Here is a 72,089-nt window from a genome sequence, read left to right as displayed (position 1 = left end):
ACAGGGAGTGAAGTAGGGAGTCTACTACTTCCCGTAAATCTAGCTTTTACCCTATGCACTGGAAGAGCCTAAGTGAACTAGAGAGATTCCATGTTGACCAGCAAATGACCTAGAGACTGTCGCTCCCCCCCCATCCCTTATAGTATAACTAATGATTAATTGTGAATTGTTAAGTAACTGCTTAGAAGAAGCTGGGAAACTAAATGGAAACTGTAGTGAACATAAAGGACCAACATCAATCATTCCACTCTTTTCTTGCCTGTAAGTGAATGTTCTGAACACCATAATCTAAATCGTAAATGGAACAATGGATAATCGATCTGCTGATGATTAGTACATTAAGGTCGAGTATATGACTGATGACCACCAGTTCAGATCAACTGATTCTTTGCCAGATTCTTTGTCTTTGTCCCCTTCCTGTAAGTTTTGAGTGTAAACCCCCCTCCATAGCCCTATATAAAATAGCCTCTGTTCCTGAGCTAGCTGCCTGTCTGAGCTACTTGGCTTCAGGAGTGCCATCTGGCCAGACTAATAAAGGTCTATTTGCCAACTTGCCTGGTGTGCTCCTCCCTGGGTGACTCTCACTGTCCAAAAAGCTCCTGGAGAATCGGTGAGAGTTTGGGCCCAGCATGGTGCAGGCCTCGTGGCTGTTCATGCTCCAAGAGTAAAAGTGAGACTTTAAGTCTTACACTACTATCCAATCAGTACCCATTATATCCAGGCCTCAATTTTCCGGTCCTTGGACACCCACAGTACATCCCACATTCAAGTAAGTCATTGCCTTCACCTTCCTTCTCACATGCAAATTATCTGAAATGTGAATTCCTTCCATATACCACTCACCAATCCTAACCCTAACCCTAACTCACAACCTGATTCCAAAGTTGCCATACAGCGGTACTTGAAATCCTGCACTTTGGGTAACACTAAGATGAAATCTCATGCAGATACTAACTATAAAATCCACACCCCGATACCTAGGTAGAGAAATTCCAAGGCTATCATTTACCCTAATCCTAAACCTAACCCTAACTCTAGCCCTCACCCTTGAGGAGATACTTATACTCCTACATCATTGCTAATACTGAATGTCAAATTAACACCAAGCCTCACCCTCAAACACACACTACACTACACTACACAGGGAGTGAAATCATGGAGCCTATTCAGTCTCATAAATCTAGCTCTAACCCTACTATCAGCCTAACATTATACATCATATATATATAGACTGCTATGTTCAGATCCTGGGAAACCCAGATTACATCCCACCTTCGAAAAAGTTACTGCTCTCACCATCCTCCTCACATGCAAATTATCTGGGAAATGAATGTCTTCCATATCACACTCACAAATCCTCACACTAACCCTAACCCACACCTGATTCCTAAGTTGGCATAGGGCAGTACTTCATATCTTGCACTTTGGTTAACCCTAAGGTGAAATCTCATGCTGATACTAACTATGAAACACACACCCCAATATCCATATAGAGAAATTCCAAGGCTATCACTCATCCTAATCCTAATGGTAATCCTAACCTTAACATTCACCCTGGAGGAGGTACCTATATTCCTACATCATTACTAATACTGAATGTCAAATTATCACCATGTCTCAAACTCAAACATACACTACACTACTCAAGGAGTGAAATCAGGAGCCTATTCAGTATCCTAAATGTAGCTCTAACCCGGCTAGCAAGAGAAACACTACCCATTATATATAGAAAGCTATGTTCAGGTCCTTGGAAACCCACAGTGCATCCTACCTTCAAAAAAGTCACTCCTTGCCAGTTCCTTCTCACAAGCAAATTATCTGGTATGTGAATTCCTTCCATATCACACTTACCAACCCTAACCATAACCCTAAACCACAAACTGATTGCTAAGTTCCCATAGGGTGGTACTTCAAATCCTGCACTTTGGCTAACCCTAAGGCCCAATCTTATAATGATACTAACTATGAAACCCACACACCAATTTCCAAGAATAGAAATTCTAAGGCTATTACTCAGCCCAATCCTAACACTATCCCTAAGCCTAACCCTCACCCTTGATTAGGTACTTATATTCCTAGATCATTGCTAATACTGAACATCGAATTAGCACCAAGCCTCACCCTGAAACACACACTAAACTATCCAGGGAGTGAAATGGGGAGTCTATTCCTTCCATTAAATCTAGCTCTACCCATACCTAGTATCCAATCACTACCCATTATATACAGGCCACACTTCTCTGGTCCTTGAAAACCCACAATACATCCCACCTTCAAGTAAGTCATTCCCCTCACCTTCCTTCTCACATGCAAATCATCTGATATGTGAATTGCTTCCATATCATGGTCACCAATCCTAACCCTATCCCTAACCCACAACCCGATTCCTAAGTTCCCATACGGCGGTACTTGAAATACTGCCCTTTGGCTAAAGCTAAGGCAAAATCTCATACAGATACTAACGATGAAATCCACACCCCAATACCCAGGTAGAGAAATTCCAAGGCCATCACTGATCATAATCCTAATCTGAACCCTAACTCTAACATTCACCTTCGAGGAGGTACTTATATTCCTATGTCATAGTTAATACTGAATGTCAAATTATCACCAAGCCTCAACCTCAAACACACTACACTGCACAGGAGTGAAATGAGGTGCCTATTCAGTACCCTGAAAGCACCCCTAACCCTGCTATTGAGACAAACACTACCCATTATGTATAGAACGCTATGTGCAAATCCTTGGAAACTCACAGTACATCCCACCTTCAAAAACTCACTGCCCTCACCTTCCTTCTCACATGCAAATTATCTGATATGTGATTTCCTTCCATATCATGCTCATCAATCCTAACTATAACCCTAATCCACAACCTGATTCCTAAGTTCCCATATGGCAGTATTTGACATACACACTTTGGCTAACTCTAAGGCAAAATCTCTTGCTGATACTACCCACAAAACGCATACCCCAATATGCACATAGAGAAATTCCAAGGCTATCAGTCATCCTAATGCTAACCCTAGCCCTAACACTAACATTCACCCTCAAGTAGGAATTTATCTTCTTACTTCATTGCTAATACTGAATGTCAAATTATCACCAAGCCTCAACCTCAAATACACACTACACTATGCAGCAAGTGAAATCAGGAGCCTATTCAGTACCCTAAATGTGGTTCTAAACCTAACCCTCACCCTTGAGGATGTACTTATATTCCTAGGTCTTTGCTAACACTGAATGTCAAATTGACACCAAGCCTCACCCTCAAACACACACTACACTACACAGGCAATGAAATTGGGAGCCTATTCAGTCTCCTAAATCTAGTTCTAGTGCTACTAGCAGCCAAATGCTATTCATTATATATAGACCGCTGTGCTCCGGTCTTTGGAAACCCGCAGTCCATCCACCATCAAAAAAGTCAGTGCCCTTAACTTCGTTCTCACATGCAAATTATCTGGTATGTGAATTCCTTCCATATCATGATCACCAATGCTAAACACTAACCGTAACCTACAACCTGATTCCTAAATTCCCATTGGAAGGTACTTGCAATCCTGCACTGTGGCTAACACTAAGGCCCAATCTTATAATGATACTAATTATGAAAACCAAGCCCCAATTCCAAGGAATAGAAATCCCAAGGCTATCACTCACCCCAATTAAAACCCTAACCCTATCCCTAACTCTCACCCTTGAGGCGATACTTATATTCCTAAATCATTGCTAATACTGAATGTCAAATTAACACCAAGCCTCACCTTCAAACACACACTACACTACACAGGGAGAGAAATTGGGAGCCTATTCACTCCCCTAAACCTAGCTTTAACCCTACTAGCAGTAAAAAACTATCCAATATACATAGACCACTATGTACATGTCCTTGGAAAACTACAGTACATCCCACCTTCAAAAAAGTCACTGCCCTGTAGTTCCTTCTAAAATGCAAATTATCTGGTATGTGAATTCCTTCCATATCATGCTCACCAATCCTAACCCTAACCCTAACCCACAACCTGATTCCTAAGTTCCCATAGGGCAGTATTTGAAATTCTGCACTGTGGCTAACCCTAAGGCCCAATCTTATGATGATACTAACTGTGAAACCCACAACCCTATTCCCAGGAGCAGAAATTCCAAGGCTATCACTCTCCCTAATCCTAAAACTAATCCTAACCCTAACCCACACCCTTGAGGTGGTACTTATATTCCTAGATCATTGCTAATACTGAACGTCAAATTAACACCAACCTTACCATTTAACAAACACTGCACTACACAAGGAGTGAAATCAGGAGCCTATTAAGTCCTCTAAATTTAGCTCTGACCCTATCTACTATCTAATCACTACCCATTATATGCAGGTAGCATTTTACCCAGTAGAGAAATTCCAAGGCTATCACTCCCCCGAAACCAAACCCTAACCCCAAGCCTAACCCTCACCCTTGAGGAGGTAATTATGTTCCTAGATTATTGCTAATACTGAACGGCAATTTAACATCAAGCCTTACCCTGAAACACACACTACACTACACAGGCTGTGAAATCAGGAGCCTATTCAGTCCTCTAAATCTAGCACTATCCCTACTAGTAGCGAAACACTATCCATTATATAGAGAATGCTATGTTCAGGTCTTCGGAAACCCACAGTACATCAACCATCAAAAAAGTAACTGCCTTCACCTTGTTTCTCAAATGAAAAATATCTAGGAAGTGAATTCCTTCCATATCAAGCTCACCAATCCTACCCCTAACCCTAACCCATAATCTGACTGCTCAGGCCCCATATGGTGGTACTTGATATCCTGTACTTTGGCTAATGCTAAGGTAAAATCTCATGCAGATACTAACTGTAAAATCCACACCCCAATATCAGGTATAGAAATTCCAAGTCTGTCACTCACCCCAATCCTAACCCTAACCCTAGCCCTAACCCTCACCCTTAAGGAGGTACCTATGTTCCTAGATCATTGTTAATACTGAACATCACACTAACACCAAGCCTCACCCTCAAACACACACTGCAGTACACAGGGAGTGAAATTTGAAGTCTGTTCCTTTCCTAAATCTAGCTCTAAAACTATCTACTATCCAATCAGTACCCTTTATATCCAGACTGCAATTTTCCAGTCCTTGGAAACCCACAGTGCATCCCAATTTCAAGTAAGTCATAGGCCTCACCATTCTTTTCACATGCAAATTATCTAGGAAGTGAATTCCTTCGGTATCATGCTCAAAAATCCTACCCGAACCCTAACCCATAATCTGATTCCTCAGTTCCCAAACTGTGGTAGTTGATATTCTGCACTTTGGCTGATGCTAAGGCAAAATCTCATGCAGATACTAACTATAAAATCCACACACCAATACTGAGGTAGAGAAATTCCAAGGCTATCACTCACCCCAATCCTAGCCCTAGCCCTATCCCTAACCCTAACCATATCCCTAACCCTCACACTTCAGGTGGTACTTATATTCCTAGATCATTGCTAATACTGAACGTCAAATTAACACCAAGACTCACTCTCAATCACAAAGTTCACTATACAGGGATTGACATCAGGAGCCTATTCAGTACCGTAAATGTAGCTCTAAACCCACTAGCGAGACAAACACTACTGATTAAGTATAGAATGCTATGTTCTGGTCCTTGGAATCCCACACTACATCCCACCTTCAAAAACGTCACTGCCCTCACATACATTCTCACACATAAATTATCTGGCATGTAAATTCATTTCATATCATGCTCCCCATTCCTAACCCCAACCCTAACCCACAACCTGATTCCTAAGTTCCATAGGGTGGTCCTTCAAATCTTGCACTGTGGCTAACCCTAAGACTCAATCTTATGAAGATACTAACTAAGAAAGGCACACCTCAATTCCCAGGAATAGAAATTCAAAGGCTATCACTCACCCAAATCCTAACCCTAATCCTGACCCTAACCCTCACCCTTGAGGAGGTACTTATATTTATTGCTAGATCATTGCTAATACTGAAGGTCAAATTAAAACCAAGCCTCACCCTCAAACACACACTACACTACACAGGGAGTGAAAAGGGGTGTCTATTCCTTCCCCTAAATCTATCTCTAATGATACCCACTATCCAATTGATACCCATTATATCCAGGCCACAAATTTCTGGTCCTTGGAAACCCACAGTGCATCCCACCTTCAAGTAAGTCACTGCCCCCGTCTTCCTCCCCACATTCAAATTATGTGGAAAGAGAATTCTTGCCATATTACGCTCACAAATCCTACCCCTAATCCTAACCCACAGCATGATTTCTAAATTCCCACAGGGTGGTACTTGATATGCTGCACTTTGGCTAACCCTAATATGAAATCTGATAATGATACTAACTATAAAACACACACCCCAATATGCACATAGAGGAATTCCAAGGTTATCATTTATCCTAATCCTAACCCTAACAGGAACAATAGCATCACCCTTGAAGAGATACTTATATTCCTTGATCAGAGCTAATATTGGATGTCATATTATTACCAAGCCTCAACCTAAAATACACACTATACCACACAGGGAGTGAAATCAGGAGCCTATTCATTACCCGAAATGTAACTCTAACCCTACTAGCAAGGTAAACACTGCACATTATATATAGAACACTATTTTGAGGTCTTCGGAAACCCGTAGTACATTCCACATTCAAAAAAGTCACTGCCCTCACGTTCCTTCTCACATGCATTTTATCTAGTATATGAATTCCTTCCATAACACACTCACCAATCCTAACCCTAACTCTAACCCACAACCTGATTCTTAGGTTCCCACACAATGGTACTTGAAGTCTTTCACTTTGGCTAACATTAAGGTGAGATCTCATGCTGATAGTAATTATAAAATCCACAACCCAATACCCAGGTAGAGAAATTCCAAGGCTGTCACTCATCCTAATCCTAATCCTATCCCTGTCTGTAACCCTCACCCTAGAGGAGCTACTTATATTCCTAGATCATTGCTAATACTGAACGTCAAGTTAACACGAAGCTACACCCTAAAACACGCACTATACTACACATAGAGTGAAATCAGGTGCCTATTCAGTACCCTAAGTATAGCTCTAACCCTACTAGCAGCCAAACACTGTCCATTTTATATAGATGGCTATGTTCAAGTCCTTGGAAACCAAGAGCCCATCCCACTATCGAAAAAGTCACTGCCCTCACCTTCCTTCTCACATTCAAATTATCTGGTGTATGAATTCCTTCTGTATCACTCTCACAATCCTAATCCTAACACTAATCCACAACCTGATTCCATAGAGCAGTACTTGAAATCCTGCATTGTGGCTAACCCTAAGGCCCAATCTTATAATGATATTAATTATGAAAACCATACCCCAATTCCAAGGAATAGAAATTCCAAGGCTATCACTCACTCCAACCCTAACCCTATCCCTAGCCCTAACCCTCACCCTTGAGGAGGTATTTACATTCCTAGATCATTGCTAATACTGAATGTCACATTAACTCCAAGCCTCACCCTCAAACACACACTACACTACACAGGGAGAGACAAGGGGAGGCTATTTCTTCTCCAAAATCTAGCTCTAACCCTACCCGCTATCCAGTCTCTACCCATTATATCCAGGCCGCAATTTTCCTGTCCTTGGAAACCCACAGTGCATCCCACCTTCAAGTAAGTCATTTCTGTCACCTTCCTTCTCACATTCAAATTATCTGTGAAATGAATTTCTTCCATATCATGCTTACTAATCCTAACCCTAAATCTAACCTGCAACCTGATTCCTAAGTTCCCATAAGGCAATACTTGAAGTCCTGCACTTTGACTAACACTAAGGTGAAATCTCATGCAGAAACGAACTATAAAATCCATATCCCCATTCCCAGGTGAGACATTACAAGGAGATCACTCACAATTATCATAACCCTAACCCTAACCCTTACCCTCACATTTGAGAAGGTACTTGTATTCCTAGATCATTGCTAATACTGAATGTTAAATTAAAACCAAGCCTCACTGTCAATCACACACTACATTACACAGGAAGTGAAATTGGGAGCCTATTCAGTCCCCTAAATCTTGTTCTAAGGCTACTAGCAGCCAAACACTATCCATTATATATAGTCTGCTACAATCAGGTCCTTGGAAACCCATAGTATATCCCACCATAGAAAAGCTGACTGCCCTCACCTTCCTTCTCACATGCAAATTATCTGGTATGTGAATTCCTTCCATATCATGCTCACCAATACTAACCCTAACTGTAACCCACAACCTGATTCCTAAGTTCCCGTAGGGCAATACTTGCAATCCTGCACTGTGGCTAACCATAAGGTCCAATCTTATAATGATACTATGGAACCCACACCCTAATTCCCATGAATAGAAATTCCAAGGCTATCACTCACCCCAGTCCTAACCCAAACCTAGACCTAACCCTTACCCTAACCCAATGCACAGGAACTAAAATTCCTACACTCTCACTGAGCCCAACATGAAACCTAACCATAACCCAACCATGACTCATACCCAGGTATTTACACTATTGAAACAATCCTAACTCAAACCATAAAATTAACAGTAACAGTAACAATCTAACTCATACTACAGTACACAGGGTGAAATTTCTAAACTGTTCCTAACCCTAAAACTAAGCCTAAACCTATACTCATCCCAAGCACTGCCCATTATGTGTGCAATGCTCAAGTACCTGGAATCCAATACTATTTCTCACCCTATGAACATAACTGCCCTATCCTTCACACTCACACTGCAATCAGCAAGTAATTAAACTCCATCCATATTCATAATGCCTAACCTAATCCTACTACTACACCTGTTGCACAACCTCAATGCTAATGCTATCAATAAAGGCTAACCTTAAGCCTAACCCAAAACCTAATACCTAACCCGAAACCTAATTCCAACAGTATCTCTAAACCCTTAACTCTATCTCTACCCAGCCGAATGGCTACTCCAAACATGACCCTAACAATATCCCAGTTTCATGCATTCTAACCCCACTCCCAAAGCTAATCCTACCTAAAATTTATAGTAACACTAACCTTCAAACCCATACTGCAACACAGAGGAAGTGAAATTTCTGCATGATTCCTAACACTAAGCCTAATCCAAGCCCTAATGATAACTCTAACAGTACTTCTCAGAGCTACACTGCAATGCTCTGGTACTTGGAATCCAACACTATTCCTCAACCTCAGAAAAATCCTTTCCCTAAGTGTCATACTCACACTCCAATTACAAGGTACTTCAGTTCCTTCCATATCCTTATCCTCAAAACTAATCCTAACCCTAAACAAATCCCTTAATCCCACATTCCAGTGCTTAGGTGCTTGAAATACTACACTATTCCTAACTCTAATGCCAAATATAATCATGATACAAACTATTAAAAGCACTGCAACATACAGGTATTTAAATTCTAAGACTAAGGTTTAGCCCAACCTTAACCCTAACTGTAAACCTACCCTAACCCTAACCTAGGTACCTGCAATCTCACACCACTGCTACCCATAATTCAGCAATTAACACTAACATTAAAAATTCAATCCACACTCCAGTAAACTTGGTGTGAAATTCTTAACCTACACCTAACACAAGGTCAGTCATAAACCTAAAACTAACACTAAAGCTAACACGACCCATCTGAGCTGCACTACAATGTTCAGGTACTTGGTATATCACTATACCTCAGGCACATAAAAATCCTTTTACTAACCTTCAATCACAAACTCAAATTATCAGGCACTTGAATTCCATCTTTATCCCTTTCACCAAACCTAACCCTGACCCTAAACCTAAACACTATTCCCCAGTTCCAATACAGCATAACTTGAAATCCCAAGCTGTTCCTAAACTTTATGCCAAATCTGATGCTGACACCAACTATGAAACTCACACTCCAATAAGCAGGAAAAGAAATTCGAAGACTATCATTCACCCCAGCCCTAACCCTAACCCTAAAAGTATCATGAACCCTAACTCAGGTGCTTACATTCCTAAATGATTCCAAAACCTAATCCTAAAATTAACATGACAACTGTACTCAGACCCATACTCCACTACAAGGTAGTGAAATTCTGACTCTATGCCTAAACCTAAGCTGAATCCTAATCCTAAATATAAGGCAAACTTGACAAATCCTTTCTAAAATGCAATGCTCAGGTACTTGGAATCTCAAACTCTGCCTCAGCCTCATAAATATACTGGCTCTAAATTGCAATTTCACATGCAAATTATCATGTAATTGGGTTCTATCCATGCTGCAGAACCCATACATCAACCCAATACTTAACCAAAGCCTTAATCCCAAGTTCCACTACAGCGGTACTTGAAATCCAACACTATTCCTAAGCCTGAGGCCTAATCAAATGCTAATATTAAATATGAAACTCACACTATGATACACAGATACTGAAATTTCTACACTCTCACTGACCCCAACCACAAGCCTAATCCTAGCACTGCCATGAACTCTAACCCTACTTACATTCCCAAAACAATCTTAATTCAAACCCTAAAATAAACACACTAAGGATCTAACCCATACTACAGTACACAGGGGCTGAAATTCAAACAATATTCAATACACTCAACCCAATTGCAATGCTCATGGAACTGGATTGCAACACTATTCCTCATCCTCCTGAACATACTTGCCCTAACCTTCACAATCACACCACAATCATCAGGCACTTGAACTACATCCATATTCTTAATGCCTAACCTAATCCTAATTCTAAACCTACTACAAAACCTCAACCATAAAGCTATCCCTAAAGGCTAACAGTAACCCTAAACTAAACCCCAAAGAAAGTCCTAAAGTCTAAACCCAAACCTAATAGTAAACCTAGCCTAATGCTAACTCTAACGATAACCCAAACCCCTATCCCTCACACTAACCCTAAGGCCTTATTCCCCTAATCCTAATACTATCCTCTAACACTAACCAGCAATAGAGCTAAGAGACAACCTACAATGTGGAAAACAATTTTACCAGCTGTTCCTCATACAAAGATCTACTAAATAGAATATATAAAGAACTCAAAAAAATCAGGCCACCCCCAAATATAAAGATCCAATTCAAAAATGGGCATCTGAAATGATCAGACATTTCTCAGACAAATAAGTAAAAGATGATAATAAATATATTAAAAAATGTTCAACAACACTGGTCATTAGATAGATGTAGATGAAAACAACACTGAGAATCCACCTTACCCCACAAAGTATGGCTAACAATAAATTAACCAATAAATTTGCTGGTGGGGTTGTGGAGCAATAGGAACCCTTCTCTATTGTTGGTGGGAGTGAATACTGGTGCAACCACTGTGGAAAGCAATAAGGAGATACCTAAAAATAAACCTAGGATTAGAGGTCCCTTTGACCCAGCTATCCTTTTGCTGGGTATCTTTCCAAAAGAATTTTAAAAATCACACCACAGCAATTAAATGCACTCATGTCTATAGCAGCACAATTTTTAATAGCTAAAACTTGGAAATAGCCCAATTGCCCATCAACTGGAGACTGGAGAAAGAAGATGTTTTTCTATAAAATAGAGTACTACTCATCCATAAAGAAGGATAAACTAGAGACATTAATAGCTAAATGGATGAATATTGAGGCCATACTCTTATGTGAAATAAATAGGACACACATGTGTAAATACCATATAGTTTTTCTGGTGTGAAAAACAAAGTGTAAATAGGATTCAAATTTTACAATTGATAATGTGAAATAGGAAGAAAAGGGCTAAAGGAGTAGGGGAAGTGAGAAGAGTAGGGGAAAGGAAAGAAGGGAAAAGAAAAGATACAAGAAAAGGAAAAATGGTAACAAAGGCTTTGTAAATATGGAAGGGTGGAGGGGGTGAAGGGAGGACAGGAATATGGGGAAAAATAAGAACAAGATACATCATGTAAAGTTACAAGATCCTACTGATGAATGTAACTGTACTGTACAACAAAAAAGTACCAATAAACAGTGAAAAAATTTAATTCACAAAAGTAATTATCAATTATCTTGATATATCAATGATGCATTGATTTTATATATATATATATATATATATATCAATTGTGTATCTATTGCATATCAACTATATAAAATTAATTGATTATGTATTAACAATATTCCTCATTTATTGACCAGGTTCTGTTCCTGTGACTGTCATTAAATGAATTGTTCAAAAGATTAGAAATTGTGTATAGTATGTACAGTGCAATATTCAGAACAAAGAAAGGGTTAAAGGAAATTCCAATTTGATGACACTTACAATTGCACAACTCTTACATATATCACTGTAATATATAGAAGAATAAAACCTACATTTCTGTATCATGCAGTACAACCAACACATTTTACAGTTCTGTATAAAAAACATTTACTGCACCCCCCCAAAAAAACATTGAAGCTCTAAAAACAAGTGGCAGAGAAATGTGTAAAGAAAAAGATGAATTATAAGGCCCAGTGGCAGATCATAAATCCAGTGTACTTCAGTCATAAGTCCAGTCATTCAAGTAATTAAATAATAAATATCTGTGTATGCAAATTAAATATATTTCACCTTACAACTATTTATCATGTATATTTATATTTTGAATTATATTTAATTGATATGTATATGTAAAATTTTATATACTAATTATTTATGTGAATCAGTATAGAAATCATTTTGATAACCCTAAGAAAAGTGAAATTTGTACTCTCTGACTGATATGTTTTAACCTCAGTAAAACAAGCCAAATACAGGATTGTTCCTTGAAAAACATATATTGCAAAATAAATTTGTATTCAAAACACAGAAATAATCCTCAATGTCAAAAACTAACAATTCAACAAAAAATGGAAAATTTCTGAACCAGACAATATCATACCATACCAAAGTCATGACCTAAAAGTTCAAAGTACAATAATCAATACTGTTTCTGTAGACAAAGCATTATCACACCAAAAAAAAATCAGTAAATAATCCCATTAATGACAGTTTCGAATAAAAGCAAATACCTGAGAATGATCATAACAAAAAAGTAAACATCCCCTATAACAAAAACTGTAGTGCTCTAAATGATAGAGAGAAAATGAAGACACTAGAAAATAGATGCTCCTTGCTCCTGGATAGGCACAGCCAGTGAATATAGTAAAAATGTTCATATTTCCACAAGTGACAGATGTTTTTAATGTAATTCCCATGCAACTACTTTCAGTATTACTTAAAAAACTATAAAGCACACTGCTACAATTCAGAAGAAGTCAGGAAAGACCAAGAGTAGTCAAAGAATCCTGAGCATAAGAGCAAAGCAGGATGAATCATTATTCAAGATTTAAAATTATGTTGTGAACTTACAGTGATAAATATATCATGGTATTGGCACAAAAACATGCATGTTGATTGCAATAGAAGTCAGAAGAAACAAACCCAGGCACCTTTAACTACTTGACTTTGGACAAAGGGTCAAGCAACATACAATGGAGAAAGACAGCAGCTTCAAAAATTGCCTTGAAAATGCTCATGATCCTAGTACAGAAAACAAAATCCAGAACTAATTCTCACACATTCTCTACAAAAACCAAGTCAAAATGTACAAAAAAATTACATATTAAACCAGAAACACAGAATAGAATGGAAAATAAAATAAGTAAAGCCCTTGAAGACAAGTAGGAACAAGGACTTTCTGAATAACTCAATTGCACAAGAAATAATATGAACAACCAACAAGTGACATTATGTCAAATTAAGATGTTTTACAGCAAAGAAAACACCAAACAGACTGAAGAGAACATCTGCAGAGGGGGAAAATCTTTGCCAGCTATTCCCTGGTCAGAGGATTAATATTTAAAATATATTTCAAAAATTCAAAAATGTTATACACTCCAAATAAAGACCAAATTAAAAAAATAAGTACTCATTTATGGCCAAAGAATGTAGAAATAGTATGTTCAATATCTTTGTCCATTAGAGAAATTCAAATCAAAACCCCATTTAAATTGGAACTCATTCCAGTAAGCATGTGTAAGAACACAAAAAGTAATGCAGGTGGGGGTGAGGGGGAAAAGGAACCATTCTGCAAAGTTTATTGCAATAAGAAATAGTACAAACACTCTGGAGAGTCGCCCCAAAAATTAAAATCAGAGGTCCAGGTATAACTATTTTGGGTGTTTTCACTAAAGATGTAATGACATCTTACAGAGATACATGCTTTCACTGTTTATAACAGCAAAACTCATAATATCTAAATTTTGGAAACAACCCATATATCCACCAACAGATAAATATATTAAAAAATCTGGTATATATACAAAATGGAGTACTACTCATCATAAAGAGAGACGAAATGCACTCAGGAGGTTGAGGCAGTAAGATTACTGTGAGATAGAGGTCAGATTGGTTATCCCAGCCAGATGCAAGCCTAAACAATAGCAAAAAAACCCAGAAATATTTGATTCATTTGTGGGAAAATGAATGCATCCTGAGACTATAATGCAAAGTGAAATGAACTACACCCACAGGGTTAAATATTGAATAGTTTCCTTTATAGGAAAATATAAAAATGTTCATAATTTAAATGCTACACAAAGAAGAGTGAAATGAAAAAGGGATGCAGATTTTGAGGAGATAAGAATGGGATCTAGGTTTTAAAAGAGCAGAAGATTGGTTCTGCAACCTGCCTCCCAAGTGCAAGATCCCCATTTCGATCAGAAGCACCAAAAAAGTGGGGGGTAAGACTGGGCAGAAAAAGGAAAGTAAAAGTGTTTAACATGTAATATGTATATGTACCAATTACACAAGACAATTATAATTATTGTGAATCATAAGTGTATACCAATTAAAGCAACAACAAAGAAGACTTTGGCCAAGATTACAATACAAGGTTAAATTTGCCTATCAACAAATCCAGGAATCAAGTAGGGAACAGTTCAGGGGCCAAGGATCCCACAAGCACGAGGGTGCAGGCATGCATGGCATTGGGCCACATAAACCAGTGACCACTTGCCTGAGCAGCATTGGATCAGAGACTTCATTTCCAGGTCAAGGGGAAGATGAGGCAGTTGGAGTAGAATTAATAGGGTGCAGAGGCCAGCACGGCCCTTTGCTGCTCCACCCTTTCATGCAGCAGAATGTCCTGAAGCTTGTGATGATAGAGCTCTAAGTAGACATCTGAAAAAAATGGGATTTGTTGACCCACAGCAGCCAATTAGGACAAGGGACAATTTCTGTTTGCATGACGTGGGTAATGGTGAGGAGTGCTATAAGCAGGCCCAGCTGCTGCAAAAGGTAAGGAAAAATCCCACCAACTGAATGTTTCATTTCATCTCTTATCTAAATGTAAGCAATTATCTTGTTACTACTCAAAATTTGTTTAAAGGAATAACACTTATAATAGTTATCCGTTCTTAGTAAAATTTAAAACAAAACTTTATTAAAGTTTTTAGATTTGTTGAAATAATTTGTGTTCTCGACTGCCTTATTAAAATTAAATATTTCAAAATAGGGAAGGGTAGAGGAGGTGAAGGAGGGCAGGGGGATGGGAAAAATAAGATCCAAGATGTATCATGTAAGGGCACAAGAACTCAATGATGAGTGTAACTGTATTTTATACCTAAAATGATTCAATAAAGAAAGAAAACAAAAAATTAAATGTGTTTAAAAATGAGTCTTAAAATGTTTATTTTCCCTTAAATGTCAGGCAAGGCAGTTTCTACCCTGTCAACAAGGCTCTTTACAACAACATCTTACTTTTATTTATATAGAAATTTAATTGCCCCATTTTATTGTACCCCACAAATAGGCAGAAATGATAGTTCAACATATAAAACTTTCAAAGTGGAGATAGTAGACATTATATATTATCTTTAATAGACTGAACTATTTAGCTGGAAAATATTGGCTTTTTCTCTTAAATCTTAGAATTTTTCCCTCTAATTTTCCTAGATTGGGTTCCAGAAGCACTCCTCATGTGAAAGTTAAGTGTGAGAACTACAAAATTTTGCTAGTTGCATCAACCAGAGGTAGTTGGCTTGTTAAATACATGCTACTGAAGAGAACCTGGTCCAAATGGTAGGCATCCCCTATGAACTTAGTCCAAATGTTCTGACCAGAGAAAATTAAACAATATTTATAGGCTAACTTAAGAGATGATTTATAAAAGACTGTAAATTCCACCAGCCAAATACACAGTCTAAGAGCTTATAAAATAAGCTAATGCATTATTGACTCTGTTGGAAACCAGAGGAGAACTAAGGCCTAATTGGCCTCCTCTGTGAGCACAAAGGAAAAAGGCTGCACTCAGGTATGATTATATACTGCAGGGGCTAAGGAAAATTTAAGACACCTGAGGTTAAATTGTTTAACAGAGTGTGTACTAATGAACTGAGAACATTGGCCATCTAGTACAGGTAAATTTCCCCAGTGTGTCCTTTGCAAGAAATTATCTCATTTGTCTCACTTTTCCAGACCAAAAAACAACAACAAAAAAAGAGGAATTGTACTCCAGAGGCAGCCAAAGCAAAGCTTTCAATCCAAACTCTTCTGAGAGTGGTGCCCATACAGACACAGGCACAGACTAGTTGAGAAGGTGTGTATTTCTATTCCTAACTTGCAGGAGTTCCTCCTCCCATTTCCACTGACCTGCGGTACAGGATTCACAGTCTATCCTGAGCAATCAATTTCATTCCACAGCTGTTGTTCCCCTCAAGTTTTTTTCCCTCCTCACTCTGTATTTCTCTTTGCAATTATTTTTAACATGTTGGCTTCCCCAGATTGGAGAACAATCAGCTCTGGAGTGTTTGTATAGCCTATGTGTCCTTGTTCACTGATCTAAGTCTATATGTAAAGGGCTTATTAACACACTTAGTGAAATATGAAACAATTAAAATTTTTACCTCTCACAATCTTTTCCTCTCTTTATTATAGAATACTTTTCCCATTTTCATGTTTAAAGGTTTTTGTTTTGTAGTTTTCAAGTCTTTCCAATGCTGCTTGATTTTCTTCATCATAAGACAATACTTTCTTGTAATTGTAAGAGATAATGTTTTTGATATGCCACAGATATTAGTTGGGACAGACTCAATCTTTGGGCTAGGACTCCCACATCTGGAATAATGCAGCCTCCTATGCCAGGGCAGACTCCAGCTACAATTGTGAGGGATGTTTCAAACAAGTTTGCTAGCCACCCTGTGAAGGCATCATCAATTTAAATGTTTTCAGTAACTTCAACAGCTGAATTATAGAAACCTTATAGTGTCTTAGTGATGATCCCATGTGAGACTTTATTATAAGGAATAAAAGTTCAACATTTTCCTCCTAGCAATATATCTTCTTTCCCCAATATCATACCTAGAGCAATCTTGTATTCCCAGGCCATCTAGCTACCTGTATGTAGTTGGCTAACTATGCCATGAAGTGCATGTCTTGTATAGTTAAATGTGTTATTAGAGAAGTTTAAATGAGAGAGTTTTAACTTCCTAGTTGTGTCTTGAAATATATTTCTGGAAGAAAGTTAGGTTTACTGAGCATTTTGTCTAATTTTGTCATTCACTTTTTGGTTTGTGTGGCTTATGATTTTTTAAAATATTTTAAAATTATTCATAACCCAGGCAGTGTTTTCGGACTTCCCACAGTTATCAGGGTCTAATAACCAACAAACTGCTATCCATTTTTTCCACTACAGTTTCATTTCTATAAAGACTGAAAGAAATGTGCAGGTAAAATTACTCATAAACATGATTTAAATCTTATCTAAAGAAAGGAGGGACTTTGCTTCTGTACTTGTTATCTAGTTCTTCTGTTGTGTCCAAGTCATGAAGTCCCCAAAGACCACCAAGGAGTCATGTCTGATGCAATTGCAAGAGGAGTTTATTGCAAGCTCGAGCCTGGACTCTCAGGTGTCGCCATCACAGCGGCTTCAGACTGAGAGCCCAGATCCAACTTTGAACCAAGTTTATGTAGGATTTTTCTGTTACTATTTTTAGTTTTCCCTTGTCATCAAGGGGCATCGGGAGGGCACATTGGAACATGATCTAATGCTTACATTTGCAAAATTATCATGTGGTGCTGGGAGGGTACATATTGGAAAGTTACCTAAGGCCTTCAAACAATTAATTCCTCTTTTCAGTAGACAATTAATTCTTCTTTTCTGACTTTTGCTAACTAAGATATATGACTATCTATGTCCACTATAATTAATTCCTATATCAGCTATAACTAATTCCTATATTGATTAGATCACCCAAAAAGAAGATTTATATCAACTATACTTAATTCCTATATTAATTGAATTACAAAAAGAAGCTTGTCTTAAAAAGAGAAAGAGAAGCAGGGTGGAGATGCCCTAAAAGAGGAACTGCAATTGTCAAAGCACAGAGAAACTGCCACATAGAATGGAAACTGACACATAGAATGGAATTTTTCAGAAAGGAACTTTTGCATTTACTCTATTCTGGGTAAGGGGCATGGAGCCCACTGTGACCTGGAAACTTGGTCCTCACATTTCTCCCTTCTCAAGGACCTTAGGGATCCAATCATGAGAATCTGGGTGCCATCCTCATTAAGCTACTTCTGGCTGAGAGGGGGGTGATGTGGAACCCAAAAGAATGGGGTAGTGGTCCCCAGGTCCATGAGATGGAAAGGGGAACTCCTTGGGTGGGGGAGGATAGGGAGCCAAATATTCAATTGATGTTTTCTTTTCTGTTTTTCTTGGATCCCTGTGGTTTGGTTTTATGCCTGCAGTGTCAGTCCCAATTCAGTTGGGCCTCCAGTTCAATTTCAGCTTTTTGTCTGGCATTAATAAGTAATTGTCAAACTGCTAGCTCCTGGAGAGGCCTTGGAGAAACAAGAAGAGAATATCTGTTAGGGGGACAACAATGCCAGAGACTAGGTTTATCTCTCAGATATCTAGACCTGAATTCTTGTAGGAAAGAGCTAAAAATTGGTGAGACCCTTGATTTTAGAGCATGGAATTCTAAAGAATCAAGGAACAAAATAACCCAATATAATTGGTAATGATCAAGTGACTCCTGAAGTAACCCCTGCAAATGAGTACATGAAACCCTTGGCACTGTGGGGGTATGACAAAACAAATGAACTAATAAGTTGATGGCCAATTGTGGGGGAAACCAGATATATCTTATGTCACCGAGTGTCCAATCAGGCTTGGAGCCATTTGGTTCTCTTCTTTTATATGGTTTGGGCAATATCCTGGAGGCAAAGCAACATCTCTTATATGAATAGGTTGAGGGCCTTTTATATATTGGACCCTTGTTGCACAATAATGACATGATTTTTGAGGATAGATCTGATGGAGTAGGTCCTTGGCTTGTGGATCGAGTTCTGATAATCCTATTATTTCAGAGAAGTGATCACCTAAGGTGTGCACTCTGAAAGGGCCTTCAGTCTTTTTGGCCGGCCTCCCGGAGGACAGAATCTGGTGTTTCTCAATGGTTTCATAGCTTTAAGAGAAAGAAAATTAAACAGGAAGGGAGCATTATAATTCTTCCTGGACACCTGAGAGTTCTTCATCTCCAGGGGGAGGCTGATATTATTGTCTCAGTATCATTAATTGTACAGAACTTGTTTCTTGCCTAATAGAAGCAATCAATTTATTATTTATATAAGATCCTATTACAAGCAAAATTAGACCTAAAATTAGAGATCCGGCAAGGACTGAAAACAAAGAAATTAGCCAGGGGGATGTGAACCAATTTTCATGCCATCCTTGGTTTTGTGTGTTCTCCCTTTTTTCTTTTTCTAGTCCTTTCTTACTTTTAGCCATAGAATTTCTGACTGTTTCTGAATGATCAATATCTAGGGGCGTTTCCTGTAACTGAAAAGATCCCTCTTTCATTGGTTGTATTGTAATTCCTGGATTATACAATATACTGATCTTTTTCTTTTCTTATTTTATAGTGGAGTTAAAACTGGAATCTATAGGTTGAAAACAGGTTTAGATAGAGAAACTAAGACTGAGTTTGGACCAATGACTGAAGGGGGGAGACCCCTAGTGACTTTAAGCCATTCTTCAAATTGTTTAACAGTAAAAAGGACTCCTTGGTCATAGAAAATAAATACCATTAATAGACCAAGCAGTTTTAGCCCTGAAACTATTGCAAAAGATCCAATAATCAAGTAACTATAACAATTTAAACCTAGGAAACCTAATATAGGTTGATGGAGTTGCTGCTTCTAGCCTTATTTATCCCATGTCAGAGAGGACTATTTTAATTAAGAAAACTAGGATTTAACAATTCTTAGCTTCAATGGAATCCTTGATTGATCTCCAAGGATTCGGAGACTGAGGGGTCAGCTGAGAGTTGGCATCCTTTCAATTTGTCTTGAACTTATATTTGAAGTGGCCCCTATTACCTGAATTAAATATTATATCACTTCTATTATAAATTCTTATTCATGATCATTGCCTGTGGAAAGAGGCAGACTAAACTTTGAAATTCTAATAAGATCTTACACATTTTTGAAGCCTGTTTTATTTTTATAGGGAAGGCCCTAGGCCATCTGGAAAAATATAAACCCATTATACGGGGTGAATATAATCATCTAATTTTTTAATTACCTTTTTGGCTCATGTGCCTATCTCAGCATTTCCATTTGCTATTATCTCCTTATGAATTATTATAACTATTTTGTCAGATTTCTACATTGCCTTAAATAACTATATTATATCTTGTTTATTTTTAATAAGTTTGTCCTCTGCTGTGAGAAGACCACACCCATATAGTCTGTGCCACAGATGTACCATGTGGCAATCAGGAATCTGTATAAACATTTACCCTCTTTTCTTTTGTCCATCAGAGGACCTGTATGAGTGCCCACAGCTCCACTCATTGAGCTGACCATCCAGTGGGAAGGGATCCTACTTGGACCACTTTATCTTGAGTCATCCTTGCATTGCCAGCATAGCATACTCCATTTTCCATGAAGTTGTCCCCATCCTTGAACAGGACAAGGTCAGCCTCAGGCAGTGGGTCTTTCTGCTGATCGAGATGACTGGAGAACAATTCGTCAGTGACCCCAAGGCAGTTGTGATCAGGGGGCCAGGTTTCGAGGGCAAAAAGTAGCAGGGTTTAAGGTTTTAAATGGAACAAAATATAGGTGGGGATTCTCACAGATGAGGGCCTGATATTATGTTACTCTATTATTTGAGAGCCATCAATGGCATGTTATCAATAGTTTTAAAAGGCATGAAGAAACCTAACAATTTAATTTTTAAGATTACCTGGTCAACTTTTTAATTAACATTATCGCAATTGCCAGGATTTTATAAACCAGGATATTATTTCTTTATAGCTGGATCTGAACTCTAAGATAAAGTTATCATTGGCTAATTTTTATGGGCCTATTATTCTAATGAACACCTCTAAAACAATATGAATCCTTTTTCAATCAGATACAAACTAAAAGGCTGGTTCACATTTAGGATCCCTGATACAGGGGGAAGCAGAATTAGTTTTAGCTATTTAAATGCTAACTCTTATTCTTTATCTTATAATAATTACTATCTTTTGGGGCCCTTTAGAGAGAATCTAGATCTTGCAAACACCTTTTATTTCTAAGCAGCATAAATTTTATATCTTTATTTCTTAAAACAATATTAAATCTCTTAGTATCCTGTCTCTTTATCTTATACACCAGAAAATTAACAATAATCATAATTTTTATATATGAAATTTTATAATCTTCAATCTAATCAAATATCAAAAACATTTTAATAGAACTTCAATCTATTTTTAATAAAAATCTTATTTTTAAAAAACAAACATTATAAACACATTATAATAACTTATTTGGAGTTTAATTCTTTGATGATAACCAATATAATCATTTCTAATAACAGATTTAACCATATTTATTGGGGATAAATGACCAGAATAAACACTTCTGGATATCCACCCTTGCACCACTATCAGAAGTCTATCTAGACCTGAATTTATATTTAATTATCTTAACAAAATTTGACTTATAAAACCAGGTTATTAGAACTAACAAATTATTAATATCTTATTTATCATTTTAATCAAAATATAATTGGATAAACACCTTTTAACATATTAAACACAAATAACCATATAAAACAATTTATAAAACTATACTATATTTAAATATTTGACCAATTGAATTATAAAATCTCTCTTATTTATTTTTGATATTGGGGATTGAACTTGGGTCCTTGTGCCTGCAAGGCAGGCAACAGCACCATTGAGCCAAATCTTCAGCACTAAAATCTCTTTTAATTCAGACTAATCAAAGCTTTTGCAGATCAATTAACAAAAACCTCTTATAGGATTATAATCAGAAGAAATGAAAACTTTATTAGTTATAAAAATAAACCTTCTACAACAAACTTGAAACCAACAAGCAAACATACATATTTTTTCTTAATCACTTCCTTATACCTTCTCTACATACCAAAGCCTTCTGATTATACATCTTTCTTTATATCTTTTTAACAAGACAAACATACAAAATTCTTTCATATCAAAAGTATATCTCTTTTATCCATAGCTTTCTTAATTTCTTCTTCTATCTCATTTTATAACAAACTTCAGCTGTTAAAGTCTTAAAATGTTCTTTTCCTATTTTCAGATTGTTATATCTTAAAATTTGATTGGCTACCCATAGAACAGTATTAACCTTGAATCTTTATCAACAATATAAAAGAGAAAATTAACCTGATAATTTAAAATTTTGAAACTCACATTTTAAACATACCAATTAAACTTAAATTGAAACAAAGATATATTTATCAAACAATTAAAATATTTAACATTTTTTATTTGTACCCTCTGGTGTAATAGGGCTAAACAATTTTGTTCTTGCTTTTCATTTATATTTTTTTATACTTTCGATTTTTATCAACTCTGGGTGTGGGTAGCAGCTTAACTTTTTCCAAAAAGGGGAAGCACTGGGATTTGCCTACAACAATGTCACACTTTCTGAGAGGCAATTTTATCACAGGAGAACAGCAGGTTTGGCAAACAATTATTTTAAAACCAGAACTAAATAATTTTCATTAATAATTGATTACCATAGAACAGAAGCTTGAGTAGCTTCTAGAATACATTGGACTCCAAATATTAAAATCTCAGATAAGCAAAACAAAGGCAAGTAACTTCCTTTTTGTTTAGAATGGGGGCAAAGTGTGACTTAGCTGAGATCATGATGACTCACAAAGTTTCTTAAGCATCTTTGATTGTAACTTTATCTCATAGTCTCCCATAAGGTTTAATATTTTCATATCTATTAAATATTTCTTTATCCAATAACATAAGACAAACAAAGGAGGGTGGGATATCTGATTTGCTAGCCTGGTTCTGTGCTTTCCAGCTCTTTTAGGCCCACTCAGACAAAAGGAGAGTTTTTCATTGCAAGAGTCTCTGCTTTGTCCTTTCTAGTTCCTTCCATTCATTCTCCTAATCAAGTCTCTTTCATACACACAGTCACACAAGAGGTTAATATATTTCTTCTTTGGGGCTCTTTTCAAAGACAAAACCATTTAGACAGAGGATTTTACTTATTCACCTTCTTTTTACTCTATTACCAGTGAGCTGGCCTCTGCATCCTAGAAAGGAAACCCAGGAAATCCCGGGGGCGCCTCTTCTCTTCCAAGGAGGCAGGTAGCCGCCTCTTTCAGTATGACTCGGGTGTAAGTTTTAATATGGGTTGTTACTTCCTTTTTTTCCTGCTGGAGAATTTGAAGCTATATTCATTTTTCTGCTTGGGGAAAAAGTCAATTTTGTGAGGGTAAAAGAGATTTTAACCAGCAAGGGGGATTATTTATCAAATCTTCTCAAACAACAATATAAATCTAGAATAAATCACATATAGTTTGATATTTCCCTTTTTTACCTCCACAAATAAACCAAGAGCTCATGCTTTCACTTCTTTAAAATATTCAATCATTAAGAAAAAGGGGGTTGTGGTAGTTTGTGCTTAACCCATTTTGAACAGAGGGGGGGAAAAAACACAATACATAGCCAAACACAAGAAAGACCCACACAACAAGACACAAAAGAGACCAAACCACATGGTGGGAGTGACCCACCTTGACTTTACATAATATAATCGAATAAATATTGAGCGAGTGACTGCGACCAAATCAAGTGAGTCACTACTCCCAGATCAAGCGAGTGACCGCGACCAGATCAAGCAAGTCACCATTCCCAGATTCAGAAGGACTGGAAACGTCTTTCATGATCCCGCCAGTCGGATTTGCATAGGCCCGTCGGCCCACAACTCACAGTCGGCACCCAAGGCCCGTGGGGCTTCAGATCAGAACATACACAACAAAAAGACAAACAATAAGAAACAAAAAGACAAACAACAAGAACCAAAGAAAAAGACTCACATGTGCATGTTCTGCCAGCTGGTTTCCTCCAGAGAGAGTCCTGGGGTATTTGGGGAATCCTGTACGAGCCCCCAAATGTTGTGCCCAAGTCATGAAGTCTCCAAAGACCACCAAGGAGTCATGTCTGATGCAATTGCAAGAGGAGTTTATTGCAAGCTCGAGCCTGGACTCTCAGGTGTCGCCATCACAACGGCTTCAGACTGAGAGCCCAGATCTAACTTTGAACCAAGTTTATATAGGATTTTTCTGTTACTATTTTTAGTTTTCCCTTGTCATCAAGGGGCATTGGGAGGGCACATTGGAACATGATCTAATGCTTACATTTGCAAAATTATCATGCGGTGCTGGGAGGGTACATATTGGAAAGTTACCTAAGGCCTTTAAACAATTAATTCCTCTTTTCAGTAGACAATTAATTCCTCTTTTCTGACTTTTGCTAACTAAGATATATGACTATCTATGTCCACTATAATTAATTCCTATATCAGCTATAACTAATTCCTATATTGATTAGGTCACCCAAAAAGAAGATTTATATCAACTATACTTAATTCCTACATTAATTGAATTACAAAAAGAAGCTTATCTTAAAAAGAGGAAGAGAAGCAGGGTGGAGATGCCCTAAAAGAGGAACTGCAATTGTCAAAGCACAGAGAAACTGCCACATAGAATGGAAACTGTCACATAGAATGGAATTTTTCAGAAAGGAACTTTTGCATTTACTCTACTCTGGGTAAGGGGCATGGAGCCCACCGTGACCTGGAAACTTGGTCCTCACACTTCCTGGATATCATCTGATCACACTTTTTTGGCATTTAAAAAAATTTTTTTTGGCTAAGAATATAAATGAAAAATTTTATTGGAGCATTTCTTCTCTCACTTTCATGGGAAAAGTCATTGTAATTATGTGATCAATTCTTATTTTTTAGGTTTTTGAGAGAATCTCCATTAAACTTAACACACCATCCCCTCCTCCTGCCCATGACACCCATTTCCCTTTCTGTACCAAGGAATCTGATGACTGTCAGTACATCATGCAAAGGGAATTTAGTGCTATGTTTTGGTGACTTTGTCTTATGTCATCAAGATGTATCCATGTTTTAACATTTATCAGAATTGCCTTCTTTTTAAAAGGCTGAATAATATTGCTTTTCATCCCACATTTTTAATATTCACTCCTCAGTAACTGTTTTTGTGTGTGTGAGTGCTTTTCTTACTTTAGGTACCATTAATTGTGTTGCGATGTAGGTAGTTGTGAAAATGGTTTTTAGATCTTTTTTTTTGAAAGCATTGATCCACAATAATACATAATAAAATACATGTATGCAATGTGCAATAATCAAATTTGTCTAACTAGCATTTTCATTATTGAAAATCTATTTTCAAATTTTTTATATCTTCCTAAGAATAATTTACTTAAAAGTTTCAGGAACTGCCATAATGTTTCCTAGACTGGACATACCATCTACCATTTTCCACCAGCAATATATGAGTTTTCCTATTTGTCCATATAATCTGCAACATTTATTACAAGTTCACTACTATTTTCCTTAATTTCTTTTTTTTTCATATATTATTCTCTTTCCTTCTGGCTTTCTCTTTGTTTCTTTTTTCTTTCTTTTTTTTGAGACAGGGTCTCACTGTATAGTCCAGACTAGCCTCACACTCACTAGGTAGCAAAGGCTGGCCTTGAAATCATGACAATCCCCCTGCTTCAGCCTTCCTAGTGCTGGAATTTCAGGCATGCACACCCACATCTGGCTTTCTTCCTTCTCTGTGGTGCTAAACCAGTGTCTCAAAAAAAAAAAAAGATAAATTTGATTCATTTGTACATGAATGCATCCTGAGACTATAATGCTGATTGAAATGAACTACACACAAAGGGTTATATATTGAATGGTTTCACTTTTAAGAAAAACTAAACATCAGCATAATTTAAAAGCAACACAAAAGAAATGTGAAATGAAAAATGGATCTAGATTTTTATGGAGATAAGACAGCAACTTGAGTTTGGCAAGATGGAAAGATTGGGAGGGAAAAGGAAATTAAAAGTGATTAAGATATATGTTAATGTTACCAATTCCCTAAGATAATTATAATTATTATGAATCAATCTTGTACACCAGTGAAAGCAATTACAAAGACTTTGGCCAAGATTACAATGTAGGGTTAACTTTGTCTATTTCTCGTTGAAAATCTGATGTGCTTTTCTTATCTCCCATTTTTTCTACTCCACTCTAATGCAACCCCTCATCAGTCAAAATGCAGTCCAACCAGAGCTGTAAAATCATTGTCCTACTGTGTGAAAGTTATATTAGAATGAGGACCATGAAGAAGAATAATATTAAACACCAATGTGTGCATATTTTGTTAGATTTAAATGCCACTCTGTTAGTTACTATTCTCATTGCTGAGACAAAATACCTGGCACCCAAAGTTTAAAAAGGTAAGGCTTATGTCAGCTCACAGTTTGTAGTCATTTCAGTCCATAGTTGGCTGGTTGTAAAGGAGGGTACCTTAGCAGAGGGCCATCACAGAGGAAGAACAGTAAAAGGCATGGCAAGAAGGCAGCAAGCATCAAGCCTCCCTTTCTTTTGTAGCCCTTCCAAACTACCCCCATATTTTGTATGGTGACTCCCACACCCAGGGTGGGGCTTCTGTCTTCAGGAAATCCATTTGACCACATCCAGATCCATGCTAATTCCAGTCAGTGGACTAATTTAGTGCCACACACCCTTAATCCCAGTATCACACACCCTAGATCCAGCCAGATATGAAAAGCCCCACCTATGAAGTTTTGAGGAGAAATTGAGACACAAGCTGTAATGTCCACTATCTTGAAGTTATAATATTCAGAGTCCACTATGTGGATATTACATTTGGTATGTCACTCACTAAGTATTATCATAACATTATGAAGTGGTCAAAGTGTGTATAGTACAAATAGAGACCACTTCATGGATTGTATATCAGTATCTGAGGGTAATGTCTGAGTATTATTGTACATGAGTACAGGAGGGCATGTCATGGATATTGTTAGTATTTAAGATCACAGGAGATATAATAGTACTATTGGTTGCTGTGTGGATATAAAATTAGTATTACAAGCCACACTATGGACATTACATTACCACTAAAGGCCACAGTGTGGATATTATACTAAGATGTCATTTAGATCCAACATGGTGGAACACCTCTGTAATCTAAACACTTGAGAGACTTAGAGAAGAGGACTTGAGTTCTAGGGCACCTAGACTACATCATGAGATGCAGACTCAAGAGAAAAAATGCTGCTATATAGATTTTATATTAGTCTGAGAAGTCCACATTGTGGATAACACAGGCCACAGAATAAGTAGTATATACTTACTAAATGGCCATAGTGAGGATACTATCATTGAATTAGGGGCCAGTATGTGGACAATTTACTCATATTAAGAAGCCACTATGTTTATATTTTATTAGTATTAGGACTCTGAAGTATGATATTATGTTGCCAATACAGTGCTATAATATGGATATTAGAATAGTATGAGGAGCCACAGAGTAAATGTATTAGCTTTGATGCTATTCTGTATATATTAGTATTAGATGCTGAAGTGGAGACATCAATAATAGAGGCTAATCCAAGGATATTAAATTAGTGTTAGAGGAAGAAAAGTGGATTATTATTAGAGGCCATTGCCCCTTCTTACTGGAAAACACAATTGCCCATCTGAAAACAGTGAGTTAGTGATGTGAGTAAAATTGGCTGCTCTAATGCCTTGAAGCTAGCTTTAAATCCTTTCTACCCAAATATTTGCCCTTCTTTGGTTTGGTAGGTGACAAGGAGACACATCTGAGCCAATGAGCCAAAGTGGCTGGTAACACTTTAGGTGACCAGGAAGGGATTTTAGTGTATCCTAGAAATCACTTGGGAAAGAGACTGCTTGATGGTGGATAGCTCAACCTGCTGTTGGGACTCTACAGACATTCCAGTACCTGCCAGGGACATCTTTGTTCTCTGAAAATTCTACTTTCTTTTCCAATTTGCTGCATCAGCTGCCTATAAATGCTTTTGTTAGTTAAAAAGTTTCAGGATCTCTGATCTAGTACAAGTTCCAGGTTTCATCTCATTTGGAGCTGATGGGCTCTATGTGGTTTCTCCCTTGAAGCGTACTCCAAGCATCTACTGTATCCACTCATTGGACCTCTCTTTGGGTTATTCAGCAGTGCCAATTGGGTAAGGCAAGGACCTTTACTATTTGGGGCCATTCAGATCTATTGCAGGTCATTCTGGTGTGAAAAGTGATTGGTGTAAGAGAGATTCAAAGGTTAAAGAAACATTCCATATATTTGTTCTGGTTTCATTTGGTTTAGAATACTCCTTTGTTTTGGTCTGCTCTACTATGTTTTTATTTCCTTTTACACTTGCACAATGAGCCTAGATCCCCAGCATATTTTTGCTTCTTATAACTACTTTCATTCTAGGATGAGCAGCAGGGTTTCATTCAGCAACATCTAAAATTATATAAGCCATTTGGGATTCAGGTAATTCTAAGGTGTCTTTATGAGCCAATATAGAATTCAAGATTCATGATCCATTTGTCCACAAAAATAACTTTAGATTAATTTTTTAAAAACTGCTGTTGTGTTTAAAAAGCTGTTATAAACTGCTTAAAACAATTCCCAATTTGAAACTATACTACAAAGCCACTGTGATAAAAACAGCATGGTACTGGCAAATAAAAACACCTGAGTATCAGTGGAATAGATTAGAAGATACAGAAACAACACCAGATGTACTCAGCTACCTCATTTTTCACAAAGGAGCCAAACATCCTCACTGGAGGAAAGATAGCCTCTTAATAAATGGTGTTGGAAAAACTGGCTTTCAACCTGCCAAACATTAAAACTAGACCCTTATCTTTCACCAAGCACTAAACTAAAATCCAAGTGGATTAAAGATCTAAATATTAAAAAAGAAACATTAAATTTTCTGGAATGTAAGTTAGGCAGAATTCTAGAAGTCATCGGAATAGGAAAAGACTTTATGAACAAATTCTCAGTAGCACGGGGACTAACAAAGATTCAACAACTGGGATCTCATCTCATTAAAAATTTTTTGCCCTGAAAAACAAACTATCAACAGAACTAAGAGACAACCTACAATGTGGGAAAACAATTTAAAGCTTCTTCTCAGACAAAGAAATATTATCTAGAATATATAAAGAACTCATAAAACGGGCTCTCCAAATATAAAGACCAAAATTAAAAATGAGCATCTTAAATGAACAGACATTTCTCAGACAAAGAAGTAAAAGTATCAAATAAATATATGAAAAAATGTTTCACATTACTGGTCATGTGAAAGACGCAGATGAAAACAACATTGAGATTCCACCTCACCCCAGAAAGAGTGGCTGCTATCAAGCAATGAACCAATAACAAATGTTGGCAGGTTTATGGGGAGAAAGGAACCATTATCCATTGTTGGTTGGAGTACAGACTGGTGCAACCACTATGGAAATCAATATGGAGATACCTCAAAAAAACTAGGATTAGAGGTTCCATTTGACCCAGCTATCCCTCTTCTGGCTATCTTTCCAAAATAGTTAAAAGAATCATACCATAGTGATACATGTGCACTCTTGTCTATAGTGGCACATTTTGTTATACCTAAAACTTGGAAAAAGCCCAATTGTCCTCCAGTTAGAGACTGAACAAAGAAGATGTGGTTTTTCTATTAAATGGAATACTACTCAGTCATAAAGAATGAGAAACTAGAGTCATTCATAGGAAAACAGATGCATATTGAGGCCATACTCTTGAGTGAAACAATACTGAATGGCTTCTGTCATGTCAGAAACCAAAAGTGTAAATAAGGTCCAAATGGTATAACTGACAATGTGAAACAGGAAGAAAAGGGCTAAGGTTTAGGGAAAGAGAGAAGGATAGTGGAAAGAAAATAAGGCAAAAGAAAATATGAGAAAATGAAATAATTGAAACAAAGTTTGTGTAAATAGGGAAGAGTGGAGGGGGTGAAAGGTGGGCAGGGGTATGGGAGAAAATACAAACTATGACTTGTCATGTAAAGTAACAAGATCCCATTGATCAATGTAATTGTACTATATACCTAAAAAGTGCCAATAAACTCAGTGAGAAAAAGAAAGAAAATGCTTGTGCTATTTTATAGCTCCATAATAATGTTTCAGTTACCTGTAACTAAAAGGGGGTTATTTCATTATGATACACCAAATACATGAAAGCACACTCTGATCTTCCAGAGCTTTCCTTAAAAAGATAAAATTGGCTAAGATACAGATATTTGGCCTTTGTGTTTTTCTTTGTGGGTAATTTTGTTTCTAAACTGGATTATTTTTCAGATTAGATAAGATGTAAATTTCTGAACAACTGTATCTAAATTTTAGCAAAATAAAATGTCTTAAATTGATGAGATCTATAATAATTAAGGAAAATAATAAAAGCTTTAAAAATTCAAATTCAGTCTAACTAGGCAAGCAATCTCCTTTGAGATATAAATTTACAACCTGGTCACAACCTCAATCCTACCTTCAGACATGAAAATTTAGGGTTAAATATTGTTTAAATCTATTTAAAAACATGACAATAATTTCTTTTAAGTCCAATTAGGCCTTCAGTGTGCTCATGTTCACCTCAGCCTTCATCCAGCCATCTGAAAAGGAATGGTTAATGAGTCAGTCAGCCCGCCCTCACCTCAGACTTCAACCTGTGGAGAAATGAGCAGGGAATAGCCATACAGTAGGCCCTGCTTGCCACAGCCAGCTACCAGCAGGCAACTGAACAATGGACAACCATGCAGTGAGCCTGCCTTTCCACTTTTTTGCATCTCACAGACCTGTGAGGACCTGGTAACAGCACATAGAGACCTCACTACTATGGTCCTGCTTTCAGCAGATCTTTGATGATTTATTAGGCACACAATGAGCCTGCCCTGCCTTGACTGTATTCAGCAGACCAATTATTGAATGGTTAGCAATGCAGTCAGCATGTCTTCACTCTGCTAGGCATCCAGCAGTCCTGTGATGACTGGTCAGATATGAAGTGAGCTTTCCCTAGTCCCAGGCTGTATCCAGTGGATGGTTTAGGAATGGATAGGTATGCAAAGATCCTTCCCATGCCCCCAAAAGCATACAGAGGTCTCACAGTAGTGGTAAGCCTCACATTAATATTGTCCTTGCAACAGCAAGGAGACAGGACTCCCATTAGGATGATTTGGCACACAGTAAACACACCCTTGACCCTGCCTGCTTCCACTGGACAAATGAATAGCGTATAGCCACTCAGTAAGAAAGCCACAACTCCACCCTTCAAAGAGCAGAAGGTTAATCAGCAAATATCTATACAGTGAGTGTACATTCAATCTTACCTGCCTGCTGAAAAATGACTAGGACCAGTTAGCAGCACAGAGAGCCCTCACTCATATCGTTCTGAATGCAGCAGAATATTGAGGACTATTTACACACCAAGAGCCTGCCCTCGCCCATGGCTGCATCCAGAGACATTGTTTTAGATCGGTTAGCAATGCTGTGACCCTGCCCTTACCATGCTAGATAAACAGCAGGCTTGAGAATGCTGGTCAGCCCCGCATTGAGCACACCCTGTCCTGGCCAGCATACAATGAACCATTTCAGGATGGTTAGGCATGCAGTGAACCAACACTCAACCAAAATACCACACAGAGTTCTGGAGAGTAGTGGAAAGAAATGCAGTGAGCCTGCCCTTGCTGCATCCAGGAGCCATGGCAACCATGAAAACTGGTGTGCAATGAAGTGAGCATGTCCTCATTCTGGCATGCAACCAGGTGGACAAGTGTGTCCTGCTTAGCACTGCAGACAGGCCATACTCATACCAACCTACATGAAGCAGAACCTTGACGACCAGTTAGCCATGCAGTGAGCTTGCCAGCCCCTTGGCCTACAACCATTGTACAGGTGAGGAACAGTTTGCAACTCAGAGAACTGCACTCATACTGGCCAGCATGCAGTGAATCATTTAGTACCTGTTAGTCACCTAGTGAGAACCACCTTGTCTTATCCTTCATCCAGCAGAACTTTGAACAGCAGATAACCATGCAGTTAATTCACACTCATTCCAGGCTACATCCAGCAGGTAATTTAGGACCAATTAGGCCTGCAGTGTGGGCATGTTCACCACAGCCTGATGCCAGCCATCTGAAAAGGAATGGTTAATGAGTCAGTGAGCCTGCCCTCACTTCAGACTACAATCTGTGGAGAAATCAGCAGGGCATAGCCATGCAGTGAGCACATTGTCACACTAGCCAGCAAGCAGCAGACAAGTGATCAATGGATAGCCATGCAATGAGCCTGTACTCCCACAGACAGGTCTCCCACAGACTGGTTTGGTCCTGGTAACAGCAAAAAAGAGCCCTCACTAGTATCATCTTGCATTCAGCAGATTTTGATGACTGGTTAGGCACACCAGCCAGCGCCTTACATACATCCAGCAGACTGGTTATGGAGAGGATACCAAGGCAGTCAGCACGTCCTCATGCACCAGTCATCCAGTGGTTCTGTGAGGCCTTTTGAGGAAAGCAGTGAGCTTGCCCTTGGCCCAAACTGCATTCAGTGGACGGATTAGGAATGGTTAGCCATGCAGAGATCCTGCCCTCACCACAAAAGTTATACAGATCTCTGGGGAGTAGTTTTAATCCAGTCAGTGAGCCTTCACTCTCTGCAGCCAGGACACAGGGCTCAAATGAAGACCTTTTAGTTACACAGTCAGCTCACTTTTGTCCCAGGCTGTACCCGATAGAAAAACGACAAGGACATAGGCACTCAGGAAAAATGCCTTTGCCCAAGCTTGCAAAGAGCAAATGGTTGGGCAACAAATAGCCACACAGAGAGCCTGCATACATACATTAACAGAACAGAGAGCCCTCACTCCTACTGTTCTGCACAAAGCAATACCCCAGCAGAAAAATTCCTAAACTATTACTCACTCTAATTCTAGCCCTAAACCTAACCCTTACCCTGACCCTAGAGAAGGTACTTATATTCCTATATCATTACAAAAACTGCACGTGAATTTAACACTAACACTCATGCTCAAACACAGACTGAACTACACAGGGAGTGAAAGGAAGAGCCTATTAGGTCTCCTAAATCTAGGTCTAACCCTACTCGCTAGCCAAGCACTACCCATTCTATCCAGATCACAATGTTCAGGTCCTTAAAAACCCACAGTAAAACCCACCTTCAAAAAAGTCACTCGCTTCTCCTTCCTAATTACATGCAAATTATTTGGTACGTGAATTCCTTCCTTATCGTCTGCACCAATCCTAACCCTAACCATAAACTACAAACTGATTCCTAAGTACCCATAGGTCGGTACTTGAAATCCTGTGCTGTGGCTAAACCTAAGGTGAAATCTCATTCTGATACTAAGTGTGAAACTCATATCCCAATACCCAGGTAGAGAAATTCCAAGGCTATCACTCACCCTAATCCTAAATTTAATGCTAACCCTACCCCTAACCATGGACCACGTACTGATATTACTGAAAATTCCTGAAACTGCACTTCAAATTAACACCAACACTCACCCTCAAACACACAACACACTTCACAGAGAGTGAAATGGGGAGCCTTTCCCTTCCCCTAAATCTAGCTCTAAACCTACTCGTTAGCCAGTCACAACTGATTATAACCAGACCACAATATTCAGGTCGCTGGAAACCCACAGTACATCCCACCTTCAAAACAGGCACTGCCCTAACTTTCCTTCCCACACTCAAATTACCTAGTATGTGAATTACTTCCATATCAGACTCCCCAATCCTAACCCTAACCCTAACCCACAGCCTGATTCCTAAAAACCCATAAGATGTTACTTGAAATCCTGCACTGTGGCTAACTCTATGACGAAATTCATGCTGACACAAAGTATAAAACCCACACCCCAATACCCAGGTTGAGAAATTCCAAGGCTATCACTCACCCTAATCCTAAATCTAACCCTTAAACTACCCCTAAACCTGGAGGATGTACTGATATTCCTACAAAATTCCTAACACTGCACATAGAATTAACACCAACACTCACCCTCAAACACACACTACAATACACAGGAAGTGAAATGGGGAGCCTTTTCCTTCAACTAAATCTAGCTTTAAACTCAATTGCTAACCAATCACAACCCATTATAGCCAGAATGCAATTTTTAGGTCATTGGAAACCCACAGTACATCCAACCTTCAAAAAAGTCACTGCCTTCACCTTCCTTCTCACATGCAAATTAACTAGTATGTGAATTCATTCCATATTATACTCCCCAATCCTAATGCTAATCCTAAACCACAACCGGATTCCTAAATTCCCATACGGCAGTACTTGAAATCCTGCCTGTGGCAAAACCTAAGACGAAATCTCATGCTGAAACTAACTATGAAAACAGCACCCCAATACCCAGGTAGATAAATTCCATGGCTATCTCTCACCCTATTCCTAAACCAAACCCTAACCCTACACCTAACCCTGGAGCATGTACTGATATTCCTAAAATTCCTCAAAATGCACTTCAAATTAACACCAACACTCACCCTCAAACACACATTACACTACACAGGGATTGAAATGGGGAGCCTTTTCCTTCCCCTAAATCTAGCTCTAAACATACTTGCTAGCCAATCACTACCTGTTATAGCCAGACCACAATGTTTAGGTCCCTGGAAACACACAGTACATTCCACCTTCAAAAAAACTCACTGCTCTCAACATCCTTCTCACAGGCAAATAACCTAGTAGTTGAATTCCTTCCATATCAAGCTCCCCAAACCTAGCCCTAATCCTAAGCCACAATCTGATTCCTAAATTCCCATAGGGCAGTATTTCAAATCCTGCCTTCTGGCTTAAACTGAGGTGTAGTCACATGCTCATACTAACTATGAAAACTGCACCCCAATACCCAGGTTGAGAAATTCCCAGGATATCACTCACCCTATTCAAAAACTTAACCCTACCCCTAACACTAACCCTGAAGAATGTACTGATAATCCTACAAAATTCCTAACAATGCACATCAAATTAATACTAATACTCACCCTCAAACACACACTACACTACACAGGAAGTGAAATGGGGAATCTTTTTCTTCCCCTAAATGTAGCTCTAAACCTACTCGCTAGCCAAGCACTACCCTTTATAGCCAGAACACAATTTTTCATTCCTTGGAAACTGACAGTATATCCCAACTTCAAATAAATCACTGACATCACCTTACTTCTCACACTCAAATTACCTACTAAGTGAATTTCTTCTATATCACACTCCCCAATCCTAACCCTAGCCAAAAACCTGATACCTAAATTCCCACAGGGCATTACTTGAATTCCTGCCTACAGGCTAAAGCTAAGGTGCAGTCTCATGTGGATACTAACTATGAAAACCACAACCCAATACCCCCATTGAGGAATTCCAAGGCCGTTACTCACCCTATTCCTAACCCTAACCCTAACCCTACCCCTAACCCTGGAGGATGTACTCATAATCCTACAAAACTCCTAACACTGCATGTCAAAGTAACACTAACACTCCCCCTCAAATGCACACTACACTACACAGGGAGTGAAACAGGGAACCTATTGCTTCCCCTAAATCTAGCTCTAACCCTAATCTCTAGGCAGTCACTACACATTATAGCCTGACTGCAATGTTCAGGTCCCTGGAAACCCACAGTACATCCCACTTTGAAAAAAGTCACTGCCCTTACCTTCTTTTTCACATGCAAATTACCTAGTAGGAATATTCCTTCCCTATCAAGCCCACCAATCCTAACCCTAACCCTAAATCACAACCAGATTCCTAAATTGCCATAGGGCTGTATTTGAATGTATGCCCTCTGGAGAAACCTAATGTGAAAACTCATGCTGATACTAACTATGAAAATCGCACCCCAATACCCAGGTAGAGAATTTCCAAGACTATCACTCACCCTATTCCTAACCCTAACCCTAACTGTACTCCTAACTCTGGAGCATTTACTGATAGAACAACACTCAGCATCAAACAAACACTACACTACACAGGGAGTGAAATGGGAGCCTTTTCCTTCCCCTAAATTTAGCTCAAAACCTACTCCATAGCCAATCAGTATCCAGTATAGATGGACAACAATGTTTAGGTACTTGGAAACACACTGTAAATCCCAACTTCAAAAAATCACTTTCCTCACCTTCCTAATCACATGCAAATTATTTGGTACGTGAATTGCTTAAATATCACGCTCCCCAATCATAACCCTAACCCTAATCCACAACCTGATTCCAAAGTACCCATAGGTCAGTACTTTAAATCCTGCACTGTGGCTAACACTAAGGTGAAATCTCATGCTGATACTAAGTATGAAACCCACACCCCAATACATAGAGACAAAAATTCCAAGGCTATCACTCACCCTTATCCTAACACTAACCCTAACTCTGGAGCAGGTACTGATAATCCTACAAAATTCCTAACACTGCACGTCAAATTATCACCAACACTCAACCTCAAACACGCACTACACTACACAGAGAGTGAAAAGGGGAGCCTATTCCTTTCCCTAAATCTAGTTCTAACCCTACTCTCTAGGCAGTAACTATCCTTTATAGCCACACTGCAATGTCCAGGTCCCAGGAAACCCACAGAGCATCCCAATTTCAAAAAAGTCACTGCCCTCAACTTCTTTCTACCACTCTAATTACCTAGTAGGAATATTCCTTCCTTATCACTCTCAACAAAGCTAACCCAAATCCTAAACCACACTCACATTCCAAAGTTCCCAGTGGGCATTACTTTAAATCCTGCCCTGTGGGAAAACCTAAGGGAAAACTCATGGTGACAGTAACTATGAAATCTGCAACCAAATACCCAGGTGGAGAAATTCCAAGGCTATCCCTCAACCTATTAGTAACACTAACCCTAATCCTACCCATAACCCTGGAGCATATACTGATATTCCTAAACATTCCTAAAAATGCACGTCAAAATATCACTAACACTCACCCTCAAATGCACACTACACTACACAGGGAGTTAAATGGGAAGCCTTTTCCTTCCCCTAAATCTCGCTCTGAATCTATTCGCTAGCCAATCACTAGCCATTACAGCCACAATGTTTAGGTCCATGGAAACACACTGACATGACACATACAAAAAATTCACTGTCCTCACCTTCCTAATCACGAGAAAATTATCTGGTATGGCATTTCATTCCTGATCATGCTCACCAATCCTAACCCTAACCCTAAGGCACAACCTGATTCCTAAGTACCCATAGATCGGTACTTGAAATACTACACTTTGGCTATCCCTAAGGTGAAATCTCATGCTGATACTAAGTATGAAACACAAACCCCAATACCCAGGTAGAAAAATTCCAAGGCTATCACTCACCCTAACCCTAACCCGAACCCGAACTGTATGCCTAACCCTAGAGGATGTACTGATAATCCTACAAAATTCCTAACACTGCACTTCAAACTAACACCAACACTCACCCTCAAACGCACACTACACTACACAGAGAGTAACATGGGGAGGCTGTTCCTTTGCCTAAATCCAGCTCTAACCCTACTTGCTAGTCAGTCACTACCCATTATAGCCAGACTGCAATATTCAGATCACAGGAAAACCACAGCACATCCCACCTTCAAAAAAGTCACTGTCCTCACCTTCCTAATCAAGAGTAAATTATCTGGTAGGTGAAATCCTTCACTATCATGCTCTCCAATCCTAACCCTAATCCTAACCCACAACCTGATTCCTAAATTCCCTTAGGGTAGTACTTGAAATCCTGCGCTCTGTCTAACCCTAAGGGGAAATCTCGTGCTGATACTAACTATGAAACCCACACACCAATACTTTGGTAGAAAAATTCCAAGGTTATCACTCAAACTAATCCTAACACTAACACTAACACTAACCATGACCCTGGATGAGGTACTTATATTCCTACATTTTTCAAAAAATTGCACATGAATTTAACACCAGCACTCACCCTCAAACACCCACCACACTACACAGGAAGTGAAAGGAGGAGCCTAATAGGTTCCCTAAATCTAGCTCTAACCCTACTTGCTAGCCAAGCACTACACATTCAATCCTGATCTCAATGTTCAGGTCCTGGAAACCCACAGTATGTAACAACTTGAAAAAACTCACTGGCCTAACCTTCCTAACCACAGGCAAATTATTTGGTAAGTGAATTGCTTCCATATCACACTCCCCAATCCTAACCATAACCCTAACCCACAATCTGATTCCTAAGTATCCATAGATCAGTACTGGAAATCCTGCACTGTGGCTAAATCTAAATCAAAATCTCATGCTAAAACTAAGTATGAAACCCATACCCCAATACAGAGGTTGAGAAATTTCAAAGCTAATCACTCACCCTAGTCCTAACCATAACCCTAACCCTACATCTAACAGTGGAGGATGTACTGATAATCCTATAAAATTCCTAACGCTGCAAGTCAAAGCAACACCAACACTCCCCCTCAAACACACACTACACTACACAGGGAGTGAGACAGGGAGACTATTCCTACTCCTAAATAGAGCTCTAATTCTACTCTCTAGGCAGTCATTACCCATTATAGCCTGACTGAAAACTTCAGGTCCCTTTAACCCGCAGTACATCCTACCTTCAAAAAAGTCACTGTCCTCACCTTTCTAATCACGAATAAATTAGCTGTTATGTGAAATCCTTCAGTATCACACTCTCCGATCCTAAAGTTAACCCTAGCCAACAGCATGATTCCTAAGTTCCCATAGGGTGGTACTTGAAATCCTGCACTGTAGCTAACCCTAAGGGGAAATCTCTTGCTGATACTAACTATGAATCCCACACATCAATACCCAGGTAGAAAAATTCCAAGGCTATCACTCACCCTAATCCTATCACTAACGCTAACCCTCACCCTGACCCTAGAGGAGTTACTTATATTCCAACATTATTCCAAAAACTACACATGAAGTTAACATCAGCACTCATCCTCAAAAACCCACCAAATGACAGATTGAGTGAAAGAAGGTGCAAATTAAGTCCCCTAAATCTAGCTCTAACCCTACTCGCTAGCCAAGCACTACTCATTCTATCCAGAGCACAATGTTCAGGTCCTGCAAACACACAGTACAGCACACCTTCCAAAAATTCACTCGCCTCTCCATTGTAATAACATGAAAATTATTTGGTAAGTAAATTGCTTCCATGTTGAGCTTCCCAATCCTATCCCTAAACCCTAACCCACAACCTGATTCCTAAGTACCCATAGGTCGGTACTTCAAATCCTGCACTGTGGCTAACTCTAAGGCAAAAATCACATGCTAAAACTAAGTATGAAATCTGGACCCCAATACCCAGGTGAGAAATTCCAAGGCTATCACTTACCCTAATCCTAAACCTGACCCTAACCCTGCCCCTAACCCTGGAGGATGTAATGGTAATCCTACAAAATTCCTAATAATACATTTCCAAGCAACACTAACACTCACCCTCAAAAACCCTTTACACTACAGAGGGAGTGAAATGGGGAGCATATTCTTGGCCAAAATCTAGCTCTACCCCTACTCCTAGTCAGTCACTACCCAATATAGCCAGGTAACAATATTCAGGACACAGGAAACCCACAGTATATCCCACCTTCAAAAAGTCACAATCCTCACCTTCCTACTCATGAATAAATTATCTGTAATGTGAAATTCTTCAATATCATGCTCTCCAATCCTAAAGTTAACCCTAACTAAAAGCATGATTCCTAAGTTCCCATGGGTGGTACTTGAAATCCTGCACTGTGGCTAACTTCAAGGTGAACTCTCATGCTAATACTCACTTTGAAACCCAAAAACCACTACCCCACAAGAAAAATTCCAAGGCTGTCACTCACCCTAATCCTGGCCCTATCCCTAATCCTAACCCTAATCCTGACCCTGGAGGAGGTACTTATATTCCTACATTATTCCAAACACTGCAGGTGAAGTTAACACCAGCACTCACCCTCACACACACCACTCTACACAGGGACTGAAAGGAGGAGCCTATGAAACACCCTAAATCTAGATCTAACCCTACTCGCTAACCAAGCACTACCAATTCTATCCAGATTGCAATATTCAGGCCCTTGGAAACCCACAGTACATCCCACCTACAAAGAAGTGACTGGCCTCAACTTCGTAATCACAAGCAAATAGTATGGTAAGTGAATTGCTTCCATATCATGCTCCCCAATCCTAACCCTACCCTAACCCGCAGCCTGATTTCTAATGACTCATAGGTCAGTAGTTGAAATCCTGCACCATGGCTAACCCTAAGTCAAAAATCTCATGGTAAAACTAACTATAAAACCTGAACCACAATATCCAGGTTGAGAAATTCCAAGACTATAACTCACTCTAATCCTAACCCAACCCTAACCCTATCCCTAACCCTGGAGGATGTACTGATAATCCTACAAAATTCCTAACATTGCACCTCAAAGTAATACCCACAGTCAACCTCAAACACCCAGTACACTACACAGGAAATGAGAAGTGGAGCCTATTCCTTCCTCTAAATATAGCTAAAACCCTACTCTCTAAGCAGCCATTACCCATTATAACCTGACTGCAATGTATAGGTTCCTGGAAAATCACAGTACATCCCACCTTCAAAAAAGTTACTCTCCTCAAATTATTAATCATGGGTAAATTATCTGGTACATGAAATCCTTCAGTATCATGCTCTCCAATCCTAACCATATCCTTAACCCACTAACTGATTCCTAAGTTCCCCTAGGGTGGTTCTTGAAATCCTGCACTGTGGCTAACCCTAAGGGAAAATCTCAAGCTGCTGATAACTATGAAACTCATACACCAATACCCTGTTAGAAAAACTACGAGGCTAACCCAAAACCTGATTCCTTAATTCCCATAGGATGGTACTTGAAATCTTGCACTGTGGCTAACTCTAAGGGGAAATCTCATGCTAATACTAACTATGAATCCCAAACGTCCATACCCCAGCAGAAAAATTCCAAGGTTGTTCCTCACCCTAATACTAGCCCTAAACCTACACTTACACTGGAGGAGATACTTATATTCCTACATTATACCAAATACTACACTTAAAGTTAACAACAGCACTCACCCACAAACACCCACCACACTACATAGGGAATATAAACAGGAGCCTATTAGGTCCCCTAAATCTAGCTATAACCCTACTCAATAGCCAAGCACTACCCATTCTGTCCAGATGGCAATGTTCAGGTCCTTAGAAACACACATTTCTTCCCACCGGCAAAGAAGTCACAGGCCTCACCCTCTTATTACAGGCAAATTACTTGATAAGTGAATTGCTTCCATGTCCCGCTCCACAATCCTAATCCTAACCCTGAACCTCAATATCATTCCTAAGTACCCATAGGTCGGTACTTGAAATCCTGTACTATGGCTAAATGTAAGGCAAAATCTCATTCTAAAACTATGTATTAAAATTGAACCACAACACCCAGGTTGAGAAATTCCAAGGCTATCACTCAACCTAATCCTAACCCTAAAGCAAACCCTAACCCAAACCCTGGAGGATATACTGATAATCCTACAAAATTCCTAACACTGCACATCAAAGTAACACAAACACTCACTCTCAAACACCCACCACACTACATAGGTATTGAAAGAAGGAGCATATTAGGTCCCTTAAATCTGGCTCTAACCCTACTCTCTAGGCAAGCACTACCCATTCCATAATATCACAATATGCAGGTACCGGGAAACCCACAGTACATGTCACCTTGAAAATAGTCACTGACTTCACCTTCCTAATCACAGGCAAATTATTTGGTAAATGAATTGTTTCCATCTCATGCTCTCCATCCTAACCCTAACCCTAACCCACAACCAGATTCCAAAGTACTCATAGGTCAGTACTTGAAATCCTGCACAATGGCTAACCCTAATGCAAAATCTCATGGTAATACTAAGTATGAAACACGAACCGCAATACTCTGGTTGAGAAATTCCAAGGCTATCACTCAACCTAATCCTAACCATAACCCTAAGCCTACCCCTAACCCTGGAGTATGTACTGATAATCCTACAAAATTTCTAACACTGCACGTTAAAGTAACACCAACACTTATCCTGAAACACACACTACACTACATCGGGAGTGAGAAGGGGAGCCTCTTGCTTCCTCTAAATATAGCTATAACCCTAAGTGAATTGCTTCCATATCGCGATCCCCAATCCTAACACTAACCCTAACCCACAGCATCATTCCTAAGTACCCATAGGTCGGTACTTGAAATCCTGCACTATGGCTAAACCTAAAGCAAAATCTCATTCTAAAACTAAGTACAAAACTCGAACCACAAAACCCAGGTTGAGAAATTCCAAGGCTATCACTGAAGCTTATCCTAACCCTAACCCTACGCCTACCCCTAACACTGGAGGATGTACTGATAATCCTACAAAATTCCTAAAACTGCACGTCAAATTAACAGCAACAGTCTCCATCAAACACACAGTACATTATACTGGGAATGAAACGGGGAGCGCATCCCTTCCTCTAAATATAGCTGTAACACTACTTTGTAGGTGGTCATTAATAATTATACCCTGACTGCAATATTCAGGTCCCTGGAAAAACACAGTACATCCCACCTTCAAACAAGTCACTGTCTTCACCTTATTAATCATGAATAAATTATCTGGTATGTAAAATCCTTCAGTATCACCCTTTCCAATCCAAATCCTAACCCTAACAAACAAGCAAATTCCTTAATTTCCATAGAGTGGTACTTGAAATCCTGCACTGTGGTAACTCTTAGGGGAAATCTCATGCCGATACTAACTATGAAACCCAAACACCAATGCCCCGGTAGAAAAATTCCAATGGTATCACTCACCGTAATCCTAGCCCTAACCCTAACCCTAAGCCTGAACCTGGAGGAACTTATATTCCTACGTTATTCCAAACACTGCACGTGAAGTTAACACCAGAACTCACTCTCAGACACCCATCACACTACACAAGGAGTGAAAGGAGGAGACTATTAGGTCCCCTAAATCTAGTTCTAAACTTACTGGAGAGCCAAGCACTACCCATTCTATCCAGATCACAATGTTCAGGTCTTTAGAAACCCACAGTACATCCCACTTACAAAGAAGTCACTTGCCTCACCTTTATAATCACAGGCAAATTATTGGGTAAGTGAATTGCTTTGGTATCATGCTACCCAATCCTAACCCTAACCCACAATCTGATTCCTAAGTAACCATACTTTGGTACTTAAAACCCTGCACTATGGATAACCATAAGGCAAAATCTTATGCTAAAACTAAGTATGAAACTCAAACCACAATACCTAGGTTGAGAAATTTCAAGGCTATCACTCACCCTAATCCTAACCCTAATCCTAACACTACCCCTATCCCTGGAGGATGTACTCATAATCCTACAAAATTCTTAATGCTGTACAGCAAAGTAACACCAACTCTCACCCTCAAACACACACTACACTACACAGGGAGTGAAACTAGGAGCCTATTCCTTCCCCGAAATATGGCTCTAACCCTACTCTCTTGGCAGTCATTTCCATTTATAGCTTGACTAAAATTTTCAGGTCCCTGGAAACCAACAGTACATCCCACCTTCAAAAAAGTCACTGTCCTCCCCTTCTAATCATGAGTAAATTACCTGGTATGAGAAATCCTTCAGTATCATGCTCTCCAATCCTAACCCTTACCCTAATTGACAATCTGATTCCTATGTTCCCATAGGGTGGTACTTGAAATCTTGCACTGTGGCTAACCCTAAGGGGAAATCTCAAACTGATAGTAACTATGAAACCCACACCCCAATACCCTGGTATATAAATTCAAAAGCTATTAGTCACACTAATCCTAGCCTTAAACCTAACACTAACCCTGACCCTGGAGGAGGTACTTATATTCCTATGTCATCCCAAACACTGCACATGAAGTTAACAGCACTCACTCTGAAAAACCCACCAGAGTACATAGCAACTGAAATGAAGAGCCCATTAGGTCCCCTAAATCTAGCTCCTACCCTACTCCCTAGCCAAGCACTACCCATTCTATCCAGATTGAAATGTTCAGTTCCTTGGAAACCCGGAATATAGCCCACCTTCAAAAAAGTTACTGGTCTCACCTTCCTAATCACATGCAATTTATTTAATATGTTAATTCCTTCCATATCCCACTCCCCAATCCTAACCCTAATTCCAACCCAAAACCTGATTCCTAAGTATCCATACTTTGGTAGCTGAAATCCTGCACTGTGGCTAACCCTTAGGTGAAATTTCATGCTGATACTATGAAACCCACACCCCAATACTCAGGTAGAGAAATTCCAAGGCTAGCACTCACCCTAATCCTGACACTAACCCTAAACTTACCCTGACCCTGGAGGAGGTACTTATATTCTTACATCCTTACTAACACTGAATGTCAAATTAACAACAATCCTCACCCTCAAACACACTCTACACTACCTAGGGGGTAAAATGGGCAGCCTATCCCTTCCCCTAAATTTGTTCTAACCCTACTCACTAGCCAGACACTAGCCATTATAAGGAGACTGCAATGCTCAGGTTCTTGGACACCCACTTTACACCTCACCCTCCAAAAAGTCACTGCCCTACCCTACATTCTGAAATGCAAATCATCATGAATGTGATTTCCTTATATATCGTGCTCACTAATCCTAACCCTATCCCTAACCAACAACCTCTTTCCTATATTCCCTAATGGCTGTATTTGAAATCCTGCACTTGGGCTAACCCTAACGTGAAGCTAACCTAATGCTAGCCATGCCCTCAACTCCAACACATGGCATAATATCTACACTACAAGGACCCCAATGTTTGCCAAAAATTTATACAGATAATTGCCCTAAACTTCATTCTCACATCAAAACTGGCAGGTATTTCAATTCCATCCCTATCTTTGTCACCAAACCTTACCTTAACCCTAACCTTCAACATTATTCCCATGTTCAATTACAGCCATACTTCAGATCCTACACTTAGCACAAATCTAATGCTCATCCTAAGGATGAAAGCAACACTGCAATATGCAGGCACTGAAATTGCAAGACTAACACTGACCTCAACCCTATCCCTAACCCTGACACTACCAAGACACCTAGCCCAAGTGCTTACATTCCTCAATCATTCCTAACCCTAAACTTACAATTAACACAAACACTGAACATCAAACAAATACTACAAAACACATTTAGTGAAATTTCGACTCTGTTCCTAACCCTGATCCTAATGCTAAACCTAACCTAAACACAAACACTAGATATTATATGTACACTGCAATGCTCAGATACTTCGAATCCCATGGTATACCTCACCCTCTGTAAATTTTAATTCCCTAAACTTTGTTCCTAAATGTAAATTATTATTTGCTTGTATTCCATCCATTATCCTGTTCAAAACCTAACCATAACCCTAAGCAGCAACATGACTTCCAGGTTATAGTACAACGGCACTTTCAACTTCTACAGTATTCAAGACACTAAGTCCAAATCTAATGCTGATCCTAACTATGCAACCTAGACTCCAATACACAAGGAATGAAATTTCAAGATAATCATTCAGCACAACCTCAACCCTAACCCTACCCCTGACACCACACCTAACCCAGGTAATGGTACTCCTGAATCTGTCCTAACAATGATCTTATAATTTACCCTAACACTAAAGCTCAAATCCAAAATACACTACACAGATTGTGTCATTTCGACTCTAATCCTAAATGTGAATGTAAAACTAACCCTACCCTCAACCGAAACACTATACATTTTATGTAGAATGCACTGCCCAGGTACTTGGAATCTCACAGTGTTCCCCATGACCATAAATATCTTTGCCATACCATTCATTTTCACTTACAAATTATCAGGTGATTGAGTTCCATCCATACCCCTGTCACCAAAACTAACACTAACCCTGACCTTCAACATGATTCCCAAGTTCTAATACAGCCATATTCAAATCCTGCACTATTCCTAGGCCTAAGGCCAAATCTAATGCTGATCCAAACTATGAAAGACACACTCCAAACTCCAGGTACTGAAATTCCAAGACTATCTCTTACCACAAACTTAACGCTAAGCCTAACCCTAACCCTAACCTTAATCCTGCCCCTGACCTTCAACATGATTCCCAACTTCCAAAACAGTGGTACTCAAATCCTACACTATTCCTAGCCCTTAGTGCCGATCTAATGCTGATCCTAACTATGAAAGCCACACTCCAATATCCAGGTACTCAAATTCAAAGACTATGATTCACTCTGACCCTAACCCTAACCCTAACCCAAACACAAACCCAAGACAAGTTATGTTCAGTTCTAAATCAGTCCTAACCCTAATCCTAAATATAACACTAATATTAACTATCACAGCTATACTACACTACATAGGCAATGAAATTTTGTGCTCATTCCTAGCCCTGAACCTAATGCTAACCCTACCCTCAACCCAAACACTGGGTATTATATCTTTACTACAAGGCTCACAACATTTACCTAAAACTTATACAAATTATTGCCCTAAGGCTGGGGATTTAGCTCAGTAGTTCCACCACCTGCCTTGCAAGCCTAAGGACCTGAGTTTGATCCCCATTACCAAAAAATAAATGCATAATAATAATTTCACTAAACTTCATTCTCACATGCAAATTAGCAGGTACTTCAATTCCATCCATATCCCTATCACCAAACCTAAAGCTAACCCTAACCTTCAACATTATTCTCATATTCCAAGACAGCCACACTTCAAGTCCTATTCTATTCCCAGCCCTTAGGACAAATCTAATGCTGATCCTAGGGTGAAACCAACATTCCAATATTGAGGTACTGAAATTGCAAGACTAACACTGACCTCAACCCTAGCCCTAACGTTGACACTACCAAGACGCCTAGCCCAGGTATTTACATTCCTCTTTCATACCTAATCCCAAACCTAAAATTAACACAAACACTAAACATCAAACCCATACTACAATGCACATTTAGTGAAATTTTGACTGTGTTCCTAACCCTGATCCTAACACTAGGCCTAACTCAAACACTTCACAATGTATCTACACTGCAATGCCCAGTTACATTGAATCCCACAGTATACCTAACCCCCCTCATTAAAATACATTCCCTAATCTTTGTTCAAACATGCAAATTATTAAGTACTTGAATTCCATTCTTCTCCCTGTCACCAAACCTAAACCTAACCCTAAGCATAAATATGAATTCCATGTTCCAGTACAGCAGCACTTCAACTTCTAGACTATGCCTAACACTAAGAGCAAATCTAATGCTGATTCTTACTATGAAACCCAGACTCCAATACCCAGGGATTGTAATTTCAAGATTATCGATGACCACAACATCAACCCTAACCGTAAACCTGCCACTAAACCTAACCCAAGTACTTGCACTCCTAAATGTGTCCTAACAATGATCTTCTAATTAACATGAATATGAAACATCAAACCCGAAATACATATACAGGTTGTGTAACTTTGACTGTATTCCTAAACCCGAACCTAACACTAACCCTGCCCTCAAGCCAAACACTATGTTTTTTATCTACAATAAAATGTCCAGGTACTTGGAATCTCACAGTGTATCCCATCACCATAAAAATCCTTGCCATACCCTTCTTTCTCACTTGGAAATTATCAGGTGATTGAGTTCCATCCATATCCCTGTCACCAAAACTCACATTAATCCTGATCTTCAACATGATTCCCAACTTCCAATACAATGTTATTCAAATCCTACACTATTCCTAGCAATAGACCAAATCTAATGCTTATCCTAGGTATGAAAGCTACACTCCAATACACAGGTACTGAAATTCCAAGATTCACTCACGCCAACCCTAACCCTAACACAACCACCAACTCAAATTCAGGTATGTACATTCCTCAATCAATCCTAACATTAATCCTAAATTTAACACTAACACTAACCATCACACCTATACAACATTACACAGGTAATGAAATTTTGAGGTTATTTCCAGCCCTGAACCTAATACTAACCTGACACTTAACCCCAACACTGAGCATTATATCTACACTACAAGGCTCCCAACATTTACCTAAACCTTATAAAAATAATTTCCCTAAACTTCATTTTAACATGAAAATTATTACATACTTCAATTCAATCTGTATTCCTGTCACCAAACCTAATCATAACCCTAATCTTCAACATTGTCCCCATGTTCCAAAACAGTCATATTTCAAATCCTACACTATTGCTAGCCCTTAGGCCAAATCTAATGCAGATCCTAACTATGAAACCAACACTCCAATACCTAGGTACTGAAATTGCAAGATTAATCCGACACCAACCCTAACCATAACCCTAACTCTACCTAGACACCTTGCCTTAGTAATTATATTCCTCACTCATTCCTAACCCTAAACCTACACTTAACACAGACCCTAAACATAAAATCCATACTACAATACACATTCAGTTAAAGTTTGATTCTGTTCCTGACCCTGAACCTAATGTTAACCCTACTCTAAACCCCCAAACTATGCATTATATCTACACTGCAATGCTCAGGTACTTTGAATCCCACAGTATACCTCACCCTCTAAAAAATACATTCACTAACATTCACATGCACATAAAAATTAGTAGGTCCTTGAATTCCTTCCATAGCCCTGTCAGCAAACCTACCCCTAAAGATAAATGGCAACATGAGTCCCAAGTTCCAATACAGTGGGACTTGAAATTCTACACTATTCCTAATCCCAGGACCAATTCCAAGATTATCACTGACCCAAACCCTAACCCTAACCCTATCCCTATGACAAGCCTTATTCCACGTACTTTCATTCCTAAATCATTCCTAACACTAATCCTTAAATTAACACTGACATGAACACTAACCATCAAATCCCTAGTATATGGCACACGTCGTGAAATTTTGACTATTTATAACCCTGAACCTAATGCTAACCCTACATTAAAGCAAAACACCATGAGATCCACACTTCAATACACAGGTACTGAAATTTCTACACTTATCTCCAAAAGTAACTCTAACCCTACACCAATGCATTAATCCCAAAGTCCAATACTGAGGTGCTTGAAATATTACACTATTCCTAAATCTAAAGGCAAATCTAATTGCAATACTATGAAATCCACACTGCAACATACAGCTACTTCAATTTTAACACTAAGACTTACCCCAACCTTAACACTAACCCCAAACCTACCCTAACCCCAAACTATGTACCTGCAATCCCACACCTTTGCAAGCCATAGTTTGCAATTTACACTAACATTAAACATTCAACCCACACTCCAGTACACTGTAAGTGAAATTAGGAAACTAGGAACTAATATCTGGCTGAAACTTACACCTAAAGGGAACACTGAAGGTAACACTACCCAGCACTGCTGCACCGCAATGCTCAGGTAATGAAAACTCACAGTGTACATCAGGCTCATAAAAACCCTTACCCTAAATTTCATTTGCTAGCTCAAATTATCAGGCACTTTGATTGCATCCATATGCATTTCACAAATCTTAACCCCAACCCTAAAGACCAATCACCAGTTCTAATACAGCAATACCTGAAATCCACACCATTCCTAATGCTTTGTCCAAATCTAATGCTGACACTGTGAAACCTCCACTCCAATACACAGGAACTAGAAATACAAGACTATCACTCACCCCAACCCTATCTCCTAATTCTAACCCTCATCCCTAAACCTAACCCTAGCCCCTAATCTTAACCCTGACCCTAACTCTCACCCTCACACTAAGCCTAACTCAAACTCTAGTCTGAATCCTAACCCCTAACCCTAAAGCCTTACCCTAACCCCAAAGTTTAACTCTAAACCTCACTCCCTAACATTAATCCACTAATAGAATCCCTAATCCCAACTGGAACCTAAAGTCTAACTAATCATAAATGGTAACTCTACCCCTAATTCTATTTTTCATTCTCAGAGTACAAAAATTAAGGACTGAATTCTAACTATATATATATATTTTTTTTTGTTTGTTTGTTTTTTTGTTTGTTTGTTTTTTTGTTTTTTTGGTACTGGGGATTGAACTCGGGTCCTTGCGCTTGCAAGGCAGGCCACCAAACCACTGAGCTAAATCCCTGGCCCTCTAACTATATATTTAACCCTATTCCTTACCCTGATCCTCACCCAAGCCCTAACCCTCTAACCCAAAACCTAACTTTAACTTTCCTCCAGGTGGCGCTGCCATTGCTGCAGTGCAAGGAGGTGAGATTTGGGAAAGATGCTCCATGATCTGCTCTCCCTCTAGCCTGTTTGGGCCTAATCTGCGGGACTGAATAGCAATGTCCTCCCCTGCTGGTGCCGCCATTGCTCCAGCGCAATGAAGGTAGCCACATGGGCACCCCTGAAAGACACCCCCCAGGCACTTAGACCTTCTGATTGTGGCAGGCCTTGGACCCACTCTGCAGAGGCATAGGTGGTTATAAAGGGTATACTTCTGAGCTCCCAACTTTGAAAAACTTTAAAGAAAGGGAGGGAGAAACCTGAAGTAGAACTGTGTGGAGTTCAACCCTGCAGGAGGTCAGGGAACTTAATCTGAGCCATGCAGCCCAAGGTCAGTCTGCACTGCAGAGGTCTGCCATTGGCTAGCTGAGATCAGGGGACTTGGTTTTTCACATAGCTACTCACATTGTATGTTATGACAGCAGAGATATACTCTGAAAGAGGCCCTTCAAATTCCTTTTTTTTCTTTCTTTTCCTCATTCCACTCTACAAATTCTTTTTTCTGTCCTCTTTCTCCAGCTCAGTCTCTTGCTGCACCATATTATCCCCCATCTCCCTTTCTGTTCCTGCCCTAACTCAGATTTCTTCTTTTATCATTTTTTCTTTTATCTGTATGTTCTTTTCTTCTGTCATTTTACCTCACTCAAAGGTTAATTGTTTCAAGGGAAAGTGAGCCCCTATTACTGTGAAGGGGATATATTCCTTGTCCTTATACATGCACTCTGTCTATCCCCTTTGAATTTACAAGTTTCCTAAAGATTGTATGGTCATTCTATATCCTCTGGCTTCACATGAAACCATCTCCAATTCTTTCACTTATTTACTCCTCTCATCTTAACTCTGTCTGAGCCCCCATCCTAAATGGTAAAGATGTTATATTGAAAAGTTTATTCACTGGAAACATATTTTGGGCTGATTCTTTATTTTAATTTAGTTCACATGGTTTAAAGGTGATAGATTAATGACTACCACAAGTGGTCAGTTTGCAAGTTGTGCTTGATCCTATTGTGTTGTTGAATGTATCGATTGGGATAAAGGATTGTGATTGATTTAATGAGTCATTTTCTCCAATATTATGAAAATGAGAATGTTTATGAGTCACTAGTGACTCAAAAGCTAAAGCACAACTATATCAGGCAGATTATTAACCCAGAAATTAAATCAAGGACAATCCAACAACAAAAATAAAAATGAGAAAACACTTAAGCAAGACACAAAGACAGACTTCCAGTTCACCAATGGCAAACAGTAGGGCAAAGGAGGATGAAACTTCTGATAGGGAACCACCAGGACACTGAACACATAGCACAGGAAGTAACAAAACAGATCAATCATGCTCTAGAATAATTCAAAATAGAAATAATTTCCCAGATAACCATAGAGATGGTGAGGAAAATGGAAGTCATGATTCAAAACTCTAGAACACAAACTAACAAAAAAATAGATGAGCTCAGGACCATGATAGAAGTGAAGGCCCAGAATAAGAAATAAATGGAAACAATGAATGCCCAACAGAGAAAAGAAATAGAATCCATAAAACAGATTCAAACAGATATCCAGGAGATTAAAAACTCTATTGAAACTGTTCAAAACAGAATAAAAGAATGTGAAGATAGAATCTCAGATATAGAAGATAGGATTGCACTTAGTGACCATGAAAAGAGAGGTCTCTTAAAAACAGTGAAGGATCATGAGAAATTGAACCAACAAATCCTAGATGATGCAAAGAAGAATAACATAAGACTGATAGGAATCCATGAAGTAGCAGGAGAAAATGCAAATAACTTAAACAAGCTATTAAAAGAATTAATGACAGAAAACTTCCCAAACAGAGGGGAAGAAATTGACATACAGATAACTGAGGCATATAGGACTCCAACTAGCCATGATCAAAAAAAAAAAAAAATCTACACCTAGACATATAATAATCAAGATCCCAGAAACCCAACAGAAGAACAAAATACTAAAAGCAGTAAGAGAAAAGAAACAAATTGCATGTAAAGGAAAGCCCATCGGAATCACAGCAGACTTTTCAATCCAAATCCTCAGGTCATGGAGAGCATGGAGTGAGGTATTTCATGTCCCGAAAGAAAACAACCTCCAAACTAGACTGAAGTATCCTGCAAATCTTTCCTTCAAAATGGATGGAGAAATGCGATACTTCCATGACAAAGAGCACCTGAGAAAATTCATGAACACCAAACCAGCGCTACAAGAAATTTTAAACAATATCCAATAAAAGACAATGAAGGTCACAACACCATGAGGCCCAACAGAGCAAATCAAATAGGCAAGGCAAGAAACTAAAAGGAGAGGGGGAAAAAGTAAAAAGAGTCAACAAAAGGACAAAAACATGACAATAATAAGTCAGCACATGTAAATTATAACCATCAATGTCAATGGCCTCAATTCACCAATCAAGAGAAATAGACTGGGAGAATGGATTAAGAAGCAAAATCCAACAATATGTTATATACAAGAAACACACCTAGTGCAAAAAAGCCCACAGACTGAAAGTGAAAGGATGGAAAACAATTCTTCATGTGACAGGAGCCCAGAAAAAAGCAGGGGTAGCAATCTTATTCACAGACAAAGTAAATTTCAAACCAAAATTGATTAAAAGAGACAAAAAGGCCACTATATCCTAGTAAAGGAAACAATTAAAGACAAAGAGATGACAATCATAAACATATATGCACAAAATATGGATGTCCCCAACTATATAAAACAAATATTAAGTAACACGAAAAACGAAATAAGCAGTAATACAATTGTATTGGGGGGATCTAAATTCCCCACTATCACAAATAGACAGATCATCTAGGCAAAAACTCAACAATAAAATATTAGAACTGAACCAAGCTTTTGAATGCATGGACTTAATACAGGGCTATAGAGTGTTCCATCCCACAAAATCAGAATATACATCCCTTTCAGCTGTACATGGGTCATTCTCCAAGATATACTACATACTAGCTCACAGAACAGGTTTGAATAAATGCAAAAGAATCAAAGTTATTCCCTGTTTATTAGGAGATCATAGTATAATTAAACTGGAGATCAATAGCATAGGTAACCTAGGAATTTCACAAACACATGAAAATTGAACAACCCTCTCCTGAATAATCAATGGATCACAGAGGAAATTAAAGAAGAAATCAGATAGTTTTTACAAATAAATAAAAATGCCAGTACAACATACAGGAATCTATGGGACACAATAAAAGCAGTTCTATATGGAAAATTCCTAGCACTGAATGCCCACACTTGGAAAACAGAGTGAGCTCAAATAAACAACCTAATGATGAATCTTAGACTACTAAAAAACAAGAGCAAGAAAAATGCCTTCCTGTACACAAATAACAGACTTACTGAGAGAGAAATAAGCAAATCAATTCCTTTCACAACAGCATCCAAAAAAATGAAGTATCTAGGAATCAATCTATCAAAAGAAGCAAAAAACCTCCACACTGAAAACTACAGCACTCTGAAGAAAGAGATTGAAGAAAACATAAGAAAATGGAAAGATATCCCCTGCTCCTAGGTAGGAAGAATCAATATAGTGAAAATAGCCATACTACCAAAACTACTATACAGATTTAGTGTAATGCCAATTGAAATTCCAACACTATGTTTCAAAGAACTAGAAAAAAAAATCCAAAAATTCATTTGGAACCATAAGACACAGAATACCAAAAGTCATCCTACGCAACAGAGACATGCCAGCAGGTTTACCAATTCCCAATTTGAAACTATACTACAAAGCCACTGTGATAAAAACAGCATGGTATTGGCAAAGAAACAGACCTGAGGATCGTTGGAACAGACTGGAAGACACAAAAACTGCTCCAGATGTACTCAGCTAGCTCATCTTGGACAGAGGGGCTGACCATCCCCACTAGAGGAAAGCTGGCCTGTTTAATGAATGGTGTTGGAAAAACTGGATGTCAACCTGCCACAGATTAAAACTAGACCCTTATCTTTCACCACATATTAAATTAAAATCCAAATGGATTAAAGATCTAAATATTAAAACAGAAACACCAAACTTGCTGCAAGATAAGTTAGGAAGAACCCTTGAAGATATTGGCATAGCAAATGACTTTATGAACAAATTCTCAGTAGTATGGGAACTAGCAGAAGGAATCAACAACTTGGATCTTGTCTTATTAAAAAGCTTCTGTACTGCCAAAGAAACCATCAAGAGAACTGAGACAACCTACAATGTTGGAAAAATTTTTACCATTTGCTCCTCACACATAGGACTATTATCTAGAATATATAAAGAATTCAAAACAATCAACCTCCCCAAATATAAAGTCCTGTTTCCAAAATGTGCATCTGAAATGAACAGACATTTCTCAGACAGACAGAGAAGTAAAAGCATCAAGCAAATATATGAAAAAATGTTCCACATCACTGGTCATTCGAGGGATGCAGATGAAAACAACACTGAGATTCCACCTCACCCCACAAAGAATGGCTGCTATCAAGAAATCAAACAATAACTAATGCTGTTGGGGTTTTGGGGAGAAGGTAACCCTTCTTTATTTTTGGTGAGATTGCAGACTCGGGCAACCACTATGGAAATCATTATGGAGATATCTCAAAGCACTGGGAATAGAATTTCCATGTGACCATACCATCCCTCTGCTGGGTATCTTTCCAAAAGAATTAAAAGAATCATATCACAGAGATATATTTGCATGTATGTTTATAGTGGCACAGTTTGTAACAGCTAAACTTGGAAAGAGCCCATTTGCTCATCAGTTGGAAACTGGATAAAGAAGATGTGGTTTTTCTGTAAAATGGAATGCTACTCAGCCATGAAGAATGAGAAATTAGATTCATTCATAGGAAAATGGATATATTTTGAGGATATACTTCTAAGTGAAATAAATAAGTCACATGTAAATATCGAATAGTTTCTCTGGTGTGAAAAGCTATTATAGTACATAAGAATCTAATGAGATAATTAACAATGTGAAATAGGAAGAAAAGGGCTAAAAGTGCAGGGAAAGTGGGAATGGTAGGGGAAAGGGAATAAGGGAAAAGAAAAAAATATGAGAAAATTAAAAAAAATGGAAATAAAGTGTTTGTAAATGGGGAGGGGAGGAGGGGGTGAAAGAAGGGCAGGTATAAGTGGAAAAATGAGAACCAAGACCTGGCATGTAAAGGTACAAGATCCCAATAATGAATGTAACTGTACTGTACACCTAAAATATACCAATAAACAATTAAATAAAAAACTTTCTCCCTACCCCTACCTCTATCCACAACTCTAATTCTAAACCTTTCCTTACTCCTAACCCTAACCTTAATTCTACCTCTAACTCTAACCTTAAAAATTAAACACTAACCCTGATGCCTCATCTTAATTCTCAATTGTTCCCCCAATGTACTTTCAAATGTTCAGCAATCTTAATCCTATCGCTTACCCCAGCATGTACACTAACCTATCCTCCATTCCTAAATTTAACTTCTACCATATCTCCAATCCTCATGTAACACACATCCTCTAAGTTAATCCAAACTCCAAGTAGATTACACAGCCAAACAGCATCATATGCAAAAATTAAACCCAAACTGGTACACGAACCACAATATCAAAATATAACCCTAAATTTAAATAGAAACTCAGCCCTAAACACCAGCAAAAGACCCAAACTTGAACAATAACCTTAAACCAAACACAAATCTGAATATATCCCAGAATATCAACCTAAACCAAATATTAAAACATGAATCAAATATTAATCTGAACCAAACACAAACACAAATCCAAACACAAACTCAAAATCAAACCCTAATGCAAGCCTGAACACAAATCTACACACATACTGAAACATGAACCCTCTACCTCTCATGAGAAAAACAAACACAAATACATGCACAAATCTGAATACAAACCCAGAATGGAACCCAAACACAAAACTGAACATGTTCTGGGACTTAAACTGTACCACAATCATAAATATGAATCTGAGTATCAACCTGAACACAAAGGTCAAACTGAGATTCGTGTACTTCACAAAAGTAACCTGCTGAAGATTAAAACTAGACCTATATATCTCATCATGAACTAAACTAAAATTGAAGTGGATTAAAGAACTAAGTACTAAAACAGAAACAATGAACTTGCTGGAAGATAGGTTAGGTAGAACTTTCAAAGACATTGGCATAGTAAAAAACTATGAACAAATCATCAGAAGCACATGAACTAGCACAAAGAATCAACAACTGGGATCTCATCTTTTTAAAAACATTCTGCACTGCAAGACAAACCAGCAATAGATCTAAGAGACAACCTACAATGTGGGAAAAAAACTTTACCAGCTGTTCTTCAGACAAAGGTCTACTAAACAGAATATATAAAGAACTCAAAAATATCAGGCAACCCCCAAATATAAAGATCCAGTTCAAAATGGGCATCTGAAATGATCAGACATTTCTCAGACAAACAAAAACTGAAATCAATATATGAAAAAATGTTCAACAACACTGGTAATTCGAGAGATGTAGATGGAAATAACACTGAGAATCCATCTCACCCCACAAAGAATCACTAACAAGAAATTCAAGAATAAAAATGCTGGTGGGGTTGTGGGGAGATAGGGACCCTTCTCTATTGTTGGTGGGAGTACAGACTGGTGCAACCACTGTTGAAAGCAAAATGGAGATGCCTAAAAACAAAACTAGGATTAGCGGTCCCATTTGACCCAGCTATCCTTCTGTGGGGTACCTTTCCAAAAGAATTAGAAGTATCATACCACAGCAGTCATGTGCTCCTATGTCTATAGTGGCACATTTTATCATAGCTAAAACTTTGAAACAGCCCAACTGCCCATCAATTGAAGACGGAAGAAAGAAGATGTTGTTTTTCTTTTTTTTTTTTAATAAAATAGACTACTACTTATCCATAAAGAATGAGAAACTAGAGACATTAATAGCTAAATGAGTGAACATTGAGGCCATAATCATATTGAAATAAATAGGACAGATGTGTAAATACCACATAGTTTTTTCTGGTGTGAAAAAGAAAGTGTAAATGGGATTCAAATTTTACAAATGATAATGTGGAATAGGAAGAAAAGGGCTAAAGAAGTAGGGGAAGTGAGAAAGGTAGGGGAAAGTAAATAAGGGAAAATAAAAAATACAACAAAAGAAAAAAAATGGAAACATACTTTGTAAATACAGAAGGGTGGAGGGGGTGAAGGGAGGGCAGGAGTATGGGGAAAAATAAGAACCAAGATACATCACGTAAAGGTACAAGATTCCAGTGATGAATGTAACTGTACTGTACAACAAAAAAGTACCAATAAACATAATGAAAAAAATTAAAAATTCACAAAAGTAATTATTCATTGTTTTGATATATCAATTATGTATCAATTGTATATATCAATTGTGTAACTATTATATATCAATTATGTAAAATAATAGATTATGTATTACCAATATTCCTCATTTATTGACCAGATTCTCTTCCTGTAACTAAGTCACTAAATGACTTGTTCAATAGATTAGAACTTGTATATAGTAGGTACACTACAATATTCAGAACATAGAAAGGGTTAAAGGAAATTTCAATTTGAGGAGTTTGCTTTTATGTGCACAACTCTTACAAACAGCACTGCAATATATAGCAGAATAAAAATTACAGTTCTGTACCATGTAGTATAACCAACACATTTTACAGTATTGTATAAAAAGCATGCACTGGACCCACCAAAACCATTGAGGCTCTATAAACCAGTTGCAGAGAACTGTGAAGAAAGAGATGGGTTATAAGTCCCAGTGGCAGATCATAAATTTAGTGTATCTCAATTATAAATCCAGTCATTCAACAAGTAATTAAATGGCAAATATCTGTATATGCTGATTAAATATATATCATGTTATAACTATATCAATTATATTTATATTTGATTTATATTTAATTGATATGCATATGTAAATTGTCATATACCAATTATTTCTGTGAATCAGTATAGAAATCATTTTGGTAACCCTAAGAAAAGTAGAATTTGTACTCTGACTGATATGCTTTAACAGCAATAAAACAAGCCAAATACTGGATTATTCCTTGAAAAACAAATATTGCAAAATAAATTTGTATTAAAAACACAGAAATAATTCTCAATGTCAAAAACTAACAATTCAACAAAAAATAGAAAGTTTCTGAACTAGACAATATCAGACCATACCATACAAATTCATGACAAAAAATTTCAAGGTATAAAATCAGTATTGTTTCTGTGGACAAAGCATGATCCCATTGAAAAAAAGAAATTAGTAAATAATCCTATTAGCTTCAAAACAAATCAAATACCTGAGAATGAACATGAAAAGAAAGTAAACATACCCTGTTACAAAAACTGTAATGATCTAAATAACAGAGATTGAAGACGCTAGAAAATAGAAATTCCTTACTGTTTTATAGGCAAGTCAGTCAACGTTGTCAAAACGTTCATATTTGCACAAATGAAAGATGTTTTTAATGAAATTCTCATCAAACTACTTTCAGTATTATTTACAAAACTATAAAACACATTGCTACAATGCATAAGAAGTCAGAAAAGATCAGGAGTAGCCAAAAAATCCTTAGCAAAATAGAAAAGCAGGATGAATCATTATTCAAGATTTAAAGTTATGCTGCCAACTTAGTGATAAATATAATGGTATAGGCACAAAAACATACATGTTGATTGCAATAGAATTCAGAATGAATAAACAAACCCAGGTACCTTTAACCACTTGATTTTTGGACAATGGGTCAAGCAACATAAAATGGAGAATGACAGCAGCTTCAAAAATTGTCCTGGAAAATGTCATGATTGTAGTATAGAAAACAAAATCTAACCCATTTCTCACACATTCTCTACAAAAACGAAGTCAAAATGTGCAAAAGAACTAGATATTAAGCCAGAAACACTGAATCAGATGGAAAATAAAACAAGTAAATCTCTTGAAGGCATGGGTAGGAACAAGGATTTTCTGAATAACTCAGTTGCACAAGAAATAAAATCAATAATCAACAAATTAGGTTATGCCAAATCAAGATTTTTTTATAGCAAAGGAAACACCAAACTGACTGAAGAGAGAATCTCCAGAGGGGGAAAATCTTGGTCAGCTATTCCTTGGAGAGAAGATTAACATTTAAAATATATTTCAACAACTCAAAAACATTAGACAATCCAAAATGAAGATCAAAATTTTAAAATGAGAAATAATTTATGGCCACAAAATGCAGAAAAATATATTCAATATCTTTGTCCATTAGATAAATTCATATTAAACCTCATTTAAATTTGATCTCATTCCAGTAAGCATGCTTAAGAATTCAAAAAGTAATGCAGGTGGGGTTGGGGGGGGAGGAACCATTCTTTAAAGTTTATTGCAATAAGAAATAGTAGAACCACTCTGGAGAGTCATCCAAAAAATATAAACAGAGATCCATTTGACTCAGGTATAACTATTCTGGGTATTTTCACTAACTATGTAATGAAATCTTACAGAGATACATGACTTCCTTGTTTGTAATGGCACAATTCATAATATCTAAATTTTGGAAACAACCTATATATCCACCAAAAGATAAATACATAAAAAAAATCTGGTATACATACAAAATGAAGTAATACTCACCATAAAGATAGATGAATTGCACTTAGGAGGCCAAGGCAGTAAGATTACTGTGAGATAGAAGTCAGCCTGGTTATCCCAGCCACTCCAAGGCAAGTCTAAACTATAGTTTAAAAAAAAAAATAAATCTGATTCATTTGTAGGAAAATGAATGCATCCTGAGACTGTAATGCTAAGTGAAATGAACTATGCACAAAGGGTTAAATATTAGTCTACTTTACAGGAAAAGCTAAACATATACTAAATTTAAATGCTACATCAAAGAAAGTTGAAATGAAAAAGTGATGTAGATTTTGTGGAGATGAGAAGGGGACCTAGGTTTTCAAATAGGTTCTGCTACCTGCCTCACAAGCGCATGGTCGCAAATTTTATCAGCAGTACCAAAAGAGTGAGAGAGAGAGAGAATAAGATTGGGGAGAGAAAGGAAAGTAAAAAATCATTAAGATGTACTACATATATGTACCTATTCACCAAGATAATATAATTATTATGAATCATAAGTGTATGCTAATTAAATAACAACAAAGACATTGGCGAAGATTACAATGTGGGGCTAACTTTGCCTAGCAACAAATTCAGGAATCAAGCAGGGAGCAGTTCAGAGGCCAAGGATCCCACAGGCATGCATGGCATTGGGCCACATAAACCAGTGACTACTCACCTGAGCAGCCTTGACTCAGACACTCCATGTCCAGATCAAGGGGAAGATGAGGCAGATGGAGTAGAGTTCAAAGCAGTGTCCATGGGCCTGCACCACCCTTTCCTGCTCCATCATCATTTCATGCAGCAGAATGTCCTGAAGCTTGTGATGATAGAGCTTTGAGTAAACAGCTGAAAAAAAAATGGGATTTGTTGACCCACAGCAGCCATTCAGGACAAGAGACAATTTCTATTTGCATGACATGGGTAATGGTGAGGAGTGCTATAAGCAGACCCAGCTGCTGCACAAGATAAGGAAAAAAACCCATCAACTGAATGTTTCATTTCATCTCTTATCTAAATGACAGTGGTCCTGTGAGCAATTATCTTGTTACTGCCCAAAATTTGTTTAAAGGAATAAAGTTTAAAATAGTGATCTGTTGTGAGTCAAATTTAAAACAAAATTTTATTAAAGTTTTTAGATTTGTTTAAATAATTCCTTGTGTTCTGCCTTATTAAAAATCAAATGTTTAAAAATAGGGCAGGGTAGAGGAGGTGAAGGGATGGCAGGGGGATGGGGTAAAATAAGAGCCAAGATGTATCATGTAAAGGTACAAGATCTCAATGATGAATGTAACTGTACTCTATACATAAAATGATGCAAGAAAGAAAGAAAACAAAAAATTAAATGTTTAAAAAATGAGTCTTAAAAAGTTTATTTTTCCTTAAATGTCATGCAAGGCAGTTTCTACTTTGTCAGCAAGGGAGTTTACAACAATATCTTATTTTTATTTATATAGAACTTTAATTGCCCCATTTTATTGTTACCCCACAAATAGGCAGAAATGATTCTTGAACATATAAAACTCTGAAAGTGGAGATAGTTGATATTATTTATTATCCTTAATAGACTGAAGTTTTTAGCTGGAAAATATTGGCTTTTTCTCTTAAATCTTAGAACTTTCCCTCTAATCTTCCTATACTGGGTTCCAGAAGATCTCCTCATGTGAAAGTTAAGTGTGAGAAATACATTCTGATGTATAATAAAAAATTTTGCTAGTTGCATCAACCAAAGATAGTTGACTTGTTAAATAAATGCTACTGAATAAAATCCTGGCCCGAGTGACAGGCATCCCCTATGAGCTTAGTCCAAATGTTTCTGACCAGAGAAAATTAAACAATATTTGTAGGCTAACTTAAGAGATGAATGATATGAAGCTGTAAATTTCACAGGCCAAATACACAGTTTAAGAGCTTATAAAATATGCTTATACATTAACTCTGTTGGAAACCAGAGGAGAATTGAGGTCTAATTGGCTTTCTCTGTGAGCACAAAGGAAAAAGGCTGCATTCAGCGGTGATTATATACTGCAGGTTCCAAGGAAAATTTAAGACACCTGAGGTTAAGTTGTTTACCAGAGTACATACTAATGAACTGAGAACATTGGCCATTTCTGTGCTACAGGTAAATAATAATCCTTAGTGTGTCCTGTGTAAGAAATGTTCTCACTTGTCTCACTTGTCCAGACCAAAAAAGAGGCAGGTGGGACTGGTCTCCAGAGACAACAAAATCAAAGCTTTTAATCCATTCTTTTGAGAGTGGTGCCCTTACAGAGTCAGGCACAAACTAGTTGAGAATCTGTGTGTTTTTATTCCTAACTCACAGGAGTTCTTCTTCCCATCTCGAATGGCCTGGGGTCCAGGGTTCACAGTCTATCCAGAGCAATCAATTTCATCCCACACATGTTGTTCCCCTCTAGCCTTTTTATTCCCTCCTCACTCTGTATTTCTCTTTGTAGTTATTTTTAGCCTGTTGGCTTCCCCAGAATGGAGAAGACTCTGGGGTGAGTCTTTGTATATCCTATGTGTCCTTGTTGACTGAGTTTAAAAGTAAAGGGCTTAGTAGAGCAGTTAGTGAAATATGAACCAATTACAATTTTTACCTCTTAGAATCTCTTCCTCTTTTTATTGTAGAATCCTTTACCCATTTTCATGTTTATAGAGTTTTTTGTAGTTTTCAAATCTTTCTCATGCTAGTTGACTTTCTTTATCATGAGACAATAGTTTCTTCTAATATCAAAGCATTATGTTTTTGACAGGCCACAGATTTTCTTAGTGCAATCTCAGTCTTTGGGCTTGGCTTCACACATGTGGAATAATGCAGCCTCCTATGGGGATAAACGTTCAACATTTTCCTTCTAACACAGATACCTTTTTTCCCCAATATCATACATAGAGCAATCTGATTTCCCAGGCCATCCAGCTAACTGCATCTAGTCAGCTAGGTATGCCTTGCAATACATCTCTTGTGTAGTTAATTGTGTTATTAGAGAAGTTTAAATGAGAGTTTTAACTTCCTAGTTGTGTCTTGAAATGCATTTCTGCCAGAGTTAGGTTTACTGAGACTTTCATCTAATTATGTCATTCACTTTTTGGTTTGTGTGGTTTATTATCTTTTGAAAATGTTTATTCACATTTTTTTTCTTTTTTGGTTTTTTTGAGACAGGGTTTCACTAAGTATTTGAGATTGACCTTGTAAGACTTGAATAAGCTAAAATGATTCCATGTTAATAGGCCAGACTGTGATTCTTCATATGCTAATTGCTAACTTGGCTAAGAGCCTGCCCAGGGGCAAATGGTATGACAAAAAGTGACCATAGAACATTTCCTGCATAAGATAAGCAATGTGTTTGCAATCTTGCTCTGTGAATGCCCTGACTCTTTGTTTAGAAAAACCTTATAAAAAGTACCTCAGCCCCTGAGCAGTTGCCTCTCTGAGCCACCTGGCTCCGGGTGTGCCATCTGTCCAGACTAATAAAGGTCTAGTTACTATCTAGCCTGGTGTGTTTCATCCTGGGTTTCTTGTTTCTCTGTCAAGTTCCTGGAGCCTCGCTGGGTGTTAGGGCCCAGCATCATGGAGGCCCTTTCGGCTGTTTACACTCTGTGGAGTGGAAGTGAGACTTTAAGTCTTACATAATGGAGGCCCCAGTGAGATGCCCAAGTGCAAACTGTAAATCCAGCCGAGTTTCTCTGTCGTGGGATCCAGCAGGAGAGTCTCAGACATAGACCTTTAAAAGCCTCCGGAGGTAAGCTTTGAACCACCTGCAACTGTCTTATTTGTCAGGATCAAGGTGGCTGATGAGCTGGGAAGCCTCCCCTGACCCTGGCCCTGATGAGGACTCCAGGTAGTAGAATCAAAGCTGTTTTCTGTGGAGCCTGTTTGTCTTGTCTGTTGTGTGTTAACTTTGTGTTTTCCTTGAAACAGGGATGGGAGGATCCGGCTCCAAGAACACCCCACTGGATTGCTTTATCACTAATTTTAAAATTGGCTTTTTCCCCTGAGCAGGAGAATGATTATGGGATTAAATTCTCTCATGGAAAGCTTTGCTCCCTGTGTTAACCTGAGTCCCACTGGAGCAAGTGAATTTCCGCCTCCTGGGAAGGGAAGAGGTGCACCCCCAGGATTTCCAGGGTTCCCCTTCTAAGACACGGAGGTCAGTTCACCAAGAGTGGAACAGAATAAAATCATCTGTATGAATGGTGAGATCCCCTGGGTTGCTCCCTAGTTTGTCTTTGGAAGGGGACCCAGGGAGGGAGGGAATGTATTAACTTCTTATGTGACTGTGTGTGTGAAAGAGACTTAGGAGAGTGAGTGGGAAGAGCTCTGTAGCCTCCTCTGTACATCAAAAGAAAGGGAGGGGGGCTTGTGCTTAAAGAGCCCTCCAAGCGAATAAATAAGGCTGTTTTCTGAAACAGCACCCCATCCTTTGTCTTGCATCATGGGACAAGGGAATATCTAATGGTTATGGGAAATGCTAAAAATAAACCAACTGTTCTTAAGTGCATAATTCAAAATTTTGATACAGATTTTGTGGGGGATTATAAGATAAAACTACAACCAAAGATGCTTAAAAACTCTGTGAGTTATGGTCTCAGCTAAGCCAGACTTGGCTCCCAGTAAAAAAAAAAAAACAAAAACTAGACAAAAAAAGTTATCTGCCTTTGTTTTACTAACCTGAGACTTTGATAACCTGAAGCCTCTTGTGCTCTAGGAGCTGCTCAAGCTTTTGCTCTGAGGTAATCAGCTGCTAGTGAGAACTATTTAGTTTTGTTTGTAAAACACCTGCTTGCTAAATCTGCTGTTTTCCTGTGGTAAACTTGCCTCTCAGAAAATGTGACATCGTTACAGGCAAATCCCAGTGTTTCCCCTTTGGAAGAGGTCGAGCTGTCTCCCCTCCCTTTCAGTTGCTAAGATAGATGGTATGGAGGAGATGGGGGCAGGAACAAAGTTGTTTAACTTTACTGCACTGGAGGGTGCAAATGGGAAAGCCTGATGGGACTCAGAAAAAAGATGAAACAGGGCTTGCACTTAGATTCAAAAGAACTAAAATGAGAAAATCTCTAATGGATTAAAATCAGGTAGGAAAATTCTGAAAGACAAAAATTTAACAGAAAAACAAACAAACAAATGAACAAACAAACAAACAAACAAAAACCAAAACTGCAAGCCCGAGAAACTGCAATTGTGTTTTGGCAGACATCAAACGATTTTTACAAGAAAAAAAATCAAGTTAGAAATTTTAACTATTTGATAAATGTATCTTTGTTTCAACTTGAATTAAGTATAATTGGTATGCTTAAAACCCTCCTTGTAAATTGCAAATTCTTGAATTTCGATTATAGGGCTAATTTGCTCTTTTATAGTTTGCTGATAAAAACGCAAGGTAAATACTGTTCTATGGGTAGCCAATCAAATTCTAAGACAGCTACTGAAAAAAAAATTTATTCTGATCTTTATTCACTAATGCCTTCTAAAAAGATATACCCCCAGTAAACATGGCCAAATATGTTGTTATAGAATGTTTACATTGGTTATCATCAAAGGGTTAAATTCTAAATATGTTATTGTGATATGTTTATAGTGCTCATTTTCAAAATAGGATTTCTGTAGAAAAGTTATTAAGAGGTTCTATAAAAATGCTTTTGATACCTAATTAGATTAAAGGTTATGAAATGTCAAACATAAAATTATGATTATTGTTAATTTTTGGATGTACTAAATAAAAAATAGGATATTGAGAGAGTATTAATGCTGCTTCAAGAGGCAGGATATAAAGTTTATGCTGCTTAGAGATAAAAAGGACTTAAAACAGGTAAAAAGTTTTTGAGATAAAAGGTTTTTACAGGATCTAGATTCTCTATATGTATAAATCTTTAAAGGGCCCAGAAACAGTGATTATTACAGAGTAAAGAGCAAGAGTCAGCATTTAAACAGCTAAAACTAACTCTTTCTGTTGCCCCCCTGTATCAGGGTCCTAAATGTGACCCAGTCTTTTAGTTTGTACCTGACTAAAAGAAATCATACTGCTTCAGGGGTGCTCCTTGAAGGAATAGGCCCATAGAATTAGCCAGTGATATATTTATCTTAGAGTTAGATCCAGCTGTGAAGAGATAGTTCCTTTGTTTATAAAGCCCTGGCAGCTGCAGTAATGCTAATTAAGAAAGCTCACCAGATAACATTAAGAAAAAGTAAATTAGTCAGTTTTCCCATGCCTTTTAGAACTATTGAATAACAGGACATTGATGGCTCTCAAATAATAGAGTCACATGATATCAGGCCCTCTTCTGTGAAAATCCCCCCTTATATTTTGCTCCAGTTAAAACCTTAAACCCTGCTACTTTTTGCCCTTGGAATCTGGCCCCCTGACCACGACTGCCTCGGGGTCACTGATGAATTGTTCTCCAGTCATCTAGATCTGCAGAAAGACCCCCTGACTGAGGCTGATTCTGTCCTGCTCAAGGATGAGAGCAGCTTCATAAAAAATGGAGTATGCTATGCTGGCTTTGTAGAGATGACTCAAGATGAAGTGGTCCAAGTAGGACCCCTCCCCACTGGATGGTCAGCTCAATGAGCAAAACTGTGGGCACTTATACAGGCTCTCCGATGGACAAAAGAAAAGAGGGTAAATGTTCATACAGATTCCTGGTTGCCAAGTGATATACCTATGACAGTCTATAAAAGTGTGGGCTTCTCACAGCAGAGGACAAACTTATTAAAATTAAACAGGATATAATATAGTTATTTGAGGCAATGTGGAAATCTGAGAAAATAGCTATAAAAATTAAAAAAAAAAGATGCAATATCATATGACAATGCTAAGGTAGATAAGCCAAAAGGGAAACTAAATAGAATTGCAGGGATTCTGACTCTAGGAGGACAAGTGACAACATACTCAAAGCCCTGCTCTCACCACACTGGAAGCTGGTGAGTCTACACACGGCTGAAGAATGAGAAATACAATATAGATATAGACTCTTACATTGTGTCAAACTGTCATGAGAGTTTTTGAGCCTACAGACGATAAAAATATGAAAACTTTATGTGCTCTGGGAATCCAAATCCCCAATTTAGCTGTCTAAGAGATGCAAGGCTGGCCTTGAAATCATAGCAGTCATCCTGCTTCAGCCTCCCTAGTGCTGGGATTTCAGACATGCAACCCCACATCTGGCTTCCTTCCTTCTCTGTGGTGCTGGGGATCAATCCAGGGCCTACCCCTGGTACCTAGCACTCTCTCACTGAGCTATCCCAGCCCTAATGTACAGCCATTATAAAGGATGTGAGATGGTAATGTAGTTTTAAGCATCAGCATGCAGCCAGAGTTCTATTATTTATTTCAGATGAGGTGTTTCTTAGATGGAATATTTAACACACCCTTCAGTGTTTAGGTTACTGGCTATCACACAGTAAGTGTTATGTGTGTGTTTGTTACATAATTATAGATAGTGGGATTTTTTGTGCACATGTGTATGATTATAACTAGAAATATCAAGAAACACTGTTGAAATGTGAATAAGAATTTAAATGAGTGTTTTTCTGCAAAAGCAGTGAAGAGTATTTTTCATTCACCTATCAACCAGCCTTCAGAAGTATGTTGTGATGGATTTTAAGTCTGACTGGACACCATAACTTCTCAACTGTATCTGAAAATTTCAATGAGATTAGATGCACCACCTCCAGTCAGGAGACCACATGCTTCCTTTTCTTTAGATAAATCTTTTGCAATTTTGATTATAAACTCATGCCTTACTTGCAAGTGAAAATTACTGAAATAATTTGAAAATGTCTGATACTATGGATAAGTTGAATCCAAATCTCTGTGAAGGGAGACCAAGAGTCCATGATTATTAAATATCCCAAAGCAAATGGAAATGTTTTCAACATTCTTAAACTAACTAATGTCTGAACAGCAGAAAAGGATGGAAAGTCAAATCAGCCATGCCGTTCTCTCAAATCATAGGATTCTCCTGCATCACCCCAGATCAAGGTCACCAGGAAGGCTGTAAATGAGTGTACAGAGATTCCCTTCTGGCATGGGGCCCCGAGGTCCTCTATTTCTAAGAAGCCCCCAAGATATTCTGTGAAGCTGTTCATAGCGCTGTCCTTGGATTATCATTGTTGGTTACTCTGTAAACATTTAGAGGAGCAAAGGAAAACTTCTCCAAAGAAAGCTGAAACTACAAGGTTAAATTAATTTTATTTTAAAATTACTTTATATTTTGAGTTTAAACTCAAAATTTTATGTTCCAGAATACTCTAGGCTTACACAAATTACGCACAGACACAAGCACACACAATTTGTACCATTTATTGTAGTAATTCCATTCTATAAATCATCAAGAATCTAAATAGGTTAATAATTAACTATTGCTTCTAAGAGAGGAAATACTAGGTTAAATTCCTCTGAGCTTCCTGTCCCAATGTTTTCTACAATCAATCACTACTTAACTTTATGTTATGTTTGTTTCTGTTCAAAGACAGTTTATTTTATACTGCTGGTCTATTATCTTGAAGAAAAAAAGACAGTCCTGTGGTCGCTTAAATGCAACAAGTTTATTGGAGCAAGAAAAATGTTGAAGTGGACAGCACAGACAGTTCAGAATGCCCCCCTCCACAGGGTAATGAGCTGTATTTATATTCAGAATGGCAGGAAATCTGAAGATGGATGTTCTCATTGGCACTCTTTGGAGTTTGCATTGTATGTGTACAGTTTGACAGCCTTCTGATTGGCTAAGGGTTCAGATGCTGGACTCAGCTGAGATCTAATTGAATGATCATTAGATTATACAGCTTATGCACTTTAAATTGGGTCATAATTTACTACATATGGAGACTGCAATGAACCAAATTTTATTGCAGACTTCAGAAGGTATTTCAGCCAAATTTATTTCAGATAAACTGTTCAGGTTGAACTTCCATCAAAATGCTATAATATGATTGAATAAAGGTTATGTAATATATTTACTATGGAAGGCATATCATAATTTTCTCATGCTTAGGAACACTAGACAGCACTTCAGCCCTATGCTTACCCTAACTCTAACTCCTAACACTCAAACCTAACCTTAAACCTTAAACACTAACTCTAACTCCTAACCTTAATTCTCAACTGCTCCCCCATTGTACCTTAAATTTTACAGTACTGTTAATACAAACTCTTACCCCAGCATGTACACCTACCTATCCTTCAGTCCTAAACCTAACTTCTTCCCTATCCCCAAAGCTAGTGTAATACACACACAACCCCCTAAGGTAATCCGAACCCCCATTAGAGCACACAGCCAAACAGCATCATATGCAAAAATGCAACCCAAACTGGTACATGAACCACAGTATCAAAGTAGAACCCTAAACTTAAATAGAAACTTAGCCCTAAACTGCAAACACCAACTGCAATGCCAATAAAAGACCTAAATTTTAACCATAACCTTAAATCAAACACATATTTGAGTATATCCCAGAATATCAACCTGAACCAAATAGTAATCTGAACCAATGTTAATATGAACCAGAGAAACCCAGAATTAAACCTTAATGCAAGCCTGAACATGAATCTGCACACATATATGAGCACTGTTCCTCACATGACCAAAACACAACAACATACACAAATATGAATACAAACCCAGAATGGAATCCAAACACAAAACTGAACATGTTCTGGGACTTGAACTGTAACACAATCATAAATATGAATCTGAGCATCCACCGGAACACAAAGGTCAAACCCAGTACCATGTACTTCATAAAAGTAATCTGCTGAAGATTAAAACTAAAACTATATCTCTCATCATGAACTAAATTAAAAACTAAAGTGGATCAAAGACCTAAATACTAAAACAGAAACACTAAACTTGCTGGAAGATAAGTTAGGTAGAACTTTCAACAGCATTGGAATAGGAAAAACTTTATGAACAAATTCTCAGAAGCAAGGGAACTAACCCAAAGAATCAACAACTGAGATCTCATCTTATTAAAAAGCTGCACTACAAGAGAAACCACCAGCACAGATAAGAGACAAACTACAATGTAGGAAAACATTTTTATCTCCTGCTCCTCAAAGGACTATTATCTAGAATATATGCAACAATTCTATATTATCTAGAATACATAAAGAACTAAAAAAAAGCAGCCCCCCCCAAATATAAAGACATGATTCAAATATGGGCATCTGAAATGAACAGACATTTCTCAGACATAGAAATAAAAACAACAAATAAATATATGAAAAAGTGTTCCACATCACTGGTCATTTGAGAGCTGCAGATGAAAACAACACTGAGATTCCACCTCACCCCAGAAAGAATGGCTGCTATCAAGAAATCAACCAATAACAAATGTTGGTGTGAATGTAGGGAGAAAGGAACCCTTCTCTATTATTTATGGTAGTGCAGACTGGTGCAACCACTATGAAAATCAATATGGAGATACCTCAAAGTACTAGGATTAGAGGTTCCATTTGACCCAGCTATCCCTCTGCTGCATATCTTTCCAAATGAATTAAAATAATCATACCACAGTGCTATATTCACACCCATGTTTATAGCGGCAGTTTGTAATAGCTAAAACTTGGAAACAGCCCAATTGCCCATTATTTGGAGACTGGAGAAAAATGTGGTTTTTCAATAAAATGGAATACTATTCAGCCATAAAGAATGAGAAACTAGAGCCATTCATAGGAAAATGGATGTATATTGAGGTCATACTCTTAAGTGAAATAAATAAGTCACACATGTGTAAATACCAAATAGTTTCTCTGGTGTAAAAAACTAAAAGTTTAAATAAGATCCAAATGGTATAATTGACAATGTGAAATAGGAAGAAAAGGGCTAAAGCTGTAGGACAAGTGGGAAAGGTATGGTAAAGGAAATAAGGGCAATGAAAAAATATGAGAAAATGAAATAGTGGAAAAAAATGTTTTTGTAAATAGGAAAGGGAGGAGGAGGTGAAGGGAGAGCAGGGGTATGGGGGAAAAAATGAGAGCCAAGACCTGTCATGTAAAGGTACATGATCCCAATGATGAATGTAACTGTACTGTATACCTAAGAAGTACCAATAAACTCAATGAGAAAAAATTAAAAATAAAAATAACATACATCTTTCCAGCCAAGTTCATAGGTTTGGTTAAGTCCTCTAAAGACCTCAATGTACTTATCAGGATCATATGAAAACTTTCCTAGGTCTTGTTTGATTTGTTTGAAGTCACAGAGAGAAAAAATATATGGGCACAGTCATGTCCAAATCCACGTTCTTTTTCTGATATATCTTTGTTGATTTTTTGTCTAATTCATCTATCTATTTGTGACAGTGCTGTATTGAGGTGTTGACTACTATTGTGTTAGTATTTATTGTATTTTTCATGTCTAAATATTTGTTTTATATAGTTTGGTGTGCTGGTGCTTCATGCATTTACATTTGATTTTTATCCCTTCCTCTAGGAGTTTTCCCTTCACAAATGTGTAGTGAGCTTCTTTATCTCTTTTGATCAATCTTGGCTTGAAGTTACCTTTGTCTGCCAATAGAATAGTAACCCCTGTTTTTTTCCTGGTTCCTGTCACATCAAGTATTGTTTTCCATCCTTTCACTTTCAGTCTATGAATTTCTTTTTTTAAATTTAAATGTATTTCTTGTATGTAGCATTTTTTGGATCTTGTTTATTGATTCTCTGTACTAGTGTGTTTCATTTGATTGGTTAATTGAGACCGTTCATTTTGATGTTTGTAACTGATATGCATTGGCTTATACTTGTCATTTTATTAT

The sequence above is a fragment of the Fukomys damarensis genome, unplaced genomic scaffold (assembly GCF_012274545.1).
Source record: "Fukomys damarensis isolate Sample0158 unplaced genomic scaffold, DMR_v1.0_HiC HiC_scaffold_10, whole genome shotgun sequence".
In the NCBI taxonomy this organism is placed as follows: domain Eukaryota; kingdom Metazoa; phylum Chordata; class Mammalia; order Rodentia; family Bathyergidae; genus Fukomys; species Fukomys damarensis.
Note: the sequence above shows the minus strand (reverse complement) of the source record.